This window comes from Lissotriton helveticus, chromosome 3_1 (genome assembly GCF_964261635.1).
Source record: "Lissotriton helveticus chromosome 3_1, aLisHel1.1, whole genome shotgun sequence".
NCBI lineage: Eukaryota > Metazoa > Chordata > Amphibia > Caudata > Salamandridae > Lissotriton > Lissotriton helveticus.
In genome coordinates, this window is record NC_136061.1 from 565,681,594 (window position 1) to 565,753,682 (window position 72,089).

A 72,089-nucleotide genomic window follows, 5' to 3' on the forward strand; every position below is an offset into this window, starting at 1 on the left:
AAATAGAAATTGACTTGTAAGAATGAGTGTAGACAATCACATATGATCTCTACATTTCTACATCTCACTCCCTGATGCATGTCACCAATCAGTGAATGAATCTTGAAACAGTATTGCAGATGAAACAACAACTGGGAAAGGTACACTCGGCAACCTGTAAGCACTAATGGTGATGGCACCAATGATGTCTGCACACTCATGTTAGTGTAGAATCCCAAATTATCAATGGTGAGTTCTGTCCATTCACGGTATATAAAGTGCACTGTATGCCATGTCACATGCAATATACCATCAAATAAGACACAGCAGTGAGGGAGCATTACTCTGACACAAGGAAGACAAGTGGCCTGTGTGGTACAACTGTCAACCAGAACATCAAAGAACATGAGGTGATTAATGACTTTACTCAGTCATGTGTCTACTCAAGACAGTAAATTGGTAGTTGACTGGACTCTCATATGTTCCTGGTCATAAGGACAATATGCAAAGAACATCATCATGCACCCACTACCAGACCTACACATTCAACAACTCATCCTGTACGTTGGAGATGAGCCACCCTTAATGTTGATGGAGAAATGGCTGCATGTTACCAAAACAGATGGCAATGTAACATAAAGATTTCTGATCAGGACTTACCCCTTGTAGCTGCTGTTGGGCCTCAACTGCCCATCCCGCTTAGCATAAGCCACCACCAGTATGTGGGACATTAGAGGGGTCAGGGTGTGGTGTGCACCCTGCCCACATGGGAGGACTTCCTCAGCGGGACCTCTGCGATCTTCTGAGTCCAGTGTCTCAAGTCCTTCCACCTCTTTTGTCAATGGACACTACACCGCTTGTAGACCCTCAGTCTCTGCACTTTCCTGGTGATGCCCTTCCATATATCCAGCTTCTAATGGACTTTGACCTGTATGGATGCAAGAGAAGAAAAACCAGAATGTAAAAGAAACTTTTCAGTTCACAACTTCAGTTGTGTTGTGATACATTGAGAATAGATCTAGAACACTAATTTCTCAAAAGTTAACACACAACATGTGTAGTTTTTACATGTCGAGCACTACTAATACATGGATACACACATTTGGATCAATATTCTGTCTATCCTTATACCAGGTCATGTACCACACTGACTAAGGCAGCCCACTAACATCATGAAAGCCAGGCCCATCTTACATGTATTGTGATGTGAGATACTATGATACCGGAGAAAACAATGTGGCCTATTAAAGGCTGACCAACTTTTGCCTTATTATACTGACAGCTTTACAACCAGGCCTACTGACTTGATGGCTATGGTTCATAGAGCCTGGTACCCTAGTAAAGACTACATACTATGATTGAAGTCACTATGAAAGGGCTGCCCTGTGTGCCAGTGAGAGCTTTCTCTCTTGGGATGTGTAAACATGTGTACTTAAAGATGGGATATCATACTACGGGTGATGGAGTATATGGGGCATGTACTAGCATCACAGTACATGCCTTTTTGCCATATGTGGCACTGTTACAGGGATGACATCAACATACCTTTGTATGTCCTGTTGGATTGGTTTAATATAAACAGGCTGGTGATTCACCTATACAACACCTGTTATGAAGTCACCAGCTATCTGCACTTTTAATGTGTCACATGGGGGATAGGGCTGTACAGTGCAAGCAATTGTCATGGAACAGTGAAAACAGACCTGTGGAAGAAAGGGGCCTGTCATTAGGATATCACACACCTGGGAAATGTAGGTCAATGGACAGAAGTATCAGGTCAAGGGGTAACCGCAGTCACCTTTCAAAATGTAGTACATGTGATAACAATCCAGGGGAGCACTGGGTGTGACAACTAAGGGTGGGCATTAAACTCTGCTCTGCCGGCAGATCTCACAGAGTTTTAGGGAGTCTCGTGGAACCTTGATTGAGTCAGGCAGTCAACTCCTGCTTGCTCTTGGGCACTGTTTCTGGGGCTGGGTCAGCAAGGTGTGGAATCCTGGCATTACGAAGAGCTGGGGGGAGCGGTGCTTCTCTCTGCCAAAAGGCATGTAAGGCCCGGTTTAGGACTTTTTAAAATGTATTTTGAACTTGGTTTCCAATGTTTTGAGAGAGGAAGCTGCCCATTCTTCTAGTTTAACCTTGAAGTGATTTTAAGTTTTTCTTTGTCCCCAGTCTGCTTTGTGGGTGACCTAAAAAGAAGTGGACTGCTTCGATTTCACATTTCTGGGAACATTTTGACAGTCCCTAACCTCTGCATCCCTGAGATGTTGTGAATGGCGAATTGCTATGAGACCAGGCCTTATGTTTTCTTAAGCATCTTGGTGAGGCTACTCTCCCACTTTTTCCTCCCTCCCTCACCCTCCACGCTCTCTTTCCACCATGGATTTACTTAAGTAGGTTTTCCTTTGAGCTCCTTCTCTTCTTGGACCATGTTTCTCCAAACTACCAAACCCTCACTTTTTTCTATTAATTTCCTTTTTTCACTTCCTTTCTCACCGTTTCTCTTTGCACGGAGTAAATATTGCCATCTTTGTAACACAGATTCTAAAATACCTATATATGTTGTACGCCATTACAGCCCTGAAGAAGCCCATGTTTGGGCGAAACGCGTTGGCTGTCTACACTGATGCAAATTGAGCACACTTGAAACAAAGAATCCAAGACTGCAATTAACTACTTTTTGTTTATCTACTTGTATATCTTAGATCACTTTACATGCTTATATTGTATCTCATCCTCCCCTGTTTGCAAGTTTCTATATGTGGTCAAGTGGCAGCTGACCATTTGGCGTGGGCAATATCTACACTTTACGTGACTAAGCCTAGATAGTACAGTTCTCTATAACCCGGCTGCCTTTTTCTATTTTGCCTCCGCCCATCCCTGGTGACAACTCAACTTGTGAGCATCCAAGGACATATAGGTCAACAGGGATGTAACTCTGTGTGCACAGCTTATTGCCAGGACTTGCTCTCTGTAGACTGAGCATCTTATGTCACCTGACCAGCACATTCACAACAAAATGTTCAGCTTCGGGGCATCCAACAAGTGACCTCATTGCTGTGTGGCACTGAAGGATCTGTGAGCTATTGCTAGCTCCCAGACAACTGTTTTGAGAGCGCTGATTTTGGGTGAGTGATATATTGGACTGTACACATACCTAACAGCACCCTCATCTTCTCTAGATGAGTACATACGCAACTCATGCTGTAAAGGCTATACAAATGTCTTCCTATTTATAATTATCAGAGTTGTATCAACATCACAGGTACCATGAAATTAATGAATGCATAGGTGGCTATACACACACCAAGTTGAATTTAGGGCTTTATACACACTAGACATCCCAATGGTGATGTTACAATCATAATGTATAGTGCTCAACAATCCCTAACATGAGTGTCCTATGTAGGGACCAACAATTGATACAACACTTAATAGACTTAACTGAAACTTAGAGGCACGTTGTAGCCTGTGTAAATGGCAAAGAGAGAGTTACGTAGAGTAATATATGCATGTCAGATAGTTACCTGTTACTCATGTGAGCCATAGACCTGGAGATACAGGGGAATGCCCCCTTCAGCCAGCAGCTCCAGCTCATCTGCAGAGAAGGCACAAGCTCTCACACCTTCGTGGTCAGGCATAATTGTTCCCAGAGGTGGTAAACAACAGCTAAAGTGGAGGAGGTGTTGATAGTGATGCCAGCAGTATCAGGAGGCAAGTGAGGTTTTTTCAAACAGCTGTGTATATGTACGTGGTCATCAGAGGAGACGGACACAGCCATTGACCCTCTACCGTCACAATAACCAACGGTGGCCTATGACGATGTCCATCGTGGATTAAAACATCCACTGTGCAGTTGACGTCCGCTGGCAAGTTCAGAATGTCCAATATGAGTGGTCAGTCATCCACCATTTTAGTGGTTGGAAGTACATCATTGGTGACCGTTAAGTGGGTCACCACTACTTCAAATGAGGGGTTACATGTTTACATATGGACTAATCCATTGTCATTTAGTTTCCATGACACAAATTATCTGTGTAGTATGTTACTGTGCATAAACGCTATAATTGAGCAGTGCACTGTACACTGTCTTTTACAGTATTTTGATGGAAAATTTCCCCCAAAAAATATTAAGGTGCTAATAATACATTTTTAGATGTATAATTTACACATTTATGTTATAGACATATGAAGGCCACAATGGGGATTATTGGTGGATGTCATTTTGTTTGTGTTGCTTTGTGTTGCTTTGATTTTTGTCATGGACAGTGTTCTACAGAAATTGACTTTGTGAATTGTCTTATCTGTATGGTTTGAAAGTGATTTTCTTTGTTTTGGTTTGTTTTAGGTACCTTCACCATGGCATCTTCATTTCGACATTTCAGAGTTGTGACAATTGTGGGTATATGATGCAGTTTGAAAGTTCAAAGGGGACATGGGTTTTTCTTGGGTATGACTGTAACAGACTTTGGGTGTACAAATCCTGTACCAAGACCGCTCGCACAGTGCTAGAAAGGAAGTTATGATGAATCCATTGGACTAGTCCCTTGTCATGTGGTGGTCCTATTGCAATACGTGTGCCATCATGTGCTCCACCAATATGTTGGTGGCCAAATCATGCTATTCTCCCTTCACATTGTCCAAGTCCTCATTGTGTGTAAAGTGTATGTGGCTGTTAATGTGTCTCTTCATTGTAGGCCAAGGTGTTTGAGGCACACCACTGACATCTGGTTGGGACATTCCAACAGATACTGCAACAATGTATTGGAATGATCCTGTGATTAGAAAAGGTAGTAGTCCCATATTATTTGTTTATTGGTGTTATTCATGTGGGATTCCTTTTGTGAGCTAGGCGATGTGGCTACAGCTGAAGATGCTGACCAATTTTGCTTTGCCTATTCAATAGGAAGTTGTTGGATGTATCCCCTCCTTCTGTGTTGTTAACGCCTGCAACTAAAAATGTGATCACTGGCACAGAATATCTGAGTCATGTATGATTTGCTATTGTTTTTACATAATGCCTGCCTATTGTAGGTACACTGGATAAAGATTGTATATGGGAATGCACTTGTATGTATGTGTTAGTGAGACATGGTTGTGATACTGAGTTAAACATTGTGTGCATCCAACATATCCATGTTTACACAAGTTGATATTTTTGGCATTGTAAAACTCAGATGGGAGTGCATGAAACATTGCTAGATGTTAGATGTACTACAGCAGGCAATGTGTTTCTGACTAGTGGATTTATTGAAGTGAACAAGGAGAAAATAAATATTGTGCAAAACCAAACAGGAAAACAGAAAAATGAATAAGTCAGTAATTGTGAATGAAACCATAGTTGCAGATGACAAATAGTTGAAGTCCAATGTCCAAAATACTACTACCATCAGAAAAGTATATGTGTCCAGAAATAGTTCACCAAGTGATTGTGTTACACACACTGGAGGAAATTAGGTATGAGGTTTCTTGCTGATGGTGATGGAGTTCTTGCCATCGGCACCTCCTGGAAATTTGCATGGATGTCTCAGCTTGGCAGGGGGGGAAAACCACAGCTGCGGGGACAGGGGTGCCTGCAAGTGTACTTTCCTCTGGCAGGGCCCCCCTTCCAATGGCTCCCACAAATGCTGATGGGCCTGATGTTGTTGGGCCACAGAAAGAGGTAGATTCTGCTGGAAATGCCCTGCACAGATGTGCGTGTATGTCCTGCAGAACCTCAATTAGGCAGCCCATGTAGGTGTCATGGGCATGCATCTGATGGTTTATGTCGATCTGAAGCTGCCGAATCTCCTGGAGTTTGGTGAGTATCACACCTTGGGACTCATGATAGGCTCCCAAGACTTGGTCAATAGTGGCCTGGGTGTGAGTAGCATCAGTGGCCTCACTCTGCCGGCCCACAGTTACCCTCCCATGACCCCTACCCCCACAAGCCTGTGCCCTTGGTTCAGGGTGCCCTCTGCCACTGGGTCCTGGCTCCTTTCTAATGGGCAATGCTTGTCACATCAGGATCCAGGACTGTGGGCACACAATAGTTTAAACTGTGCTAGGTACACAGGTCGTGGGGACTGGATCTGGGGTGAGAGGTGTTGTTGTGGGCCCAGTGAAACTCATTTTTGCCATTTGCTCTCGCTGACCAGATAGTCCAGCACCATCACTCACATCCAGATTCCCATGAGGGCTGTCATTACTGAGGGTTTGATGCTTGGATGGAGTGGGTGTATCTTCTACGGCCAAACTCTGGACAGAGGTTATGCCAGTTTGACCTGTTGTGAAATAGAGGACATTGTTATTGGTGAAAGTGCGGTATCTACATCCAAATGTTTTGTGACACAATAGGTAGAAACATAGGAAAATAAATAGGTAAAGATTACCATAGTGATATATTTCACTGGTGTTGAATTTGTTAACAAGACATTTTGAAGGCATTAATTACATGTACTTGAATTAAGTAGTTCATAAGAAGGCCTGAGATGTTGCATTTTGTATTAAGGAATAAACATGACATCTCCAAAACATTTAAGCCGCCACAATGGAGAGGTAATGTGTATATGACCATTCCATGGCCTAGCTGTGTACAAAGCAGGCATTCACACAACTTGGTTGTATATTTAGCATTAGTCAGCATGTGAGCAATACAGTCAATGGGTCACCTGCCATTTCTAATCAGCTGAGTTACCTTCATGCCTTACAAATATTTGAACTGCACACTTGGTATGATGTCACTCTTGCCATTAATAGTTTCAGTTGAGGAGACCAGGGCAACATAAATCTACATAGGCAGAAATGTCTCTGAGTAGAGCATTGTATATAGATTGCTCAAGCCATGAGAACTGAACATCAGTTGTAACATGTCAGACAAGTGAGAATGGGCAAAATCACAATTTCATCTCGTTTTGAGTTACAGAAATAGGGCCTCATAGTAGTTGTAGTCAATTCTATCTATACTTGCCAACTTTTGTAAAATGGTTTACTCCACAAGAAATTAACATCAGTTGTATTATATCAGATGAGTGAGAATGGGCAAAATCCCAATTTCATATTGTTTTGAGTTACAGAAAATGGGCCTCACACCAACTGTAGACCTGTTAATCTCTACTTGCAAACACACGCAAAATGGTTAACTCCATGACAAATGAACATCAGTTGTAATATGTCAGACAAATGAGAATGGGCAAAAGCACAATTTCATCATGTTTTGAGTTACAGAAACAGGGTCTCATGGTAGTTGTAGTCATTTTAATCTCTACCCGCCAACACTTGCAAAATGGTTAGTGTAACATACCTGTTGCCAAAATGCAGTTAAGATGGACCACACATTTACATATTAACATATATCATGAGTACTGGAATTATATTTTGTACAGTAATGCACTTACAGACACCAATCCAACATGTGGCATGTACTGGTGATTGATACATGTGATCTTATATGAAACAATACACATTAACACAGACACACCAACATCTCTGGTTCATTGAGGATTGCATGTTAGTATTAGTTATAGGCCTGGGCAGAGTTCTGCTACTGCGTTATTCGAATAGCATGCTGCTCACACTCAGAGATAAGTTACGTTTAGTTTACGCTGGTATATTATTGTGTGATCCAGTTTGTATTTTCTGCTAGGTGGGTGTTCAGTGCAACCGTATCATATTCTTCATTGACGCTTGCTTTGGGTGATCAATTAAGAAGCCATTGCCCACTGTACCTCTGGCACTATTGTAAATCAGTGAGTAGCGCATTCTCTCTGTGACTTTGTTTAAGTAGCTTGTACAGTTCCATGTTATTTATTTCACAGCGATGTGTAGTATGCATCTATGCATTGCAAAAAAGGGATACTGAGTTGGTCCATCAAGGGTGTCGATAAATGGGAATAGAATCAAAGATCATTAACTGCCATGCATTAGTTCCAAATGTACTTTTTGTTAAAGAAATTTTGAATAGGGATTTCAGGATTAATATGGCAACTCAACGACAGTCAATAGACTCGAGTTGAAACTAGTAGTAATATAGGTGATCTGTTTTAGAGAAGTACAATGTGACTGCGTATGCTTGTCATAAAACAAATTGAGGAGATTATTAACTGAATCACTAATCTATTTTTTTGTATCTTCTTAATGTCTTTATTCAGCACCCAAGGGCAAGAAGAGGAACGTTGCCAACGGTCCAGGAGAAGCTGGTCAGCTGCCATCAACCACCAGCGTCGCTATCGAGGGCTTTGCTGATCCCAGTCAGTTCTTTTATGATTGTTGTGGACTTCTTAGTGTAGAATCTTGGGGTATTCAAGTGTTGGTGCTGTGATGAAGATTCAGATAGCAGACCCGAGTAAGCTAGTATTATAAACAAAATTCACCATGTATGTTTGTTGAGAAGGCTTTCCTTTTCCTGCTCATGCTCCAACACAGTTGAGTTCATAAGAGAATGGCCATGGTCATCATGGACCTCCCCCACCCCCCAATGTAGTGTGCCACTATCTTGTTCATTTATAGTTACAGTATACCAGCCGTTTCCCATGACGGTGCTGCATGACTGGAAAAAAGTATGCAGTCCCACTCCCATTGCATTTGCCAACCAACACCATATGTCTTTCATTGACCATCATTCCACCCCTGGTTGGTCTAACTTTGTGAACCAACCAATCAAATGACCAGAGTGATATTTAGAAGATACTGCAGTGCTAACTGAACTGTAGTGCTGTAGTGCAGTTTTATTGGGGGCTGGGTATCAGGCATATAAATTTTGTATAATGTGCCCCTCTAAACTTCATATCGAGAGCTCAAAGAATGTATTGTCAATGCCTAGGGCAAAGCCCGATGATGGGAGCAAGGATAAGGGGTCCAGTTCAGAAGCAAAAACTTTAGTAAACTCGCAGGGTCGTTTATTAGGTAGGGGAGAGCTACCATTTAACACAGGGGTAAGAGGGAATGGAAGACACATGGGTGAGAGACAAGTGTGTGAGTCATCAACAAGAGTTCCCCTGACTCCTTTTTCTTACATGGAAAGCACAATGAGCATACAAAATTTAAATGTACCTGCTGCTGCTATACCATTTGTTGTAATTTTGGCTAATGTTCCTCCTTCTTGCCCAGGGGAAAATGAATCCTGGGCATCATTGCGGAACAAAGCCATACATTGACTGGGGAATAGGATAAGATTGGCAATGTTATGTTTAAAGGATTTAAGATGGTTAGGAGAACAGGGTGGGTTGGTAACAGCAGAAAAAGTTTCCAAGGAGACTGTGTTGTTCTTACTTTTGGAACTCCTTCTCTAGTAGGAGAAATCCTAAGTAGAACTTGGGATAAAAATATCTCCCAAACTGATATTAATGTTTTACCGCTGGGTTTCTTTTATCAGCCCAAGCATATTACTAGGCAAAATGAAAGTCATCCATTTACACAGGGCTCTGATTACCCAATTTATAATTTAGAGGTCTCTAAAAGATTTGCGCCCCTTCAGATATTGGACAAGAATGATTAACTACCGAAACAATCAAAGCAGAGTGTGCCAAAGAGAGGACTAAATGCACAGATTACTTGTGAACCCAACTTGATTGAGCAGGCTATAGTACCAATTATCGAATATAGGATACCCCACTGTAGTGGTATTCAGGTTTCTGGGTCAAGATGTACAACTAGCAGTATTCAGGAATGTAAACTTAGTAGAGCTGACAGGCTATGTTAGAACCCATGTACCTGACCAAATCTGTCCTGGGTCCAGTATTACCTAAGAGCGTCTCTCTGAGAGTACTTTTTTGGAATGTGGCAGGTTTGCGCAATAAACGGAATAATTCTGTCAAGGTGGATTTCATTGAGAAGTTTAACATCTTGTGTGTACAAGAAACTTGGAAGGTAGAGGAAATACATATAAATGGATCTAAGAAGTGTCACACTTCAGCAGTCCATTCTATGCATGGAAGATCTAAGGGAGGAATCTATATTTATGTTTCAAACCTGGTTAGAGTACTTATGAGTAAAATGTTAAAATCCGAAGTTTATTATCAAACTGTTCTGATTCACATTGATTGTAAGTGTACTTTGATTTTGATTAACTTTTACAATAATGCACCAAAAGAGCAATTCGGGGTAATTTTGAGGATGCTTAATTAAGACATGGTTAAAATAAAGGAAGTGAGGGACCGTGATGTGATTATCACCAGGAGAGGAGTTTAATATAGGTCTATGTCCTCTAGGTGGGGTGGGCAAATGCAGTCTAACACTAGAAGATAAGGACCCCTGACTCAGTTTTTGCATTCTGATCGTGGAGACCTATTAAATGAGATTTTATTCTCACATGACCTTGGTTTTGCTAATTGTTTATGTTCCCCTAGAGTGGACTTTGAGAATACTTTTATTGGTAAGGGACTGGAATCCACAATAGATTTTATGATCGTCCTTAATTGTTACGCTACCTATATCTCAAACTATAAAATTCATAAAAACGTAATAAGCGATCATTTACCATTAAGCATCAGTATCACATTTCCTACTGTGTTAGAGTGACAATATAATCACCAAAAAGCTTGGACCCAGAATATATCATTGGGAGAGTTAAATGGATACACCTTACAATGGTTTAGCTGTAACCCAGAGGAGTTACATAAACAAATTGCTACCAAGGCCTATAATCCAATCTTAACATACTTATAGGAAAGTACCTCCCATGAAGATACTTTAGTAGCATTTTCTCAAATAACATCAGTTATTCATAATCTCCTCTGGGTGGAAAGTAAAGGTACACGTACCCGTTGTCAGAGTTGGTTTGATACTAACTGTACTAGAACTTACACATAGCAAAAGGTTGCCCTTGACAAAGTAGTGAGGGACAAGGAGGAAATGAAAGAGAGCAGGAAGGCATAATATCATACACGGAGAACATGAAGGAAGGAGTTAAAAGAGAGCACATGGGCTAGCCTTTATGAAGCCTCTCTGAGCAAAGATAGTGTCTCTTTCTGGCGGGCAGTGAATGCCCAGTTTTTTAGTAAGTCTAACAACCCGTCGGTAGAGGCTGCAATAGATGAGAAGAAATGGGTGGATTTTTTCTCTGGTATCTATAATTCACCGGAAGACACTGAAAGTGAAACAGCTCCTCTGAGGCAGCTGGGTGGATGTTGCCATGTTTTTTCATCTTTTGATCTCCAATTTACACATCAGGAGGTTATTGGGGTGATAGATACAAGCAGGAGTGGAAAGGCCCCCGGTCCAGATGGGGTGCCAATCGATTTGTTTAAATCTAATCTTCCACTCTGGACTCCGCTAATATCACAGGTGCTTCAATCCTGCAGTGTGAAGGGTTTTATTAAAACATGGTCGGAGTCAATAATTTACCCATTTTTAAGAGGGAGGATCAGGAAAATCCAGCCTGTTACCGCCCAATATCTCTACTAGATTTTCTGATGAAAGTAGCTGGAATGATTGTTTTAAAGCCACCTCAAACTTGGCCAGAGGAAACTAATATTTTAACAGATGAGCGATATGGTTTTAGGCAGGGGCTGAGAACTATGGAGCAGGTTCTAAATCTTAGTATTTTACTAGGAATATATGCCCTGGCTAAGGTAGGGAAATTTTTCTCTACGCAGACCACGCAGTATTGATGGCCCGCACTCAGATGGGCCTACAAAAAGCCCTCACTTCTTATACCACTTTTATGCATAATTTGGGCCTAAAACTGAACTCTAAAAAAACATACATCATGATCTGTGGCAAAGGGAGACAGAAATGTAGTTGGGAGCAGTAGGGTAGAATCCATTACAATGTTCACGTATTTAGGCATTTTATTTGATCGCACTGGTTCATGACGCCAGGCAGTCAAAAGAAGAAGTATTCTTTTTATGAAGTCAACTTCTGCAGTGGTCAGTTTTGCAAAAAAGCTGGTAAGAAGACACCCTGTAAAACTCCTTAAGATCTACCAGGCAAAATGTGTGAGCATTGCTACCTTTGGTGCTGGTGTGTGGGGTTTTTTATGATTCATATCCCATTCAGTCTGTCGAGAATGCTTTTTAAAAGTTTATTTTATCAGTACCTGGCAGTATCTCTGTTTACAATTGTCACAGTGAGTTGGGTATTTTATATATTGCGGATGTTATTAAAGCACAGCCAGTGTTACTTTGGCATAGGATCTGGACTTCTAGTAGCACAGGTCTACATCAAGAAATAATGTAAGATTCAATGAAGGTGGACCATGCTGCCAAGATTTCCTGGCTGAAATATATTTTAAAAAATGTATGTATGTCCTCAGGCACCCCGATTACCATGACCACCCTGAGTCAATAAATTCTATTTCTAGGAAGGAGTTTAAAGAAACCTGTATGAGTCATCTGGAGGCAAACAGATTTGCTCTGGAGGTAAAAAAACCAACAGTGGTACAGCATCAATTGATTTTAACAACATTTAACCTTTAACCTTATCTATTATGTAGCTAAGTGGATACAACAGATATGTTTTAGCTTGTTTTAGATTTGGGAACTTTCATTGAATAACTAGTTACCCAGAAGTGAATAACTGGTCTAGAGAATTATGCTGCTGTCTTTGTGATGACTTATCTCCACAATCAACGATACATGTGGTTCTTTTTTGTACATTTTATACAAATGAGAGATCGACATGGATTTTGCCTCTGCTAAGGTCACGGGGTTGGAGGCAATGTCGACCAGATTTCTTATATTTTCAGTTTCTTGACAGTGAATGCTGCATTACCATGCAAAAGTAGATTTCTTAAACAGCTGAAAACTTGGCTGTTCGGGCAAACTGGATAGGGCTACTGTCAGTTAGTCTGCACATCGTAGCAGTATGGATGGATGGTAGCAGCCTCTCCTCAGAGCATGTGTCTCAGCGTGGGGACACACCGATGGGGTAACCAGGTGCTCGACAAATCAATAAAATATAAAATGTGAAAATTGGCTCGATGGCCAGTTTTTAAAAAAACATACTCAGAGCTAGAAAAAGTACAAATACTGAACCTCTGTTATGACCTGGAATTAATCAAAATATGTAAGATTGAACTGTTTGTGATCCATGCTTGGTATTAACCCTGGGCGTAGAACTACGCTACACTTGCGGAGCGTGCATAGTTTGCGCAACTACGCGCTACTTGAATGGCACTTAGCAGAGTGCAAAAATGAGTAGTGGGGATTTTTTTCTTGCTCGTGGTCCTCAACATCAAGTTGGCAACCGCGAGCGAGCAAAATCAACATCCCAGCAAGACTTTTTCCTAGTATGCGATCAGCAACATCAAGTTGCCGATCGCAAATGTGGAAAATAAACTTCCCGGCGAGATTCTCAACGCAGGGAGGTCAGGTTTCTCATTGCAAATGGTTGCGTATGCTCGCGACAGATCGCAATGAGAAACTACAAGTCCCCGTTGAGAAAGCTGCCGCTCGAGTTCAAATCTACTTGAGCGGCAGAAAATGACCGCTTGCACTGTGCAAGATGGAGTTTGCAATGATGGCACAGTGTGGACAAGCATTAGGCACTGTGCAATCAATACAAACAGCATTTTCCCTACCGCACTACTCAGTTTGCGTAGTTTGTGTTGTGCGAAGTACACTCCGCGTAGCTATGCGTAGCTCTACTACGTCAACTTTGCCCAGGGTTACTTGGTATAATAATCTGCCCTTTTAACTTTTAGAACTATGTGCTTTTAAAAATCTTTTTTAATTACGTGGTCAATTAATTTTTCGTATCTATTATAGGTTTATATACAGATTTAATAATGTTCAAACTGTCTTTTTCTTTTATCTGTTATGTTTGCTTTTGTGATTTTATATGACTAAAATCGAATAAAGCTTATTCTGATTCTGATTAGTGATTTAATCTAGCCACAAAGAACATCAGTGATGCCGGAACAAGTGCTTCTGCAGGAGGAGACGGGTCAGTTGTAGGGAGAAAAGTGGCAGCAGGGACAGGCACTGGTAAGTCACATAATTTCTCTCAATTACTATGCTCATTAGCTATTGCCGATGTGTCGTCATCAACATATGACCATGAAGTGAACCACCCCCCAGCTTTACCAGCCACAGTGATGGTTGTGCTAATATTATAGCCTCTTCTATCTCCAACTCAGCAAAAGCTCATAAAATGAGCTTTGATGGCTTGAAGGAGACATGAAAGAATGGAAGGTTAAAAGGAAGGAGATAGTATATGAGTGAAAATGTGTATGGGTGAAAGAGATGGATGGGCAAAAGGATGGTTTGAAAAAAGGGTGGCTGTTGAATAGATAGATAATGGACTGGACATTTTTATGAAAGACTGGATGAGAAAAAGGAATGAATAAGCAGGGCAGCTCTTCTCATGAGGAGCATGCTGCTCACCTAGTTCGCTGACTTGGTTTATGTAGAGTTATCATTCAATGCTATGGTTCTAAGTGGGGGATATGTTTTATTCTTTGTTCTACTCCCATGACTCACTGTATTTGTTAAGTGAGCCAGATATATCCCACCCATCATTTATCATCTCACCTTCCCTCTCATGACATTTTTGACACCTGTGATAGAAGTGCAGTATAGGTCAATTCGTGACTGTAGTGTTGGCTGTGTAATATGCTTCTGCTTCAGTTAATGCAACATTTACAATGTTTTCAATGCACTGCAAACCGAACACACAAGTTGTGTTGTTTCCCTTCACCCACTCAGTCACCTCTAGGTACTTCACTCCTTTATATGTTCCTAAGTTCTTCTGTTCCAGCCTACCAAATTGAAAAATCCATTCTTGGCATGTGCCACATTTAATTCTATAACCATGTCAAGTGAAGTGAAGTGATTCCAGAATATATTTCATGGTTTCCCATAACAGATCTATTTTACTTGTGTTCAGATTTTTCCCTTTAAAAGTTACAGTGACTGAATAAGCCAAAGATGATGAATCAATGATTAGTGTAGTGGCCCCTCTATATCAAAAAACTCTACCCTACCTGTCTAATCCCTCTACCCTACCCCCTGCAGTAGAGAAAATCAAGTTTCCTCTCCTTGAGTACTGCCCAGTGAATGAATTTGTTGGAAATATGTGGTGGGTAGGTGGAGTGGGTGGGAAGGGAGGTGGGACTGGAGTGACATTTTCCTTGGACACTTTGAGTTTTGGGGCTTAGGTCAGTTTTGTTAACCCCAGTTTTGTTTGGAGAGAGGGATGGGCATGTTGTTTGGGTGGATAGGGTTGGTTTCTTTAAATAAAGCGTAGCACTATTTTATTCACTCTAAATGTATGCCAGAAGTAATTTATTTGACTTCTACTTTGCACTGCTGCCTTCAGCTAGTTTTACTTGGCCTGTTTATGTGCTTGTAACTTTTGAAATGGAAGAGCGCTTAGTTATAGAGTTATAGTTCTCGAATTATCTTTACCATTAGGGGAAATGCTGCCATGAGGACCAATATTGTCTACAGCAACCTAGATAAACATAAGTAGCAGTTGGTTACTTACTTACTAAGTTAAATTTAATCCATACTAGTTGTCTTACCTAGATGAAGCAATAACAGGGAAGGTATCACAACGTTATAAGTGAGGTCCCACTTCCATTTCTACCCAGGTGAGCCCCAACTGAAGTATTATTCTGAATAACTGATTAATTATCAACCATACGCAACTAAATGGAAATAGAAAGACTGAGTTAATGGGTTATATATTTATCAAAGCTTTATAAAGAATTGACACCACCTGAGTACTACATGATAACATAATGAGAATGCCTGATAGGGCTAAAATACAAAAAATAGCAATACTAGTAAGTTTTGGCTAAAGTCGAGCTAGTAGTATTATTTGTGAAATCCTCAAGTTATAAAAAATTGACTCAAAGTCTGGAGTGGACAGGCTTAGGTTAGGCGTTTATGGATTTGCAACACAAGGCCTGAATGATTACGCTGATGACTGTTGTTCTTCATTCTATATTTAAAATATGGGTCACTATTCATGCGGATGTGGGTAATGGGCCAGTGTGTGCTATTGCTTAGAAGATCCTGCAGTAAGTTGGTGTTGCTTTCACCACATCCACCCCACCAAGTGTGTGGTCCATTGATGGTATAAATTAAGCCACAACTCAATAAATCTACAGCATGGGGGAAAAGTGTTGGGGTTTGAAGAATGGATGGGAAAGGGGATTTTGGGAAGGATTTTACAAACATAAAAAGCATAACACAAGGACAACATTCATCTGGGCAATGAGCAGAAGTACATCATTCGTCATCAATCAGTTGTTAGAAGGAAACAAAGGAATGAGTATGACAGAGTACCGATAAATGCATTGCAAACAGTCCTACTGCCCAAGAGACCCAAGGTATCAGATATCTAAATGTTCTGTCTTCTAGGTTGGGGAGTGATCCACCCACCCAGTTCTCTTAATATGATTGTTAAAAGAAAAAGTATACTGTATTGCAAAATTAGGTGGTGCATCTACATTCTCATTGGGAACGTCCACCCTTTGGTGCCTGTCTGGACTGATCCAGTTGGTAAGCAGCAGCATTGTTGAGCTCAGCCTGTGTTTGCATTTTGTTCATGCAGGAGACTAGAAGAAGGCCTGCAGATTGTCAATGAGATGCTGTATTTTAGAATCAAGGAGAAGGAAAGAAGGAAGGTAAGCTTCATGTGGAGTACATCAAGAAGACTCAGAGGTAGAAAAAAATAACCAAGAGGAGGACTAAAAGTTTCATTTTTGCCACACGTCCAACACACACACAGCAGCATTTCCCAATCACACCTCTCTCTATTCCACATAGCTGAGTACTAGGCCTCAGACTCTTAATTTACCTTTGAAGTGAAGTTGATAAGCTCTTGCAGTTGATGAGGTAGTTCCCCAGATCCTGCCCTGAGATATTCCATGATCCTTCTCCTGACTTCGAGTAACTCTGTCCCAGACCAGTCATCATGACCCGAGCAAGATAGACATGTAGTGCACTTCTGTTGAAGAACAAGTAGAGAAACAGAATTGCAGTATTTCGAATATGTTTTTGTTTGTCAACTAAAGTGACTGTTACGTTCTCTAAAAAAACAGAAAAAGGAGAGGACCCTACAAGTGAATCTGTGAAAGGGCCAATCACCTCCAGGGATAAAAATTATCGCCCATCACTTAGGCCTCAACCATTTCAAATCAATAATCATCGCATAAAAATTTCCCTTATTACAGGTCAACACGCCCCTCCTCACTGTCAGCCTCCACATCAATCATGACTTACAAACACTTGATATTCTGAACACTTATTGGTGCAATGGTGACTTGTTTCAATCCAAACATGGTGGTAGGTACACTATCTCCCCTTTGATGCAAGTGGCAGATTAGAAATTGGCATTCTTGAAAATCAAACGATTTTCTGGGACAGCCATCCTAGATGATGAAAGAAACAGAAGGTTGATAGGGGTGGACCATACAGGTTAATTCATTTTCGCTAATGAATCGCTAATGAATCACCTCACCAATCAACTCCAGGGAAAAAATGATTACCCATCACTCAGCCCCCAAACATTGCAAATCAATCATCTCAGGCAAGTTACCACATTACAGTACAACAACCTCCCTCACTGCCTGCCACCACATGTATTATCAATCATCATTATCACTCACACAATCAGTCACTCACCGTTACAATAGTTGAAGTTACGTCTTCCAATCCAAGCACAGGTAGTTTAGATATTAGGTATTCAATCATCTTTGAAGCAGGTAACACTTTGGAATTTGGTATTGGCTGACAGACTTGTAGATAATAAAAGAACTTCTGGGGCAGACCTTCTAGTGCCAAATGATGCAAAAGGGATAGGCAATAGGCATGTGAGGGGGCAGGCATTGTCCCCAATGGCATGAAAGAATTGAGGAGGCTTCTTCAATGCACACTGGTCCAATTGCAATCTGACAATATATGTGACTAATAAACACGTGGGTCAGCATAAATCTGACACAAAAATAATAATGTTCCTCTAGCTACATTTTTGCTTTGTCTTTTTGTGAAGATAGAACTAAGTTAAACGAGAAAAAATAAAAAACGTTCTATAGGGGCACTGGCATGCTTTGTCCGGGAAGTGGAGTTTGTCCTTAAACTGGTTGCTCACCCAGAAGTTGGTCAGCTAACAAATTTGATTCAATTTTGGACCAATCACTCCCCTCCTGTGCCGCTGTTTCAGGAATGGTGTAATTGTATGGTATAAAATGTTGGTTTAGTTTGATCATAGTCAATCTCTCCACGTTTTGAGGTGAGAGACTGGTCCTCCTCACTGTAACAACTGCACCAGCTGCATTGAACACATGTTTAGACTACACACTGATAACAGGACAAGCCAGATACTTTATTGCCAGCCTGCTGAGCTCTGGCCATTGGCACTTCTTCCCATACCAATACATCAATGGATTTCGATCCACATAGACCTCTTTTGGATCATTCAGACACTCCTGGAACATCCTGTGGATGGTCATTGGTGCTGCCACTTGTGCAACCTGTTTTGCAATTGCTTCTGCTCTGAGATTGAGCCCTGACAATTGAAACCAATACAATGTAGAGGTTGGGTCTGGTCCTCCTGTTGTTGTTGTTGCCGGTGTTCTGGTTGATTTTATTGTTGGGTGCTGTGAGGCAAGACTGCCCTCTCTGGAAGTTAAAGGCAGCACCCCAGAACTGCAGGGTGGGACTTAATGTTCCAGCTGTTCTTCTTCCAAGTCTCCAGCTTGCTCTACAATCTACCTCTTGTATTTTAAAACTTTCCCTTCAGAAAAAGGAATGAAAGTCGGCAGAATACCTTTGTACCATGGATCAAATAGTGTGGTATAGATGTACTCTTTGGAGTCAATGATGTAATGTTGCAGCCTTGTATTACAAACCTAGCAAAGTATTAAGGTCACAACCAAGGTATGCACTTCTGTGTTTTCATTCACACCTGTTAGGGCAAACCTTTCAGACACCTTCTTTACCTGGTCCTGTAGGAAATGCAGCAACGGCTTAGCTTGGCCCATTGTACTGTCCTCCTTGCTAACTTCCTGTATGAAAACCTCAAAAGAGAGAAGCATCTGTGGCAGGCATGTGAGTAGGTCCCACTTGTCCCCATCCATGGTCATGGCATTCCCAACTGCATCCCCTCCTATTTAATTGACATAATCAATGATCTATTTGTACTGCTCCTACAGACATTGCAACATGCAAAAGGATGTGTTCCAACGTGTTGACACCTCCTGTATCAGGGATTTAACTGGTGCCCTATTATTACACTGAATAATCCACAACTGCTTCTGGGCTTCAAAACAATGGCTGAAATGAGTGCAGATTCTTCTGCAGTTTGTCAGTATGTTGCTGACTATGTCTTCCATATAACGGGAGTCTTGCACCACCTGGTTGATGTAATGGGCCAAACACAGGACCCTGAAATAGCCTCGGTCTGACATGGCTTAGATGCTCTGACTGCTATTTCCATGGTAACAAATCATATTCTGAGACCTCCGGGTCACAGCCATTCATACACCTTGTTGTTAAATTCCTTCAAGATGTTTACAGCTGTATGTGATTTCTCTATGACAAGATCATGGGTGCGTAATTCTGAATTCTGACCTGTCGAGTCTATTTCATGGCATTTCCCGACGGGCCCTCTCAGCCGTTGCCGGATCCTCAGGCTGGCGCTCTCAGCGGCATACCCCAGTCTGAGAGTGTGGAGAGTTCACCCCGTTCTCGTTTTCAATCGCTCCGAGGTAGGAGCAGTACTTTGTTTGTTTGCCTTGAGGTTGACGCACTCAGATTAGGAGCCATCAATCATATTCAGCCTTTGTTCTTTCCGCCCCATAAGAGAGAAGTATCTTTTCCTGTTCAACGTTCACGATAAGTGAACTATCAGTTCCCAAATTCCTTTACGTGACATTCACGCCATCAGGATGAGATGGACATGTTAGAGGAAATTTGTTTTGACTGGTTGTCTTGTTAATGTTCATCACATACATCACATACATTTGTACGGTTCGACTGATCGTTAACTTTAGTTGCTTTTCCGAAAAGCAGTAGTACTTACTTTTAACTTACTGAACCTTTGGGAATCAGACCTTAGCTTTTCTGCAAATAAGGAGATTAAGTTCCTGACAGATGTGTAGGGGCATCAGGACATAGGGTCAGCTTTAGTCTTAGGTGCACTACTCTGCTTAATGTTGATATGTTTGTTTTATCTTCCTTGGTGTCAGGTATGATGTAATATCGCTGCCAAGGTAATTGGAATCCTTAGTGAGAATTACATGAGTGTAGTGTTGCATGTCTTTGTATTTAATGGTGTGTATTTGTGTTTTATGTTCTACTCCCTGCTGTTCCCTTCTACCCTTCCCTCACTCGATCGTTCCAATACTCCGTGCATTCATTGTATGAGTTGGGGAGATCAAGGGGTGGACCCCTTATTGCATCACTTGAATCCTCAGGAGCACTCGTCTTTGGACTGGAATGTCACAGACACAGCAGCCTTCCTCAATCTAATGTGCACCATCTTGGTGTATATATATATATATATATATATTGTCACTGAAAAAACCATAGGTTTCAGGCCATATATAGTTAGGAATTAGCATTTAAAAAACCTTTGAAATTCACTCAAAAAACTATAAGTTTTAGGGGTGTTATAGTTAGCTGGAGATTTTACTCATACAAAACCATTGAAATTGCTCCTATATAGTTAGTTGTACTAACTATATTTCGCGCACTGCAATCCACTGCTGATGATGTCACATATTACATCATTCAAGAATGCAAGAAGGGAAGGAATGAGTGGAGACACAAATGATAATCAAAATGATGTCAGTAAAATAACTCAATCAGACAGTGATCAACCACGACTTATAACCACTTACACTAAAGAGAGCCAAAAGATCCGAAAGACCTTGGAAAAATGCTGGAATGTATTAAAGAAAGATTTGGACATAGGAAATAAAATAGGGGACCGTCCATTAGTCTCCCATAGGAGTGCTCCCAACCTAACAGATAACTTGGTGAAAAGCCATTTTGAATTGAAAGAAACAGAAACATGGCTTGAGGCCAAATCAAAAGGGTTCACAAGATGTCTAACGAGCAAAGCATGCAAGATAGGCAAAAATCTCAAGAACCTAAAGGATCCATCAGGAAATAACTTTGAAATCAGACAAACCATAATGTGTGAATCAACATATGCAGTTTATATCTTACAATGTTTATGTGGAAAGCAATACATAGGGAGCAAGATATGTCCATTAAAAAAGCGGAACTTGGAGCATACTCGAGCAATTCAGAACAATGACCAAACATATGCCAAAGCCAAACATATGAATTTACACACTGGAAAAACATGGCTAGACATTAAATATTCATGACTGGCAACGACCCCCCCAAACGAGCGAGGTGGCAATCGTGTTTTGAAACTACGCAGACTAGAATAGAAATTGATAATGAGGTTCAAAACTAAAAAGCCGCAGGGACTTAATGGGGATGAGTAGATGCATGTTCATCTCTAACATCATATGGATGGCAATGATCTGAAGAGTAAATAATGCATTTAAACAATAGATCTATAATACTGAAGAAAACTGTAATCGCGTGTGCGAAACATATGTTTAATATTTAATGCACTATGCAAATCAGTGATTGATATAATGATATATTGAATTCACAGCCTCCTAATTAGATATGTGAGAGCGATGCATTGCCATAGAATGGAGGCGACACTGTGTAGACTAATGGGCACTTAGCCCTGGACAGTAGGACATCAAGTCTAGCACCTTGCTTCATTGCAAAAGTCATTATAAATATAAAAAAATTATAATTGACTCATGATTCATACTTTGATGAATCATTCTTGTGCTAGGTCTGCAACTGGCGCAATTAAAGTAGCAAGTAAGCATAACATTATTCAAACAGCAAAACCAACATACATGGCAAACACAAGGACAATATAGCCGCTCAATAAAGTTGGTTCATAAATCTAACATATGAAATGAACCACGTTACCCACAATGCACCATTAATGAAATCTGGTGCTGCACTATATATAGAGAAATTAAGAAGGGACAAACTGTTACAGACTACCGTGAGAAGGGACTTCGGTTCGAAACGCGTAGTTAGGAATTGTATGGTCTGCAATAAATAACATCTTTAAACAGCTAAGAGGTGTGCCGTGTAATTCATCTTGAGGAAAGATAAACGTTCAAGACGCTGCCCTGGTCTTGACACGAGCACCACCTGAAAAGTGCTCCCTTCGAGAACAGGACATTTTGTGAGATATATATACATATATATATATATAGGTAGTTGTAGTGATTGATTGATTGATTGTTGTAAGACCCAATAACTTTGATGCTGTTTGACAAATCTTCACAAAATTTTCACAACTAATTGTTGAATCAGGTCAGTTCCTGTCTTGAAAGCTTCGAGGTGATTCATTAAGGGGGGGGCGAGAAAAAAGGGGGTCCCAAAACATGTTTTGTCCATGTTAATTTCCATAGGAAACTTTAGATATGGCTACAGCCTAAACTGCTGAAATGAATCACACCAAATTTGGCAGAGAGTTAGCTTTTGATCCGAAAAGCACGCTTTTTTAAATGGTGTAATTCCGTTCAGTAGTTTTTGAGATATTTAAAGATTTACAGATATCGATATTTGAGAATTGTGAGATCTAATTGGCTGAGCCCTCCCTAGTACGAGCTTGCCTCTGATTGGCTGCCAACACTTCAAACCAGAAAGAGCTGGCAGCCATCTTGTGACTCGGTACCGAGGGAGAAGGAAAAAGGTGAGTAAAACATTAAAAAGAAGAAAATGGGGCAGGGTAAACACACCCTGACCCCCTAGGCCACAGGGACTCCCATGCCCATAAAAGCATTTTATTTTTATTTTCGGCCATAGTCGCACCGGGTGCGCAAACCTGGTCGAAAATAATAAAGAAACCATAGCATAGGATGGGACAGGTCCCGGGAGCAATGTTTATTTATGTAGTGGGGACTCGCAGGGACCCCCGAAAACCCGGGGACTGCCACCTCCTTATTTTAAAAATTGTAATATTTAAAATATGAGGGGGGCTCCTGCCCCCCATGCTGCCCTGGGGACCGCCACCTTCCCAGGGCAATCCTTAATAATGTGCAGCCCCAGGGACCGCCACCTCTCCAAAGCTTAAAATATAACAAAATTAAGTGTGGGGGGCTCCTGCCCCCCCACACTGCTCTGGGGACCACCACCTCCCCGGGCACTTTTTAATTAAATGCGGGGTCTATGGTTTCGATATTGGTAGACGGTATTTTAGACTGGGTGTATGAAAGGTTTTTTAAGGGTGTGAGGATGTGCATCAGATGATCACATGGATGATGTCATCAATGATGTCATTTGCGATGTCATCAGTGATGTCATCAATGATGTCACTGAGCATTTCATGAGTGATGTAATATGTGACGTCATCAGCAGTGCATTGCGGGGGGGTGAGTTATAGTTTGCTCTACTAACTATAACAGCCGAATTTCTTTGGTTTTATACGGGTGAAATATCCAACTAACTATAACGTCCCCGCAACCTATGCTTTTTTCAGTGAATTTGTAATGTTATTCAAATGCTAATTTCTAACTGTAACATCCCTGTAACTTATGTTTTTTTCAGTGACTCGGATTCCTGGGTTCGGGTTTTTCCTGTGTAATCACGTCAGCGGTGTCTCAGCCAATCGAAAAGGGCATGTAGCTTGAAAAGGTGGGCTGGTGAACCATTTGTAAATCTAGGCGGTATCTGAGGAAGTTCTGGTACCTCCTGTAAGTCTACGCAGCGGACTTCCTGAGCGTTGGTTGGGTGCCCAGCACCCTTTCTCCACCACTCTGCAAACACTACTACTAGTTAAAGTAGCATATTTCTGCACCTCTGACTTAGAGGTAGTTTTAATTCCTTACATGCTAATCACAGGGGTACCCCAATGCATAGTGTTCCCTAGTGTATGTAGGTGTTTTCACTGTATTCTAAGTGTCTTTTAGCATAGCACTGGCTCTAGGCCTGGTTATTCAGAGTCAGTTACCACCAGTACCCATCTGAAAAAGGATGATTTTGCAATAAGGCCTCTTTCTGCTCCCCTGTTGGTTCTTTCTGCACATGTCTTGCTTCTTCCTGCACTTTTCTTTGTCTTTGTGGACTTCTGTTGCTTCTTTCTGCATTCCTTTTGCTTCTTTCTGTGCATTTTTCTTCTTTCTTCACATGTCCTACCTCTGTAGGCATAGTTAGAAACTACCATTTAAAAACCTTTGAAATTTGCTGAAAAAAACATAGGTTTCAGGCATGTTATAGTGAGAAATTAGCATTTAAAAAACCATTGAAATTCGCTGAAAAACCATAGGTTTTAGGGAAAGTTATAGTTAGTTGGACATTTTACTCGTTGTAACTGACCATGCCATGAGTGATGTAATATGTGACGTCATCAGCAGTGCATTGCGGGGGCATTGCGGGGGCGCGAGATATAGTTAGCTGAACTAACTATAACAGGGGAATTTCACTGGTTTTGTGCGAGTGAAATGTCCAACTAACTATAACTTTCCCTAAAACCTATGGTGTTTTCAGTGTATATATATATACATATATATATATATATATATATATATATATATATATATATATATATATATATATATATATATATATATATATATTACCTACTGGCGGTCGCCAGTAGGTATATATAGTTAGGATTTTTTCTCTATGGGATTTTTGAAAATTCTATGTCTAATAACTTTGGCGTTTGTGGACGGAATTGGCTGAAATTTTCAGGAAAATGGAACATTTTGTTTCTGAGCAGCCCCTGAAAATTTGGGGGGGGTTCGTCAAGGGGGGTCCGAGAAAAAAGGGGGGTCCCAAAACGTGTTTTTAACATTGAGTTTTCCATAGGGCGGTTGGCCTCACTTTTAGCCCGAACGGCTGAATGGATTTGCACGAAACTTGGCAAAATTGTAGGGACTGGTAGCCCGATGTGCCTTTGCTAGGTCTCAATATATGTGCTCCAGTGGATTTTGAGAAATTAACGTTCAAAAAAAGATATATATCTGTAACAGCGGACCAGGCAGCGCTCCGGTTCGAGGACTTTACGCGTTACGGAGCTTTGTGAAGCGAAGCTGATTGGTTCTCCGGCGTCTGTAAACATTCCAAACAGTCCGTAGCGGCCGCCATCTTGTCTCTCGGTAGGATCGAGAGACAAGAGGAGGCCAAAGCGAAGGGGCAGATGACCATAAGGGGGCATAGTAGATCCTCCCTGACCCTCTAGGTTTGATGTGGAGGTTTTAAAAGGGCCCCGCGGGGCAAAAAAAAAAAAAAAAATAATAATCGAACGGCTGAATGGATTTGCACGAAACTTGGCAAAATTGTAGGGACTGGTAGCCCGATGTGCCTTTGCTAGGTCTCAATATATGTGCTCCAGTGGATTTTGAGAAATTAACGTTCAAAAAAAATATATATCTGTACCAGCGCTCCGCTTCGCGTACTTTTCGCGTAACGGAGCTTTGCGAAGCTGATTGGTTCTCCGGCGTCTGTAAACATTCCAAACAGTCCGTAGCGGCCGCCATCTTGTCTCTCGGTAGGATCGAGAGACAAGAGGAGGCCAAAGTGAAGGGGCAAATGACCATAAGGGGGCATAGTAGATCCTCCCTGACCCCCTAGGTTTGATGTGGAGGTTTTAAAAGGGCCCCGCGGGGCAAAAAAAATTATAATAATAATAATCGAACGGCTGAATGGATTTGCACGAAACTTGGCAAAATTGTAGGGACTGGTAGCTCGATGTGCCTTTGCTAGGTCTCAATATATGTGCTTCAGTGGATTTTGAGAAATTAACGTTCAAAAAAAGATATATATCTGTAACAGCGCTCCGCTTCGCGGAGATAAAATTATCTCTGTATTACCTAGCTGTTGCTAACACCAGTTAGCGACCGCTAGTAGGAGATAGTGACCATCTTGGGCCCCACTTTGCATGTCAGTGATATTTATCACTAATGACATGCAAAGTGGGCATGCCAAGATGTTAGCGACTGGAAACAGTCGCTAACATCGCTATCTCCTATTACCAACTTTTGGAGATATTCGCGCTAAGCGCGAATATCTCCAAAAGCTACCACCTGCCCTGAGCAGTTCTTAGCCATGTTATCCAATGGGAGGTGGATAACATGGCTAAGAGCATTAGCTCGGTAATGCATGACTATCGCTGAGTTTTCAGCGATATTAATGCATTGCGGTCGTTTTTTATGGCATTTGCGATAAACCTTGATAATAGCAAGGTTTATCTGCGATAATTTCTGACGATGCTTAGCGGTAAAAAATTCGTTGCTAAGAATCGTTAGGGATAAATATCGCTTAACTTTGGTAATATGCCCCAACGTCTGTTAACGTTCGATTCGAAGGAAATCAGGAAGTGTTGAAAAACATTGTCTGCGCCATCTTGCCTTTTTTCAAATGCCACACTTTTGTCGTGCACGGCAGTCATTTTAGATGCCTTGACCAGACCCACTCTCTGCACGCTGTCGATCCTTAGCATGGCTCCCCACCCTCGCAAGCATCTCCCCCAGGCACTGGTCACCCTCGTTCTCTGTCTTATGCATGGGTAATAAACCTCCCCCCATCTGCGCTGCTCTTCCCTGAGAATCACACCCTGTGCCCGCCCGACACCTCCCTTTCGCCCTATTCACTACCGCACCCTCTGACACTCCTTTTCCTCTGTGTCCGATTGTCCAGGCCGGTCCTAGGCTATCAGCTAGCCCTGCAGATGTAGTTTATGGCCCCAGCTGTAAAGAATCACCCCTCTTCAAAGGAGTTATAGTAGATCAAGGCCCACACTCGATGAGATCCGTCACAGCACACGCGTTCCTACTATCTGAAAACCATCCTGTATTGTGATTGGGGAGGGGACCGAGCCTGAAGCGGAAGATTCCAGGGATGACTCTTTGTACATCAAAGTTTTTACAATTATGTGTCACATTAAAAATATATAGCACTCCAACAAAGTAGTAAGAGTATAAAACTTTAATAACTTATAAATATATACAACAAAACAAAAACAGTAAAAACATATAAACATTTTTAGGGAAAAACAACGAAGTAGCGGTCGGCTGTGCGAATAGTCCCAACGCAGCACAACGTCCAGATTTCTGGACGGCACCCAGGTGATGTTGCCTGGGTGCCGCACTGATTTCGGCATCCGGCGTGGGGCGTCGCGGGGGGTGGGTCATCAGTAGCAAACTGTTGTGCGAATAGTTCCAAGGCAGCAGAACGATGGCACCAAGGTGATGTCCAGTAAGTTGCCGCACTGGTTTTGGTATCCTACAATGCTGCTCCGAATAACGGCGTGGGGCGCCCCGGGGGGGGGGGAGGCGGCGTGAACGGGCCTCTCCAGGTGGAGTCTCGTCTGTTGTAGTGGGGCGCCCCTTTACCGTTTCAGTTGCCATTCCGTCCGCTTTTGGTCCACTGTGTCAAAAGCCGCAATTCAGCTGAGTTGCGCCCACTCCTGCGGTGCAGCGATAGGCGGCTGCCACAGGACTCTCAAAATGGCGGCAGGCTCTTTTCTTTTTGGGCCTGGTCCACTGAAATGGCCCTGGGACACCTTGGAAATCGGACGCTTGTCTGCTAGGTCTTGGACCCCATTCTCGAAAGCGTCCCTTCCGCCTTGAGGATTCAACAAAAGGTTTGTGGGCCCCCGACTCCTGCAGGCTTCTGGTGGGGAGCGGCTGCCATGATTGCTCGCGGAATGACCACGACGGAGCCACGAGATGGTGGTGCTTTCATGGTGACGCCAGCTTCAGTGTGAAACATCCAGAAACAAGGTGGGGCTTTCATCGTTTGGGAAAAAAAAAAGTTTTCATCCAATGAAAAGTGTTATTTTTAGGTCATATGATCAAGCCTTCCATCATTAGGAAACCAAAAGTAAAATGAACCAATGAAAAGTTTTATAAACAAGTCACATGACCTGTTATGCGGCATAGGGTATAAAATGCGGAGAAAATACGTTGGCACGTGAGGCGGCGTCAGTAGCGGACCGATGTGCGAATAGGCCGAAGGCAACACAACGCGCCAAGATCCGGATGGCACCGAGGTGGTGTCCAGCAAGTTGCAGCCCTGGTGTGGCCATCCTACAATGCTGAAAGTCGGCGTGGGGCGCCCCGTTGGCCGGTGAGTTCGCGTCAGTAGCGGACCGATGTGCGAATAGGCCGAAGGCAGCACAACGCGCCAAGATCCGGATGGCACCGAGGTGGTGTCTAGTAAGTTGCTGCACTGGTGTGGCCATCCTACAATGTTGAAAGTCGGCGTGGGGCGCCCCGTTGGCCTGTGAGATGGCGTCAGTAGCGGACCGATGTGCGAATGGGGCGAAAGGCAGCGCAACAATATTTTCGGAATAGAAGACACCACAAGGCGCTGAGATGCCAAGATCCGGATGGCACCGAGGTGGTGTCTAGCAAGTTGTGGCACTGGTGTGGCCATCCTACAATGGTAAAAGTCAGCGTGGGGCACCCTGTTGGCCTGTGAGATGGTGTCAGTAGCGGACCGATGTGCGAATGGGGCCAAAGGCAGCGCAACAATATTTTCTGACTAGAAGACACCACAAGGCGCTGAGATGCCAAGATCCGGATGACACCGAGGTGATGTCTAGCAAGTTGCTGTACTGGTGTGGCCATCCTACAATGCTGAAACTCGGCGTGGGGCGCCCCATTAGCCTGTGAGATGGCGTCAGTAGCGGACCGATGTGCGAATGGGGCCAAAGGCAGCGCAACAATATTTTCTGAATAGAAGACACCACAAGGCGCTGAGATGCCAAGATCCGGATGGCACCGAGGTGGTGTCTAGTAAGGTGCACTGGTGTGGCCATCCTACAATGCTGAAAGTCGGCGTGGGGCGCCCCGTTGGCCTGTGAGATGGCGGCAGTAGCGGACCGATGTGCGAATGGGGCCAAAGGCAGCGCAACAATATTTTTGGAATAGAAGACACCACAAGGCGCTGAGATTCGGTTAGCACCGAGGTGGTGTCTAGCAAGCTATGCAGCTGAGTTGCGTGCGCACTTGCGGCGAATAGGTCGAAGGCAGCACAACAATGTTTTCTGAATAGAAGACACCACAAGGCGCTGAGATTCGGTTACCACCGAGGTGGTGTCTAGCAAGTTGCTGCACTGGTGTGGCCATCCTACAATACTGCTCCGAATAACGGCGTGGGGTGCCCGAAGGGGGGGGGGAGGCGGCGTGAACGGGCCTTCCTAGGTGGAGGCTCGTCTGCTGTAGTGGGGCGCCCCTTTACCGTTTCAGTTGCCATTCAGCTGAGTTTTGGCCGCTCTTGATGCTACAGCGACAGGCGGCTGCAACAGGACTCTCAAAATGGCGGCCTGTTCTTTGGATTTGGGCCTGGTCCACTAAAATGGCCCTGGGACACCTTAGAACTCGGACGCTCGATTTTTTTTTCCTTTCCTCTACATGCAAAAAAAGGTAAATGCCCGGTACGTTATACGCTTCATCTGCCACGATGTACTCTCCAGAGGAACCGAAAAAAAATATAGTTATGGTAACTATACCATGCATCGTCATATGGAGAGGTGGCACCAATTAATTATAGTGCTGCATAAAAGAGAGATTTGGAGGAGAACCCCCGACCTGCCAGTACATTCATCAAAGAAGTGGCACTGACAGCATCAGAGGCAAGGGAAACGGTCCCAAATATTTAGAAGAACTTTGGAAAGATTAAAATGACATGTTTAGATTGTGGCAAATTAATTTCATGTGGACAGATGAGTGTTACTCTATAAATACAGCATATGAACATCATCATAGTCGATGGTTGGTAGAGACATTTTGACTATATCCTGGACCTGCCCGTCCTCGCCCAAAATGGCGCCGGAATAAATGGGACTCGTAACTCCTTGTTGTGTACTGGTTGCAGAACCTTGAAATCACGAGATACGTATGCAGTTTTGAAGCACATGGCGGGCGGGGACGAGAATTGATTGAGTATTTCGACATCCCTATTGATATTAAGTTCTGATGTGTTATTGATTACTGTACTATTGAAAGTTCGAATTAACGTCACGCATGGTACTTGCCCGCAAATGTATATCTAGATAATTTTATTGTAACTGGCCCTGTCGTATTTTAATTATAAAATGTACGTCCACCGATTCCGCAACTGTTAGACACCTTAGTTCTTGCAACCTAATGGCCCGCCCGTTACGTTCCTCTACAGTGTAAATGTCTACTCATCATATACGATTACAGTTTGCTCCGTGGCCGGCCCACGTGGTTATAGGCTCGTATTTGTATAATGAAATTTTCTCAATAAAGGTTTTTAAAATAAAACATGGTAGTAGTATATACATTGGTAAAGTTTGTAATAATAGTCACTGTTTTAGAATCATTAAAAGGCAAGTGAAATAAAGCAGACCAATTACATGAAGGGTAAAAGGTATAATACGCAGGAACGCAGTAAAGATAAATGGTCAAGGGCTGTTGTGTTTTCTACTCCTGCAACATAAAGTGATCGATAAGAATCTCATATTCAGGCGTATCGGCGACTAAGACAGCAGGTCGACCCTCTTTTGCTCAACGGCTCCGTCATGGGACGAAGAAACGCCCTTTTTCTCGAAAAAAGAATATATTTTACTTGCAGGACAGTTGTAAATTTTCCGGGAAAGTACATTAGCCTGGAACATTATAACATATATTTAAGAAAAAATAATGTTCGGAAGTAATAAAAAGCGTAATTTTTAGGTCATATGACCAAGCCTTTCATCATTAGAATAAGAAAAGTAAAATGAACCAATGAAAAGTTGTATTAACAAGTCACATGACCTGTTATGCTTACGTTACGCGCTGCGCTGCGCGTCGCGCCCCGGATGACTTCCGGATGCGCTAACGCGGCGCGTCATATGACGCATTACGCGACAACGCAGGTCCAGAATATAGTCAAAATGTCTCCACCAACCAGCGGTCGGAACACAACCCCTTTCAGCAGGCTAAATAGATCTGTTAAATGACAACAGAAGGGACAGGCAACAAGAACCATCAGTCAAAGAGGGGAGGGCTAGTTCTTCTCTACCGGGTTACATTGGGGCGCTACCGGAACTGATCGAATTGGTAGTCTACAGTGTTTCTGGATGTTTCAGACTGAAGCTGGCGTTAGCATGAGAGCGCCACCATTTCGTAGCTCCGTCGTGGCCATTCCGCGAGCAATCATGGCAGCCGCTCTTTATCGTTATTTTGGGCGGGGTAGGTGGCGGAGCCGAGCTGTATTGCAGCCATCATGGTGTGGAGTTCAGTTCATCTCACTAGTTTCGTATTTGTCATGAGGGGTTGTTCTTAATGTTTCTATTTTAGCGAGGTCAAAAAGAGATCCCATTAGTGGCCTACTGATTTTGCTCGATTCCTTTTGTTTTTTTACACGATTTTTCGTTATCTGCAAAGACTAAACAGAGTATTGCGACTCTGTGTTTGTTTGTAAATAGAGAATGAACCAAAGAGAACCAATTCTAAAACAGTAAATGCTTGGATAACAATCAATCAAATGGAGAGAGAAGCAGGCACGACGTATTACAACGGGGGCAAAGGCCTGCGTTAACTACCTTTCACTATCTGCAAAGAGAGAGTACTCCTAATAGAAATGAGGGGGGGCAGCATTCAAAGCAGATCAGTGTGCATAAACGCGAAAATGTTTTTACTTACCACGTACTTGACATTCGACAGCTTATGATATTTGCTATTAAAAAACCATTGAAATTCACTGAAAAAACCATAGGTTATAGACCATATATAGTTAGGAATTAGCATTTACAAAACCTTGAAAATTCACTGAAAAAAACATAGGTTATAGACCATATATAGTTAGGAATTAGCATTTACAAAACCTTGAAAATTCACTGAAAAAACCATAGGTTATAGACCATATATCGTTAGGAATTAGCATTTAAAAAACCTTATTTTACCCACACAAAACCATTGAAATTCCATATATAGTTAGTTGCACTAACTATATATCGCGCACCCGCAATCCACTGCTGATGATGTCACATATTACATCATTCATGACATGGTCAGTGACATCACTGATGACATCACTGATGACATCTCAAATGACATCACTGATGACATCACTGATGACATCTCATTTGACATCAATGACCACATCACTGATGATATCATTCATGTGACAATACAATGCATCTCCTCACATTTTAATATAACCTCTGTTTCACCCAGTGTTAAATACAGAGTATAATTTTTGAAACCATTGACACACCAATACTAGTTACTACATACGCACTCACTGATTCCTACGTCTACACACACCTTCACTCATTCACCCATACAATCATTCATACATACAATCACTCATCTTTACAACACTATCATATGCACTCATACACCTATACAGACACTCAGAGTCTGCCACTCATCCATGGAGTTACTCACACACCTAGTCAGTCCTGTAAAAAATCAATGACACTTCCATTTTCTTGTCTATACAGTTAAACATAGAGCACCTTACATTTTCAAACATATACTAACACATACTTACCTTCTTATACAATCATTGATACAAGTACACATTGATCTGCACAGAGTCATACACCTCTCAGCCAGCCACACACACACTCAGTCTCCCATACAAATACTTGGGCAATCAATCAATAACCCATATAGTTACTCATATAGCTACTGATCAACACATGCAGCAGTTTATAGAACAACAGACATAATGATGCACAAATTAAGACAGTTTAGTCACTAACCCATGCACTCAGTGAGACACATTTAATCACTCAGTCATACAGTCAGTCATGCACCTACTAAATCCTTCGTCCAGACACTTACACATCCACTCATTCTTCAATATGTAAGACATATTTAAACTTTACAGAAACAAAAAATCACTGGATGTTGTTATCAGTCATGTCATCAGTGATGTCATTTGAGATGTCATCAGTGATGTCATCAGTGTTGTCACTGACCATGTCATGAATGATGTAATATGTGACATCATCAGCAGTGGATTGCGGGTGCGCGATATATAGTTAGTGCAACTAACTATATATGGAATTTCAATGGTTTTGTGTGGGTAAAATAAGGTTTTTTAAATGCTAATTCCTAACGATATATGGTCTATAACCTATGGTTTTTTCAGTGAATTTTCAAGGTTTTGTAAATGCTAATTCCTAACTATATATGGTCTATAACCTATGGTTTTTTCAGTGAATATATATATATATATATATATATATGTATATATGAAGAACCAAGTCCTTGGAAACACAAATAGGGCAGACTCCACCCAGCGTTTCAACAACAGGAATGGACCACCACACGGAAGGTAGAATTTTTAAAGTGCAAATTTATTCTTCAACATGACACATTTCGGCTAGGTTACCCCAGCCTTGATCACATGACATGCTTAAAGAACCCGCATCCTTAAATACCCAGTTGCTCCTTCATAGTCAATCCCAATCAATTCATAGAAGTAGTAGAAAGACTTCAAGGGTAAAAATCAAAAATGGACTTCCCCAACATTATAATTGTAAAGCAAGAACATTCAACAGATAAATTAAATAAATTAATAGATAATCAAGGGCAAGTGCCCAACTATGATATTCTTGAAATTCAATCAACACATCAGAACTTCTATATGGGAAAAGTGCAACAATTGGGTACACCCTAGTGTAATACAAACAAAGTACTGATAAATTAATCTAGTACCCACAAAAATTAAATTGACAAATTCTTAGCGGATACGAACAAAAAAATGCAAAAGGTTATTGTCGAAAAGCTTACTAATGTAACATATTCAAAGATCAATAGTTAGAATCCCAAAATTGCCCAATAAGCATGTAAGAACCTATATTCCAATAACAATATTAAATCATATAGCAACAAAATTCATTCATAGATATGCAATAATTACACCCCTACCAGAAAAAAACTAGTAAAACTAGGAACCTAGTTAAACCAATAAAACTTCAGAGCAATGAATGTATATCATAAAACTCAATGTGATACAATGATTAAGTTAATCTATACCTAAAATTCATCACCACAATAAATATACACGAACAAAAAAAACCTTATAATCCAAGTTCTAAAAAATACAAGTATACACATGAAGAAAAATATATAAGCATATTCAACTTGCTTCCATTTAAATAGCGATACAAAAGGGGATGATGGACGGAGCGTTTGAGCAAATCAAACACTCACCCCAGTCAACTGATCTGGGTTTAATCCATCACCATTCTTTAGCCCACTCAGCCACCCCATTTCAGACATGGCTATATGCAAATCAGTCTGACCCTGTGCCTCATGGGAACAGTCCAACCCGAACTGCCAAGCCATGTCTTCCATGGACCGGAAACAAGCATCCTGGGACCGGTTTTGTATTTAAATAGCAGCAGAAAAGTTAAAGACCACCTCATTACACTTCATTCAAGGATCTATGTAACCAAATAGATAAATAGATAGATAGATAAATAAATAAATAAACAAATAGATGAATAAATAGCATTGGCCATAAGAATACATAATATAGGAATTTTTTCAGCAATTATCATAGTATATAAACCAATAGCCAGCAATTCATAAATTAATTCCTTCTTTAGAGAAAATTAACCAAGTCCTCCCCTGTATTCAGCCCATTTGGCATTTTAGTATTTAACCGTAATATGTATTGACTCTCAAGTTGGCGCAATTTTTTCTCACGATTGCCACCTCCTATGGATTTTGGAACTGAGTCAATAACAAAATATTTAAGGTCTTGCAGCATATTCTGATGCACTAATTTAAAATGTCGAGCAACCGGATAAGCAGGATCCGAATTGACGATTGCCCGTAAGTGCTGCAAAATACGATTAAAAACAGGGAGTTTAGTGCTGCCCACATAAGAAAGCTGACAAGTACATTCCAGTATATAAACTGCAAAATCCGTTTTGCAAGTATAATACCCTTGAATGTATATATATATATACATACATACATACAAACATACATACAATTTCTTCTAAATTGAATATAGGAGTTTACAATTATAAAACTGTCTAAATTGTTAATTACAATAATGATGATATTTTTTTATATTCGAAAATGTGAGCACTTGCACTTTCAGATTGTGTCTTTTTTCATTGTTTATTGCTAATGGGAGGACTGTGAGCAGACGAAATGAGATTTAAGGGCGTGGTTTTTTCTGACATGTCATGTGATCAAGGCTGGGGTAACCTGGCCGAAACGCGTCATGTTGTGACTTATGGAATAAATTGCACTTTATAAACTACCTTTGCTGTGGTCCGTTCCTGAAGGTGTGGCAGCGTGGAGAATTGCGTGTGCCTCGCAGAAAGGATTTGGTTTTTATTGATTTCAACACGCTGTGGCTGTCGGCGTGTTCAACGGACTCTCTTCACGGTGGAGGCTGGATTATGGCGCCTACTATCGCTTTGCGATATCTCTTTTGATCCGGAAGTGGTATTTTTGTCCAGCCCCCCGCAAGGCGGAAAGCGAGGCAGCTCCGAGCACAGGAAGAGTGAGCGGTAAGCCGGTGCGAGGGAGCCGTATGGATCGCGGTGTCTTTGATTCCGCGAGCCGGGCCGGCTTTCTGATCAGGTGAGCCGCGTTGCACTCCGAGTGCTGAAGGAGTCTGTATTTGCCTTTGGATTAGCGGGTGTGAAGATTAAAGGAGAGCGGGCGATTCCTGTTTGTATAGTTGGTGCGTTTGGGCTCAAGCGTGCGCTGCCAAGGGATCTCCTGTCCTCTATATAAAAAAACTGTGCATAACTATCATTTCCCTATTTAATACGCTATGGCGTCCACAACTGATGTGCTCAGAAGCCGCAATGAACGCGCGGATGCGATGTTTGCGAGTATGCCGGTTAATGTTGGAACCGGCCGACAACAATTCACACAAGTAGCAGATGAGAAGGATGTCAAAAGCCTGCTTAAGAAATTGGAAAAACTGCAAAGAAATGAACTCACTAAGTGGTGGGAGCGAAAATCATTGGGAAAATATAAAGAAGCTGGTAGGGTGCCAAGGGGCTTGCGTGTATTGATAGCTCCTTCATTTGATAAACCTAATCCCTTGATGCTTAAGGAGTGGGCAGTAAATAATTTGGAATGCTCAATGAATATGGTTACGATGCTAGTTAAGTACGCTGAAATTGACAGAGTTTAGATTGCGGCGGAAATTGAGTTATTAATCATAGAATTGGATGCACTTGACCAAAAGGATGTGGTAAAGAAAGGAAGAGATGAAATTCAAAAGCGTCTCGATAAACATGAAAATACAATAATGAATAGAAAAATAACCGAATTTGCGCGTGACAAACGCGACTATGAGACTGGACGTATTTTTACGTTTGCTAAACAATTTGACAATGTAAAAAAACTAGCAGGCAATAAGGTTCAGCCTCCTTTGATCTCAATCAATCAAAATATGGATGCTGGTGCCGCATCTACTTCAGGCGAAAGTGTGCAATCCAGCAGTGTGGAATCCAACTCTGTTGAAACTGATCAGCATTTAAACTTGCAAGAACCCCAGAGCTTCACTCCCTCGGAAGAATTGGGGTTTATGGTAGAGGATCGCTGTCAAACCCTGAGACCGAGGGTACCCCAGAGAGGGCCCCAAATACAACCCCAAAATGTCGGAGGCGCAACCAACAATGCAGAGAGGAGGAAAGCACGGAGGCTTCAACAAAAGGGCTTAGTGACTCCGAAAAGTCAGTCAGAAACGGCGCTCGCATCAACAGCGAATACTGTTATGAATATGACAGAACTTGAATTAAAAACTGCAGAACTTCAACTTTTGTCGTTGGGACTTTCTTTCTGTCCAAAAATTAATTTTAAATATGTTCAGTCTCGTATTGACATTTTTAAATTTATCAGAAAGTTAAAATTAGTCAAGTCCCACAAACTTAAAAAAGCAAGTTCAAAAGCTATTTCTATTACTGCAGTTAACAAACCAAGTTCTTTATTTCAGGTCGCTGATGTGAGTTCGCTGCGCACAGCAAATGTTCTGGCAGATTTAAATGATGATGTTGTCCTTAATACACAAGATGATTTGTTAAGCATGGGTATTTCAAGTTCTAGTGCTGCCCTTACTCCTTTTCGCGCACCATCTACATTTATGCCAATTATGGCAAGGGATGCCATAGACATTTTTGGGGATTGTGTTATTAGTGATTTAAAAACCCTCCACAAAAAATATATCTCTACAAACAGGAAGGGAGATTATAGAGAGCAGCAATATTCCCGCCTGATTGATAAATTGGGTAAAGAAAAGAATATTATCATTAACAAAGCCGATAAAGGCGGGAATATTGTTCTTTGGCCACGTGATGCATATCTTGAGGAAGCTAATAAACAGCTTAGTGACACTTTATGCTACAAGCAGGTAGCTTTTCCCATTCTACTAAAGGTTAAAGATCAGATATTTAAGGAATTATCTCAGTGGAGAAGAGAATGTTTAATAGACAAAGACGAGTACAACTTTTTAAGAACAGATTACCCCATTACTCCAACCTTATATTGTAGTGTAGTTCCTATTTTCCCAATAGGCTCTGCGCATTGGAATAGTACCTACAGCAGTAAAGGCCTAGGCCAGACGTTAACTAGGTCTACTACTGTCGATACTAGACTTAATTTTTGGGTTTGCCAGCTAAGCTCAGAGTTCGCTAGAAACTTTCTCGAATGTTCAAGGAAGGATTAACGCCCCTGATTAGACAAGAAGGGATTTAGTTTCTGACAACCATAGAACATGACAACTTTGCTCTCCCCTAATCAAGAGTCAATCTCAAGAGTCGTGTGAGCACAAGGCAATTATTTTACTCAGTCAGTACGTGCATTCTTAGTCTCATCAGAATGTAGAGAAAAGGAAGAGACGGGCGTGTTCAATAAAAAGATGTTATTTATTGATCAGTCTCTTTTCTCGTACAAGAGAAATGGATCGATATTATTGCGATACTTATAGTTAAGTAAAGTGCATACATTAGAAGCAATAGTATAAAATAATACTGTAAAAACATTGATATGGTTTCTGAGCCATATGATGTTTAAAATGATTAAAATATATTTACATACACATATACATTTGACTAAACGTACTCAACTGGTGTTTCTAAATACGCCTACCCCGTGTACCTGACCTAAGTCTAATGCGTGGGCGGGAATAGAAAGTTACAGTTTAAGTTAAGTTTGTTTTTGCCAAGTGAATAACTAAAGAATTCTCTAGGAGGGGTTATTCAGTTCTGTACCTGGAATTTAGGATGAATGAGGAATGGTATCTCTTTCTCTGCTCTCGATATTCCAGGCTGCCTGCGAGGGCTACCCGGAAGCGCCGGTGCTGGGTCTCTCGGCTTGAGATAGCAGCGCGTCTCTCAGCGCGTCAGGAAGGCGGGGCTGCTGCCAGCGGGGTCTGCTTCTGCTCTCGGCTTCGGCAAGTGTGGCTGCTCCGTCTTGTCACCACGCGTGTGTTTTGCATAGGGCAAGATCGGCAATATTTATACCTTAAAGGTGCCGGGATTGACGTAAGGATGGACATAGGTACGTCAATAAAGATGTCATACGACTTGCTCGTTAGCACATTCTTTACTAAAGTTCTCTGTGAAATCAAAACAATGGCCGCACGGATTATCCAGGTTGTCATAGGTTTGATTTGTTATGAGAACGTCGTATGCCTTATCAGGGGCTGGAGGAATATCGCTTGTCTAATTAGATCTCAAGCGTTATGACCTAATCAGATAACACGTTCCTGTGCCGTAGTGTGACTGCGTCAGATAACGGTATCTGCATCATGGGGAATAATATATATATACTGAAAAATTGCAGTCATATATATCGTATGCACTTAAGCTATGAATCAAATGCAAAAGTAAACACGCATTGTTATGCATTATTGTTTGTTGGTATATGAGAAATACACATGAAATGGCTCTTAATATGGCTATACAGAAAAAAAGTCGAAACCATTTCATCACATAAAATATATTGTGAACATACCAGTGGGCAGCTAAAGTCTATATAAAGTCTATAAAGAATCTAAAAAATAGAAATCTTAGTTCTCTAGGAATAGTTTCTTACTTTAAGCAGAAGATCAGTGTCCCGGGAAAAATATATAGAAAAATATTTTAGGGGCTTGCTGAAAAAGTTGCTGTCCGTGAACTGGATTGTAATTGTTCATGTGACTTTATTTTTAAAGTTGAAGGCCGAATTCAGGGAACGCCGCGTGCGAGTTTACTCAAAAGTCTCTATTTCTGTTCCGGAGAGAACATCATATCATTCAGGCTTTCGAAAAAACTGTCAACAGCTTCATGGGAAAGTTCCACTAAGTCGGAAATAGGGGTAACCATGCATTCGTGCGCATGATTGTCTCCATTGACATTCTGATTTGCATTGCTGACAGAAGGTCGTACCTGTTCGATGCTGCTTTCATCTTGAACTTCACTACTCTTCAATCGCAGTGGTGAAGATTCCAGGAATGCCGTCATCAGAATTGGCAGCCTTTGAGGGCAGCACAGTGCGTGAACCTTGGTAGGAACCAACAGTGTATCTGCATCCACTGGCGCATCCGATTGTAGCGTCAGACAGGTGTCTAACACGCATTCTTCTCCGCATAGCAGACACCTTAGTACAGGTAAAACACACCTTTGCCACATTGGTCGAAATGATAGAAACCAAGTCATGTTCAGGTCTCTAAGCCGGGAGAGTCCCAGGATTTTTGATATCCGGTCCCGGTATCCAATGGCTAGGATCGTATCTTCCATTGTCGTGAGATTTTGTTCTGTGACATGGGTTGCCATAACGAAAAATAAGGACTAGGAATAGGATTCCTGCAATTAGTCCCAGGATCAAGGGAAGTCCGCCAAAAATCGAATGGACGAAATCTGGAAAAATACCCAGTATGGCTTTGAATGGTGTTAATGCCATCGAAAATACTGTCTTAAATACCTTTGAGACCCCTGTGGTATCAGAAATATTTAAGATTTCGCTCAGGATTTCCGCGAAATGTACGGGGGAATTGGTTGATAATAATGTATGTATCTCTGCAGTCGTCCTTGCGACTTGTAGATCATACGTTTCTTTAGATGACGTGAGCCTTGTAGGCGTCTGAAGAAGCACTGTTTTCATTCTGCTTAAAGTGTCTATTCGAATAGAAGTAATTTTCAGACCGGGCCATGCCCTTGCCTCCCTGTCTGGAAAGGAGCTGGGGAACAAAGAACGTCCACAGCACTTGACCTTCGCCGTCGTAGTGACGAGATAAGGAGTCCCGGGCATAAGACTACAGCATCTGCGGTCTACAATAAGAATGTAACTCCCATTATAGAGTCTTTGAAAGAATGGTTCTATTTCAGTTGCAGGTGCGCCTTGCTGGTGACATGAAAGGTTGTATGAATTCCCTTCACAGGCTCCGTGCAAACTAATACCGTTACACAGAAGCGTGCCGCTCAGTGACATAGCACAATTGTTGCCACTAAGAAACACTTTCTGTCCTTTGTTACTGACACATGCATGTGAATAGGGCAGGTTCCAAGTTGTTTTAAGGTACCCTTTTCCCAATTTCTCGTACATGCCAGCCTGTATATATTTTTGGCAGTATTGAAACCTGAAGGTTGAGATTGGAATATTTATGATTCCGTGGATTATCCATTCACTGACAGGTCGTTCTGACATTGTCATTGGTAATCTTTCTAGTTTTCAATGCTCAAGATTGTATAATCAGCACCCTTCTGCGCCATACCGATTTGTCTATCAGTAAGGTTAAAGATTTGGAATAGTGACGTTGTGTTGATTAAACGCCAAGGCACATAGCCTGAACGCAGATTTTGTAACGTCCAGCCAAGCTGTACAATAGAACGCAATTGTGACTGACCATGTTGTAATAATAGTAAGTCTTGCGATAATATATCGATTGCTGAAGACACAATGCTGTCCAATGAAAAAATTCTGGAGGACAGAGTCATTAACCCATTGTCCACTACAGAAAGTGATTTTTCCAAATTAATACGGTCAATTTCCCGTATTCTTTCTGCTGTCTCAATTTGAGTAACCTTCCAGGCCTCATTGCATGCTGCATATACAGAGGCTGCTATGAAACGCTTATGACGCTGTTTGCATGGTCCCAGTATGAAATCACGCAAGTCAGCACCATCAGTAAGTAAAGTTAGGTGTTGCTTAATTTCAGGCAGTGTGGAAGACTGTAGCCATTGGAGGCATAATTTGCCCACACTGTAGGTTGTTATTATCCCTGGGTGATGTCTTTGAGGATATCTAGGGTCTGGCCTGTTCATTTTGAAACCCTGTGTTTTATTCAGGAATCTATCTTGACAGTTATTTGTATCTGTGGGCCAGATCAACCATTGTTTCCAATCAGGATGTGTTCTGTTTTGGTTAAGTATATGGTTTATGTCTATTTCTTCATCTGTATCAGAGTTATTGCTAAACATTGTTGGCTTTGGAATAGACAGGTTATTTAAATCTTTGATTTTTGCTAGGCCAAGACAGGTGGTTTGTTGGACGGTGTCATTTAAAAATATCATTTGTTCTGGGATCATGCAGGCTCTAAACAAAGCTTCTAAACCCTGTACTTGCCATTCTTTTGTACCCCAAACACTTTTCAAATCAACATTTTTGTCCCAATAATCAAATCCAAATGTATTCATTTTTTCAAAGAATGAATCTGAATATATCAATTTTGTGTTGGTTATCATGGTTTTCATCCCTGTCTTGTTTGACAATTTGTAATAAAATGTTTCAGCATTAGTTATGTTAAAACCTGAAAAATATGAATATTTGTCATATACGGTTCTAGAGCTCCCTTTTGGAGGTGTAGCACAATGTTCCCATTGATTATAACTTAAAACATTTCTAGGTTGTGCAGATTTATGCAAGAAATGGTTACCATAGTGGTTATAGCAATACATACTATCATAATTTGTAGAACCCTGCAAATAATCATGTTTTGTAAATTTAGCAGACATTACTAAGTCAGACATCATATTGTTAATACTTTCAAAGTCCCAATCATCAGCAAATGAGTTTGGTTTTGCAAAGTCACTCAAAGAGATCTTGATTTGGTGTGGATATTTCAGGATCTCGACCGGACCATAAATTTCATAGTCAGTGTTGTCCCAGGCTACCCCACCAGGTATTGGAATTGCTGTGAAGTTGGCTGAAGAAAGTTCTGAAGAAAGTTCTCGTTTCTCGACGTGTGAAGATGTGTGTGGTTTGAGGACCAAGTTGATGTTCTGACTTGCTGTGTCCATTTTAGCATATTTTCCCTCAATGAAGCGTCCCAAGGTAAATACCATGATGAGCCAAAGTATGAGGATAAATGCACCAAAACCCACCCAAAATTCAATCCATGGAGAAATCAGATATGTTTCTTTTAGTTGTTTCAAAAGCTCCTTTGCTTTGTCTTTAAAGGATTTTGATGATGGCTGTGTCTTTTGTTCGCTGAAGCCTTCAGAGGAATCATCGAAGTTGATGAAGTAACCGGATGCAGTTCTGTCAATTGTTCCAATTGGTTCAGGATTTTTGTTTCTTGCATTTTCACTTGGTACTTCTGTATAGATTGGTGTGTCTCTGCTAAATGTCTTTATTTGGGTTTTCAGAGGTCTAAGTTCTATTGCATTGTTGCATAGTCCTTGTTGTTCTTCTGTAGGCGTTTCGAATGTGATGAGCCTCTTTGTTAGGACCTCTGTACTGGTAGCAAACCTTGGTGTTCTGCTACTTATTGGGAGTCCACTTGGCCTACTGTTTGTTATCGGCCACATGTTGTGGTTTTACCAGGTCGATGGATACAACTCGGTTCTCCTTTTTTCCAGCAAGTGGCGGTAGTACAACTGATCTTGTCCCGTTGACAGACAAGACAGGAACTGCTTTTCTGTAAGAAGGCCCAAATTCCTTCTTTACCGCGATCTTTTCCCTGACTAGATCCCCGACTTTTGGAATTCAGACAGGTCTTGCTGGGACAGGTGGTGATTCTTCAGTGGTTGTTGGCTGTTGTTTCAACTGTATGTTGCTCAGGTCTTTTCTTGTTTTGTTTAAGTCCTGCAAAATAGCCAAACGGTCTTTGACATCAAAGGTTTTTTCTGTTACCACTGAAGTCTGACTATCAAGGTCAGAGATCAACATCCTAGTTCCGAATAATAATTCGTACGGACTGAATCCCTTCAGAGAATTTCTTGGCAAGTTATTTAGACTACGTTGGACACTTATTAGATGTTTGACCCACCCAGCTCCCGAACCTAATATCCTTTCTATTATAGATTGCTTTCTGTCTTGGTTTTTTCTTTACACCATCCCATACCCTCAGGAAGGAAGTGAGAAGATTCCCGCTGGGCTGTGCTCATTTGGCCATTCCTTCCCCCCCCAGGCTGGATTGCCTGAGAAAAAGAAAAATTGGTCGAACGTAGCATGCTCTTAGCGTATATGCCATTTAGACTTGCAAATCTTGTATAACAGTCCGGACGTCAGCCGAGTGCTGTGGATCTACATTATAAGTGGAACTAGCCTGTGTATGTTAATCGCAAGCCATTCTTTTTGCTGGTAATATTATCTGCCTTGATACGACGAGGTATTAAACTGCTTCTCTCCCCACTGCGATCTCTGTTACAGTTTGGGCAGTTTTTTACAAACATGGTGTAGTGCAGGCTCATGCCTGGCCACCAGTACAGTGATTGTAATTCTTCCAGAGAATCTTTTAATTTAAGGTGTCTGTGACCCTCGCCCATGTGTGCGTCTGCGATTAACAAGTTTCTCCTGTCCATGTTTGGAATCACTCTATCCCCCACTCCAGGGATTCGAGCAAAAGGGACGGAGTTTGCATCGATTATGTATGTATAATTGAGTGGATAGTTGATCGGTAACGCTGAGCAGTCGCCTTTTGATGACGTTTTCACCGCCAGCAATGTTTCACCGTCAATGTATTTTAATGTACGCTTTTTTCGATCTACGGGAGCCGATTTAGTGGCTGCCGCTGCGGCTGTCTCAGCCAATGAATTCCCCACAACGTGAACGCCATCACGTTGATGACTCAGTGAGTGAGTCACGTGAGTCTTTGGTAGTTCTTTCTTAAAAAGAGCTACTTGTTCCCAGAGAAGTCTCTGCTTTATTGGTGCATCTGTGTCATCTTTGTAACCGTTCTGAATCCATGTCTGCAAATCCTTGTTATATGCTTTGACGCAGAAATATGAATCTGACACTATAAGTGTCGGGAATTCGCGATCCGCATTATCTAGCGCCATTTTCAAAGCTAATATTTCAGTTTGTAGTTCTGAATTAGTTTCTACTGAGTGTGATTTTGTTAATAGAGGTCTTAGTTTACCTCCGTGCCACACTTCTTTTGTAATCTCACATGTGGGATTGTATGCATGTTCTCCCCAAACGGAGGGTTGAGCATGTCCGTCTGTATAGATTACACAGGCGTAATGTCTTAGAGGCAGAATGTCGATTGGCAGAGGATACGTTTTTTCATTTTTTAGATTTTTTAATTCTTCTAGTTCTGGATCAAAGAAGTAGTATACTTTGTCCGTTGTGATTGAATTTACCCATTGTAACCAATCTGGATCCAATGTTGTTGTTGGTAAATTACACGGTGTTGTTAATGCCTCGAAGGCTGATTCAGCTGTTCTGACTGTGATATGTCTTCCATCAGCTATGTCTTTTTCTCTAGCTATTGCGGTTTGAACTGCTTGAACCATTTTTCCTTTGTTGCTGAATCTCCGTTCAGCTTTTGTGTACAAATGTGATTTGAATGCAATTGGTACCTTTTCTCCCTCATTAGAGGTCAGGTATGTGTATCCGCATTTCCCTGGGATGACTCGGATCACAAGGTTGCGTGTATTATCACGGGTTTCTAATTTTGTTTTAATTAGCATGTCTGTTTGTAAGGATCTCAAAATTTCTGTGTGTGTTTGAGTCCAACTGGATCTTTTAAAGTCTGGTTTAATTAGATCGTAAAGGGGCTTGACCCTTTCTGCGTAATTAGCAATGTAAGTTCTTCCGAAATTTAGGAAGCCTAGAATTGACTGTAGGTTTTTTAGTGTTTTAGGAGCTTGTATTACGGCACATTTCTCTAGGAAATTGTCTGCCAGGCTTTTGCCTTCACTTGATAACTCATATCCTAAGAATAGGACCGTCAGATGGGCAATTCTGGATTTTTTGAAGTTGAATTTGTAACCCTCTGCAGCGAAACCAAGTATTATGGTGTTCACTCTTTTCAAGTGAGTTTCCAAGTCATCATCTGTTAAGTAAATGTCATCGACATAAGATAATGCTTCATCATCATATTGTTGTAGTAATTCTGTTACTCTCGCTGAGAATACCCCCGGGCTATTCTTGTACCCCTGGGCTAACCGACAGAATTGTTTTTGAGTGCCATTTACTGAGAATGCAGTTAAATATCTGCTCTCTGGTGCTATGTTTTGACAAAAGAATCCGTTGGAGATGTCCAAGGTTGTTTTGTATTTTTTGCGCACTATGTTATTCATTAGTGCAGCACTGTGTGAGTTTTGCACTGCAAAAGTTTTGCAACATGTGTTAAGGTGTCGGTAATCCAAAACTAGACGGTACGAATTGTCTGGTTTGGAGACCGGAAACAAAGGATTGTTCATTTGTGAGGTGCAAGTTTCAATCACCCCTTGGTATTCTAGCTGATCTAGTATTTCATTTACTTGTTTTTTAGCTTCTTGCTTAATTGGGTACTGCCTTTGTGCAGTTGGTTGTGATTTTAACTGGACTTTGTGAGGAGGAGAATCCTCATCCCATCCTACATGATTTTTATATAAAGCAGGTGCTAAGGCCACTGCCCACTTTCTAGCAAGTGTGTATTTTTTATGAATCGGTATTTGATTCGAGAAGGCAGGCATAATTACTTCTTTGCCATGAGGGCACTCCCTGACAAACTCCGGTGGCCAGTCTTTTTCAGCTAGAAGGATGTCATAGCCTTTGGATAGGTTATCCCAAAATAGTCCCCTTATTTTCCTAGTCTTATCTCCCTCTATACGTAATGTTATCTTGTATATTTTGTGGGGCTTGCTAACTCTGGTATCTGCAGTTTCCACTTGAAGGTATTCATTCGTGTCCACTGTCTCCAGATGATTCATAAGGACTTTGCGAGCTATGCTCACCTCTGCTGCGCTGTCTAGCATTGTCTGAGCCCACTCTCCGTTTTTCAATTGTGTCCTCAGTATTCTCGGCATTGTTAACTACCTTGATACTGGCTACCTTCTTTTTGGGAAATTGTGATTTCTTTTTCAGTTGAGCAGGTTCCTTGTCTTTGGACTTGGCGTGCTCTTCTGATCGTCCTCTTCTTTCCGATTTCTGCGAGGAATTCTGAAAAGATTGAGAGGGACGTGTATCAATGTCTTGATATCTATCAGGTTTTTTAATATTATCCCTATTTCTAAGGTTATATCTATTCCCAGATGGTTCACTCTGAGGTGACCTTTGTCTCGGGTTTGGAGATTTCTCTCTTCGCCTAGGAGACCTTCCTCTGGACTGGAATTTCTTTTCTTTGGGATTGGATTGTTTGTTCCCATCCCAGTTCTTTTTTGGTGAATTATTATTATTAAAAAATATTTTTTCTGGACTTGTAGTCAGTTGCGGTTTTACCGGTATTCCACCTAGACTATCTCTGCCTAGTTCTTCATAGGATTTTTCTATGATTCTGGCAATTTCAGCTGGTTGGTCTGCTATATCTGTCTCTTTTAACCTCTGGCGGATCGCCACGTTTGCTGCTTCACCTTTTATGTTGGCTAGTAATATAGCCGAGACCTGCTTGAAGTCTTTCAGTAATTTCATACCAAGAGTTAAAGCAGGTTCTGGACCGTATTCATCTTGAATTTGTTTTAGCACATCTGGTATCACCGAAATGGATGGGACACCGTGCGTTTTTGTGTAGATGGAAGCAAAGACTGTACCCCAAGTGTCACAGTCCTCAATGTGTGGTGCGATTCCCATTGGGAGACATATAGTCAGAATCCTGTGTTTTTCTAGCGGGTTGGTGTCAGGAAACACCGCCTCTATTTGGGTGATTTTCTGTGCCAACCAGAATGGTATCTGTTCCCGTTTAGCTGGAACCTTACCTAGGCAGGATTGGATGTTCTGTGGTGTAATTTTATTTGTGTTCCCCTGGTGAGAGGTCAGCTGTGGAAGTTTAATCGCTGGCTGAATTGTTGAAGTCCGCATTACATACTGAACTAATTGTCTGTGAATTTTTAGTAGTTGTTTTAGCTGTATTAACAGCTCTGGTGCAGGCATCTCGTCGATGTCTGGATGTGGTGTGTATCCGGCTAAGACCGGCCATGTTGCTCCTGGTCTTCCTAAAGGACCGAGCCTTGTAATGTGATTATTATGTTTTAGGGCGCCATCAAATAAGAGCAAATGCTCTTGGAATTTGAGTGGTACTTCCACCTCCTCGAAAGGAGTGTACTCATTAGGAGGTTCCTCTATTTTGTAATAGTGGAAGTACTTTGTTACAGCATTTGCTGCTGGAAAATGTATCCATGTATAGTATACCTCTGTCTGCCGATATTCGTGTGCCTCGATTACGAATATGACTGTGCCACCTCTAGGTGTCAGTCCATTTTCTATAAGTTTTAAGGTTATAGATCTTCTTTTGGTGACCGGAATGAGTATTATATCCGCGTCTGCTGCTTGCATGGTAGCATCAGCATCTGCTATTTCAGTAGCTAATCTAATTGCCTCTCTTTCTCCATCACTGTCTCCCATTTTACTGACAGGATGGTATTATTTTTATTTGCAGATCAGGTTTCTTTATGGAAACAGAGATTAGGTGCACAATATTTTTGGAACTGTTTTATCCTTCAACGTTGACTAGACCAAAAACCATACATAGGAGTTCCCTCCTGCGAGGTTTTGGAGGATATAATAACCTTTCACCCACTCCAGACGTCTTTGGAGTATTTGGGAAAAGGGGTCTGAGTGAGAAAGCACGACTGAGTTACTCTAAATGTCTTACGTTAGTTTTATCGCCCTTTCCAAACGCGTTGGGCGCCATGTAGTGTAGTTCCTATTTTCCCAATAGGCTCTGCGCATTGGAATAGTACCTACAGCAGTAAAGGCCTAGGCCAGACGTTAACTAGGTCTACTACTGTCGATACTAGACTTAATTTTTGGGTTTGCCAGCTAAGCTCAGAGTTCGCTAGAAACTTTCTCGAATGTTCAAGGAAGGATTAACTCCCCTGATTAGACAAGAAGGGATTTAGTTTCTGACAACCATAGAACATGACAACTTTGCTCTCCCCTAATCAAGAGTCAATCTCAAGAGTCGTGTGAGCACAAGGCAATTATTTTACTCAGTCAGTACGTGCATTCTTAGTCTCATCAGAATGTAGAGAAAAGGAAGAGACGGGCGTGTTCAATAAAAAGATGTTATTTATTGATCAGTCTCTTTTCTCGTACAAGAGAAATGGATCGATATTATTGCGATACTTATAGTTAAGTAAAGTGCATACATTAGAAGCAATAGTATAAAATAATACTGTAAAAACATTGATATGGTTTCTGAGCCATATGATGTTTAAAATGATTAAAATATATTTACATACACATATACATTTGACTAAACGTACTCAACTGGTGTTTCTAAATACGCCTACCCCGTGTACCTGACCTAAGTCTAATGCGTGGGCGGGAATAGAAAGTTACAGTTTAAGTTAAGTTTGTTTTTGCCAAGTGAATAACTAAAGAATTCTCTAGGAGGGGTTATTCAGTTCTGTACCTGGAATTTAGGATGAATGAGGAATGGTATCTCTTTCTCTGCTCTCGATATTCCAGGCTGCCTGCGAGGGCTACCCGGAAGCGCCGGTGCTGGGTCTCTCGGCTTGAGATAGCAGCGCGTCTCTCAGCGCGTCAGGAAGGCGGGGCTGCTGCCAGCGGGGTCTGCTTCTGCTCTCGGCTTCGGCAAGTGTGGCTGCTCCGTCTTGTCACCACGCGTGTGTTTTGCATAGGGCAAGATCGGCAATATTTATACCTTAAAGGTGCCGGGATTGACGTAAGGATGGACATAGGTACGTCAATAAAGATGTCATACGACTTGCTCGTTAGCACATTCTTTACTAAAGTTCTCTGTGAAATCAAAACAATGGCCGCACGGATTATCCAGGTTGTCATAGGTTTGATTTGTTATGAGAACGTCGTATGCCTTATCAGGGGCTGGAGGAATATCGCTTGTCTAATTAGATCTCAAGCGTTATGACCTAATCAGATAACACGTTCCTGTGCCGTAGTGTGACTGCGTCAGATAACGGTATCTGCATCATGGGGAATTTCTTGCCTCATGGGCTGACTGTTAGTTAACTAGCTAGTAAGTTTAACCAGAATAGGGTCAGGAATAGGGGGATCGATTCAGAACCTATAGAAATACACGACAATATGTACTCCCGAAGGTGCACAAGCAGGTTACCCCAGTACCAGGACGTCTAATCATCTCCGCCCAAGGTAGCCTACTTGAATCAATGTCCAAATACATAGACTTTTTTCTCCATGATTATGTCGCAAACTTGCCTTCATTCATCAGAGATACAGGCCATTTTTTGGAGAAACTTAAAGAAGTGATTTGGGAGGATGGCTATCATTTATTGGTGATGGACATCTGTTCCCTATACACCAGCATAAATCACAAGGATGGCCTGAATGCTATTGAGTATTTTTTGTCTGACAGAAACATTTGCTATAACGAACACAATAAAATGTTGCTCCGTATGACTGAATTATGCCTAACGAACAATTTCTTTATTTTTAATAAGGAACTTTATCATCAACTCCGGGGTGTTGCAATGGGGGCGTGCTTCTCCCCCAGTTATGCGTGCTTGCACGTTGGATGGTGGGAGAAGCACGTCCTCATGCGGACTCATGCGGAAGATGTTTCTGAACATGTCATCAAATGGTGGAGGTTTATTGATGACGTGCTCGTTATATGGAAAGGCACAAAAGAATCGGCACTTGAATTTGTCAACAAACTTAATATCAATTCTCTGAATTTGGAATTTACGGTACAAGTTAGCGACAGTAGGGTAGAATTTTTGGACGTGAACATTTTTGTGGAGAATAAGACCATTTGTACTAAATTACATCGGAAAAATACAGCAGGTAATTCAATTCTCCATGCGAGCAGTGCCCACCCTAAACACCTTATTAGGAGTATTCCTTATGGGGAGTTTCTCCGTATTCAGAGAATCTGCAGTAGGAAAGAGGATCTAGAGGTTTGTCTAGAAGAATCTAAGGAGAGATTCAGGGCGCGAGGATATAATCAAAAGGATTTACAAGCTGCCATGGATAAACTAAAGAAGGTTAATCTTTTAAATGATAGTGGGACACCAGATGTAGCTTTGGAAAATATAACTGTAAAACCTACAGTAAGACTGATTACTACTTTTAGTAATCAGGATCAGGCAATTAGGAAAATTGTCAGAAAGCATTGGCCCATCGTACATACTGATATCACACTATCCCCCGAGCTGCAAAACCAACCGACTATTACATTTAGAAGAGCACCCTCAATGAGGGATGCTTTGGTAAAAACTAGTCCAGAAGTGACCGATAAGAAAAATTGGTTGACAGATAAGAAAGGTTTTGTAAAGTGTACTTCATGTAGGGCATGCAAGTTTGGAGCCAACAGACAATATTTTGTTGACCCCTTTTCTAACGTGCCCAATAAAATAAATGGTTATTACACATGCAAAACAGACTATGCGGTCTATATATTAGAGTGCACCTGTCAACTTGCCTATGTTGACAGTACAAAACTCCCTGTTTTTAATAGGATCTTCCAGCACTTGCGGGCAATCGTGAATTCGGATCCAACTTATCCGGTTGCCCGTCATTTTAAACTAGTGCATCAGAACAAATTGGAGGATCTGAAATATTATGTTATTGACTCTGTTCCAAAATCTATTCGTGGTGGTGATAGAGAGAAAAATGTACGCCAACTGGAGAGTCAATACATAATTCGTCTCAATACTAAAATACCGAATGGGCTCAATACAGGGGAAGATTTGGTTCACTTCTTGTAAATAGTTGTTTTTTTCTGAACAATAATCTGTACCTTGATATATATGCGGATGACAACAATATTTTTACTAACCTTTGTCTACTTTGTTCTCTTATGCTGCTACGATTACTCATTATGATTGGTGAATTAATTAATGAATCCCACTGTGGATATGTGTATATATATGAAATTGGATTTTAGTTTATTTTTTTTGTGTATTTATTTATTGTAGTTAATGGATTTTAGAGAAACCTTGTATATTGTGGAATTATTTATTGGTCTTACTAGTTTTTCTGGTTTTACTATTGAATTTTTCATCAGGAGGGGTAATCCGTTTGATAAACTTCATGAATTAATAGATATTTAATAACATACTAAACAGGGATTCATCTATTTCTTGATACATATATGTTGTTCATCTTACAAATGTAATGTGTTTGATTCTTTAGCCTATATCTTGACTAATGATATTTCTGTGGGCAGGCTATGTCATGTTTCTATATCTCTGTTCCAATTACTATAGTATAGTCGCATCCGTTTTTTAAAATTGTTTTAATAGAAGTTAGGCTAATTATTTAGCAATGCTTCATTATCACTACACTGGGTGTACTCATTATGAGGACTGCTCTTTCCCATTTTATTTTGGTGCAGTATGAAAATGCTTAAATTTCTCCTTTTCAAACAGAAATTGGGCACTTGCCCTGGATTTCTTCTAAATTGAATATAGGAGTTTACAATTATAAAACTGTCTAAATTGTTAATTACAATAATGATGATAATTTTTTATATTCGAAAATGTGAGCACTTGCACTTTCAGATTGTGTCTTTTTTCATTGTTTATTACTAATGAGAGGACTGTGAGCAGACGAAATGAGATTTAAGGGCGTGGTTTTTTCTGACATGTCATGTGATCAAGGCTGGGGTAACCTGGCTGAAACGCGTCATGTTGTGACTTATGGAATAAATTGCACTTTATAAACGACCTTTGCTGTGGTCCGTTGCTGAAGGTGTGGCAGCGTGGAGAATTGCGTGTGCCTCGCAGAAAGGATTTGGTTTTCATATATATATATCGCCAGTAGGTAGTTATAGTTAGGATTGTTTTCCATAGGGAAATCGCAACATTCTATTGGGAATAACTTTGGCGCCGGTTGAGGAATCTGTCGGAATTTTCCCTCAACTTTGCCTCGCGGCTCTCCGCTCCTTCCCTGAAAGTCTAGGGGGGATTCGTCAATCGGGGTCCGAGATAAAAGGGGGGTCCCAAAACGTGTTTTCCCCATGTTAATTTCCAATGGGCGGTCAAACTCACTTTTAGCTCGAACGGCTGAATGGATTTCCACCAAACTTGGCAAAATTGTAGGGACTGGTAGCCCGATGTGCCTTTGCTATGTCTCAAGATATGTGCTCCAGTGGATTTTGAGTAATTTAGGTTCAAAAAAATATATATATCTATAGGCGCGCCCCGGTACGTGTACCGGGCGCGTACCAGCGCGCCACGCGAGTTCGCGAGCGGAAAGCTGATTGGCTCTCGGGTGTCTGTAAACATTCCAAACAGTCCGGAGCAGCCGCCATCTTGTGTCTCGGTAGGATCGAGACACAAGAGGTGGCAAAAAACAAAGGGGCAAATGACCAAAAGGGGGCAGGGTAGACCCCCCCTGACCCCCTAGGTTTGATGTGGGGGCCATAAAAGGCTCCGCGGGGCAAAAAAAAAAGTTGATTTTCGCGGGGGGAGCGCCTGGTACGCGCACCGGGGAGCGTACCGGGGAGCGTAGCATGGGGAAAACCCAGTTCATTCACTGCGTCACCTCTACGACCCTTTCTTGCGTCAATACACTCCTTTTGCATACATTACACCTGACGTAAGTATAATGTGGCGCAGGGGTTTACAATGTGACGCATCTACCTAGATGCCTCACTTTGTAAATATGACTCAATAAGGTGCATTTTTAACAGCACTGGTGCGTCACAAAAAGTGACGCACCGGTGGCGTAAAAGTGACGCATGGCCTCATAAAGGAGGCCTTCAGTCTTCTACTCATGCGTCATATTAAATATATGACGTATTATGTCGCAAGTACTTTTAGATACGTCAGTATTTCAGACGTATCTGTAAGCGCAAAAGTGATGCATTGCTGGAGAGTGTCACAAAAATGATGCAACTCCAGCAATGCATCTTTTCTTACCCTTCCACACCCCCGTTCCTTTTCTACATTTTGTTTGAATAACCACATTCCCCATGTTCACTCTCCTTCTCCTTACTTTCGTTCCCAACACTCACCTTCTTTCAGTCCCCCTACTTCACTTCCTTTCTCCTCTCATACTTTTCTGTTCTTTCTTACTCATTTTCCTTTCATTTATCAATGCACTCCACTTCACTTACTCTTTTTCATTTTTTTAAGACTATAGCTCTTTGATGAGAATTGGAGGTAGTTCTGAAAATAACTTTTTTTTTCTTCTTTTTTCTGTTTTTTAGAACTACAACAAAAACAGGGAATGGAAACTGCTCAACAGGAGCAAAAAATAAAAAAAATAAAAAATTAGGGCTGGTAACGGCAGTGATGGTTCTCCAATGCTCGAACCATGAGTAGAACACTTTGCTCCCCACAGGAAAGTAGCTGATCACAGTATCTGCATTTAAGGGCGCCTTTGTTAAATGCCGGCTGAATGTTCGGAACCTGCTCTTGTGATCTCCCCCTCACCGATGGTGTTCGTCCTCCGGTTGATGTAGAGGCCCCATCACTGGGAACCTTTTGTGCCAGAGCCCTGACACTTTCCCGGGCAAAATTCTGGGGGTGCCTTCTCTCCACATGGCGAATCATTGTGGAGTTCCCAAAAGAATATTTTTTATTGGGGTTACCCCGTGACAGGACTGTGTGACAGATCCTGCACTCCACTTTTGGAGCATTTACCTTCTTCTGGTGATCAGGTATGGAAAAAAAATTCCAGATGAAATGTTCTTTGTATTTTGGCTGAGGAGGCTCTTCATCGATGAATTCATTGGAGTCATCGTCACTGCTGGATGGTCTGGCAGCCATGATAATCCAAGATATCCAACAAAGAACCGACAGCAAAACAGGCAGGTCTTTCAGTCACAAAAGTGAAAGAAGAAGTGAAGGAAATGGGTGGGGATTTCATTCTTTATAAAAAAAAATGTTAGTAACCAATGAAAAGTGTTATTTTCAGGTCACATGACCCGACGCGCTTACACTGCGTGCCCCGGGGCGCTTACGTTGCGTACGCGCCCCGGGGCACGCCGTAACACTGCGCTTACCGGTGAGCGCACCGGTACGCGCCCCGGGAGCGCTCCGGACAAAAACATTTAAAAAAAAAAAAAAACTATTACATAATTATACAATATAAAATTCAATTCAATATCACATTTCATACCTATAGAGATTTACTATTAAAAAAACCTATGAAATTCACTGAAAAAACCATAGGTTTCACACAAGTTATAGTTAGGAATTAGCATTTAAAAAACCTATTAAATTCACTGAAAAAACCATAGGTTTCACACCAGTTATAGTTAGCTGGAAGTTTTACTCGCATAAAACCATTGAAATTCCCACGTTATAGTTAGTTGGACTCACTATAACTTGCGCGTGCAATGCACTGCTGATGACGTCACATATTACATCACTCATGACATGGTCAGTGACATCACTCATGACATCACTGATGACACCATCCTTGTGACAGAGTGACAGACCTCCTTTCACTATAATGTAACCCTTGAAACACATATTCAAAAATAGAAACTAAAATTTTCCAAAAAATGGAGATACCCATATCAGTTACAACAACCAATTCAGTAATTCCACCATCTATATACACATCCACTCATTGACAAACAGTTCTATATAGTCACTCATACATATACTCACTCATCATATGTAGTGATACACCTATACATCCTGTTACACACCGACAGTTATCCATAAGTTACTCACACACATACTCACACATGCAAATAAACTATTGAACATCCATTTATTTGCATATACAGCTATACACACACTACCACTTTACTTCTAAGGAAACTTACACATACTTACTCTTTTAAACAATCACTTATAGAAACACATACTAATTTAAACAAGAACTCTTACCATCCCTCACTCTCACATATACTCACTTATATACATCAATATTCACATATACTAGATTAAAACATATGTAGTTACTGATAAAAACACTAGTGAGACAGTCATTCACTCCCTAACACACACATATACACACTCATCCACCCATACAGTCCTGCACATATGCTGTCTTCAAAACACATACAAAGAGAGAGTCAGCCTCATGCATCTATGTGCTAAGTAATACCCCCACCAAACCATAGAAACACTCATACTGATACTAAGAAAAACATCTAATAACCCATATACATACACATGTAGCTATTCACCAACCCATGCAGCCACTTATACACAAAGTGAAACACTAATACATATATTTAAATATTTAAACATTACTCACTAATATTTATTTTTCAGAAAGACACACATTCACTGGATGGTGTCATCAGTGATGTCATGAGTGATGTCACTGACCATGTCATGAGTGATGCAATATGTGACGTCATCAGCAGTGCATTGCACGCGCAAGTTATAGTGAGTCCAACTAACTATAACGTGGGAATTTCAATGGTTTTATGGGAGTAAAACTTCCAGCTAACTATAACTGGTGTGAAACCTATGGTTTTGTCAGTGAATATATATATAAATATATATGATCAAGGGCTCAGTGAAGCCCGAAAGGCATCATGGCAGCCGAGAAAAAGCACAAAATAAAATAATGCTGCACCAAAACAAGAGGAGTCCGTTACATTATTTCTCCAAAAACTGGTGAAGAAAGGAGGTATTGAATATATATATATATATATATATATATATATATATATATATATATATATATATATATATATATATACATATACACACCTACCGGTATATAGTTATAGTTAGGATTCAGTTTCCAAATGAAGAGCGTGTTTTAATTTGCCAATTACTATGGTGTAAATCCATTCAGTAGTTTCAGCGATATTTGAAGAAATTTCCAGTTGGATATCTGGGCATGCAGAGGTTCTGCAACTCCTTCCGAACTCATGCTGGGATCTGATTGGCTTCCAATACTTCAAACTAGAAAGTGTTGGCAGCTATCTTGTGACTTGGTTATACTGATTCACAAGAGAAATCAAAAAAGGAAAGCAGGACAGAGTAGAAAAAAATTCACCCCCTAGGCCTCTTGGAGGGTCCCACAATGATCCACCTGGGCTTAAAAAACTTTTTTTAAAAGGCATTTTGGCGGGAGTCACGCTGGATCTGCGAATCCTGACCATTTTAAAAAACAAATGAAGAGCATGTGACTCCGCCTACTTATTAATGAGCCCCCAGGTGGGCCAGGTCCCAGGGGCATTGTCAAAATATAGGAGGGGGCAAACAGGGCCCCCATCCTCATGCTATTCGAGGCAACTGGGACCGCCAACTCCCCGGGCAGTAGCATAATTATTTATGGGGAGCCTCATACCCAGGGGGGCCCCACCTCCCTGGGGCACAGATTTAAATAAAAGATAATGCAGGGGAGGCCTTTCAGCCTCCCCCACTACACCGAGGACCTGCACCTCCCCAGGTAGTAACATATTTATATGCAGGAGAGCCTCGTGGCTCCGCCGCTGCCCCGGCGACATCCACCTCCCTGGGGCACCGATTTAAATAAAAGATAATGTGGGTTGGCCCTATTGCCTCCCCTGCAGCCACTGGGAGTGCCACCTACCTGGGGCACAGATTTAGATGAAAAATAGTGGGGGGAAAGCCCTATGGCCTCCCCCACAGCCCCAGTGACTGACACCCTAGGCTAAATATTGTAAAGTAATGCTGGGGCTGTATGCCCTGGGGGCCACTACCCACAGGGCAAAATGTAACCATTGAAGGGGGTCAATCATGTACCTCAGGCACATGGTCCCCGGTATCAATATCAATATCAATATTGGAAGTGGGCTGTGAATATTGTTAAGACAACTTCATTTTTAGTTACAACTTAAATTTATAATTTACACACCACCTTTAAATTACTATTACTCTAATATTTAGATACAGACCAAACTTAACCTCCTCAAAAATTTGAGATTCTAACCTTTCTAAAGATTTTCTTGTGCACCACCATTCCCAGTGTATTGAATTTGGTAGCCACACTACATTAACTATAACTCACCGCTCTACTAAGCACTGTGTTCTAACAAATTTTATGATTTGTAATGGCATAAATGTTGCTGTAATTTCTCTAGTTTTAAATTGAATAAGTGATACAGTATGAAAGGGTACAAGCAGTGTATGGATAAAAGGGTGAGTTATGGTTAATGTAGTGTGGCTTCCGAGTTCAATACCGAGGGGCTTGAGTTATAATAATTTGTAGGTGTTGCATAACTTATTAATTAAAGGTATAAGTATAACCCTATAATTTCTAGTTTTTGCTGCATTGGGTGCAGGGTCAAGACTGATTTGCATATGGCTGGGTCCAAACTGGAATGGCATGGTGAGCAAATAAACGATGGATTTAGGCCCAGATCTCTGTACTGGGGTGAATGTATGACATTGTTTTGCATTCTTTCCAGCAATTGTTCTTTTTGCATTTGTCACCCCAAGTGGGACGGGTATGCTTAGACGTGAGTCCCGCGCTCTCCATGCCACTGGAGTCAAGCTATCCTGGCTGATGAGGGCTGAAAGCCACTAAACTGGTCCTAGGATGCTTCTTTCCAGTCCAGGGAGGACCTGGCCTGACAGTTTGGGCTGGACTGTTCCCATTGGGCACATGGTCAAGACTGACTTGCATATGGCTGGGTCCAAACTGGAATGGCATGGTGAGCAAAAAGCAAATGGATTTAGGCCCAAATCTCTGTTCTGGGGTGAATGTATGACATTGTTCTGAATTCTGTCCGTCAATTGTTCTTTTTGCAGAGAGGTTCTTGGCATGGGTTGTGGGGCTGGATGTCAATCCCAGCTCAGTTGGATACCAGGTGCAGTCTTGTAAAGTTGCTCTTCATCCAGTGATGATATCAGCCATGCATGCTTTGAAGTTGATCCGGGCACTGGACATCTTGTCTGTGAGGGAGAGATTGAGTTGGATGTCATGAGAGAAGGAAAGTACATTGATATCATTAGATCAGATGATGCTGGCATGAGGGATCGGGTATGCATTGAAGAGGGTCGTGCTGAGTGAGGATCCTTTTGGAACTCTGCAGATTAGGTCACAGGTGTACCGTGTCGGGCTGACTAACAGGGGCCTTTTATTCATGAATGAGCATATACATTGAAGTGTGTGTCCTTGGATTCTGGTGTAGGCATTGAAGAAGGATGGGATATGAGACTTTGTCAAATGCTGCCAAGAAATCCTGGGGGATAAGGGCCACAGTTTTTCCTCTATCCAGAGTCATATGGATATCAACTGAGGGAGCAATGAGGGTAGTTTCCATGCTGTGGTTGGGTCTGAAAACAGACTGAGTGATAACAAGGAGTTGGTGGGCATTGATGTATTCTTTGAGGAGTCTCAGGAGAATTTTCTCTAAGACGTTGACTGGGAAGGGTAGCAAGGGGATTGGTCTGTTTTGAGAGCATTGATGGGTTCGCTGAGCAATGGGAGGACAGTACATGTTTTCAAACATTTTGGAAGGTCACAGAAATGGTGAAGGCATTCCAAATGGGTGTGAGCATGGCACTGAAGAGGTGCAGTCCTGTGGAGTAAGCGTGGTAGGGGCACAGTCCAATCGGGACCCTGAATAGATGGACTTCATGGTGGTGACAATTTCTTCTGGGGTGATGACAGGCCATGTGGTTAGCATTGGTTCTTTGGATAAGATCGGGAGGTGTTTGATGAGGTCTATTTGGTCTGGTTGCTGGCTAAAGTTGCTGTAAATGGCAGTGATTTTGTTGCTGAAGAATTGAGAGAGATTGTGGCAGGGGTCCTGCCAGGGATTGATTGAGACCAGTAGTGAAGTAAAACCTTTCATAATGGCAAAGATTTTTTGCTTCTGTTGTTGCTAACATTAATACCATCCACCAGTATGGACCATTTGATGGTCAATATCATTTGATGATAGAGTTTCAGAGTGGATTTGAACTTTCTGCTGTCTACATTGAGCTGGCTCATTCTCCATTTGCGATACAGTTTTTTTGCTGTAGCGTTTCATCATTCTGAGTTCCTCCATGTCCCAACAGGCCTAGGGTCTGGATCTTACTTTATTTTTGGGTTTGTTTTTTTGTGGAGGGCAGTCGGCACAGCTGGTGATCCAATTGTTGAAGTTCTTGATGGCTTTGGCGTGGCAATTGCGCCCTCGCCACCATCCCACGGATCCGCAGAACCACCACCGGAGGAAGATCATTCACCTACCTGGCGGCCAAGACCTGGAACACCCTCCCCACCCACCTACCACTCACCCAGGACCATCTCTCCTTCAGGAAGCAACTCAAGACCTGGCTTTTTGAGCAGTAGCAGCCCCCCCCCACCAGCGCCTTGAGACCCTCGTGGGTGAGTGGCGCGCTTCACAAATGTTCTTGATTGATTGATTGATTGATTGCTGTGCTCAGGTTGATGGGTGGTGAGAGTGGTTTTCTAGTCTTTGTCAGTGATACTGTTTCAGTTTTGAAGGACTGGTCAGGTGGTGGAATGTATGCATTGGACCGGGATAAGGATGCTGAACTTGACAAGGCAGTGGTATGTCTAGGAAACTGGTATGTGCTTGTTGACTTGGATATGCAGAATTTTGTGAAAATAGGGTCCAGGAGGTGTCTGGTGATGCGGGCAGGTCCCCTTACTTGTAGGGTGAGGCCCAGGCTTCCAAGGTTTTCAATGAATGCTCTAGAGTTGGGTTCAGCATGGTCTTCCAGGTGAAATTTCAGTTCTCTGAGTAGGACGTAATTGCTACCATTGAGGGCACAGGTGAGGCCAATGTCCATGATGCTGTCAATGAAGTTGGTGCGGTGTCCCGTTGGTGTGTAGATGAGAGTACTGCTTAGGGCAAATTTGGCTGTAACATGGAGCCAGAACAACAGGTATTCCAGGTTGGAGAGTGACATGTCCATGGATGTGGTGTAGCAGATGGTGTTCTTGTTTATGATGGCTATTCTGCCTCTAAGTTTGTGAAGTCCATCATGCCTGGCAATCTTGTAGCCAGGGGACTGCCTGTGGCAATATAACTATATAAAGCAAAACCAAATGGGATGATGGATGGAGTGTTGAACATTGCAAGCACTCACGCCCAGTCAACTGATCTGGGTTTATTTCATCATCATTCTTTAGCTCACTCTGCCACCCCAGTGCAGACATGGCCATATGCAAATCAGTCTGACCCTGTGCCTCATGGGAACAGTCCAGCCGAACTTCCAAGCCATGTCTTCCTTGGACCAGAAACACACATACTGGGACCTGTTTCTGGCTTATCAGCCGTCATCAGCCAGGCTAGCTTGAATCCAGTGGCAAAGTGAGCAAGGGACCCACGTCTGGGCATACCCTGCCATCTTAGGGCAAACAAAGCAAAACCAAAGGGGATGATAAACGGATTGTTGAACATTGCAAGCACTCACCCCCAGTCAACTGATCTGGATTTAATCCATCATCATTCTTTAGCTCACTCCACCACCCCAGTTCATACATGGCCATATGCAAATCAGTATGACCCTGTGCCTCATGGGAACAGTCCAGCCCAAACTGGCAAACCATGTCTTCCCTGGACCGAAAAAAAGCATCCTAAAGAATGATGATGGATTAAACCCAGATCAGTTGACTTTAAATTTTTAAAAAAATAGCATGAAATAAACTAAACTATTTTTCGAACATTTTCTTTTTTTTAACAGGCAAAAATCGAGCACATGTCCCATAACTTGCAAAAAAAAGCAAATACCTCAACAATCATCTTAAAAAAAACTACATCAAATCAGTAAGTTTAAAATATAAAATATGTAATGCACATTTAACTATTAAGGCTAATTAAAACGTATTACTACTAACATTTAATGAATATATCACTCTTAAATTCCCAGATGTATTGGGAGAAAGATCCATTTACATCACATCTCAAAAAGGAAAAAGTAAAACAGCTAATGTCTTGCATGAGATATACGTACTGTCGACAGAGCACAATCATAGAAAATGCACACTGGAAATATACAAAGTAATATTCAAATATATGCTATAGGAGGACTATGACTAGAAACAATGTATTTTTGAATATTAGAGAACATATTGACCCGCCAATCGTGACAGAAATAGAAGTTGGAAATATTTTACAAGACTTTAGGGAAGGAAGCACTAATCATCAAATACGGAGTTTTTGTTTTGAAAAATATCATACCAAAAATTCACAACTATATTACAGGGAATCTCTCAAGTATCCCACATATTAATAAGACTTATGGTGTGAACCAGGAAATCTACAATTGAAACCTCTGCTGCTTCTAAAAAATTCAAAGACATAAATATCCCCAACATCTTAAACATAACACACTGTGCAGAATCCTTCCTTATGTATGTTAAAACTAATAGCGATAGGCAAATAATAATTTTTGCAACAGAAAACAACATTCTAAGATTGACACAAAGTATGGCATGGATGATGGTCAGCACATTAAATCATTCCCTCCACCATTCACACAAATTAATACCATGCATAGTGAGTACCACAACACTAGCATACCTTTAGTGTATGCCCGTCTGTCTAACAAAGTGCTATACATGATGAACTACTAACACAAATAAAAACCAAAACTAACAATTATGATCCTCAGAACATCACTGACTTCGAACAAGCAATGATTAGGTCCATATTAAAAACAAAACCTCATACAACTACAGAGGGCTGTTACTATGATTTCAACAAGATTATTTGGAGACATTGCCAAAACTTTACACTACGTTATGCATAAAATGCCAAATTTGGTTACAAAAAAAAAATATTTAGGGGCCATATGAATCACACTGTTTTGCAAATGCAAACACTGCAAATCTAAAAAAACAGTGTTTGCGTTCGCAAAACAGAGTGTTCCAATGTATGAAAGGGACCCGCCGCGCAAAAACGTCAATCGCAAAATTTGCAAATAGCAATTTTGCGAGTCTGTGAATATGCGAAAAATCTGCAATTTCACTATGTGCGGCACGCTTGTAGTGATATTCGTAATTAACCTGATCACAAATATCAAAATCGCAAAGAGATGTATGTGTAAATAGCAAATTGCGATTATGCGAATTTCTCAATTTTGCACATCGCAATTACCATCATCAGGTAGTAATCAGGTGCAATCTATTTAAACTGGACCTCAATGCTACAGGGGGATTCACAATGGCTGCGCTGTATGTGATAGGCAGGAAGCTGCGAATCAGAGCTGCTGCACAGAGATGGAGACACCAGGAAAAGATCTTCAGAGCGCGCATCACCCTGTTCTAGCAGAACGAGCAGGAGATCCATGTGAAGTATAGGCTGGACACAGCCAGCATCATGAACTTAAAAAAGGAGCTCAAACCCACACTAGAACACCACACAAACAGGATATGCACCATTCCCACCCATGTACAGGTCCTGTACTCACTGCACCTAGTGGCATCAGGAAGTTTTCAGGGGGTGATAGCTACAGCAGAAGGGGTCTCCCAGAGTAGCCTGTTGTGCTTCTTTCACGCATTCCTTGATGCAATGGTACAGAGGCTGCATCACCACATCCAATTCCCTAGCACACCAAAAACACAAGATTAGAATAAGCAGGATATCTACCAGATAGCCCAATTCCCTCATGTAATTGGCGGCATAGATGGGACCTGTTAGAACTGGCTATTTCTGGTAGGCTAAGGCTGACCCCAAAGCCAGGCAGAAACCACCATTCCAGTCAGGGCGAGGGAGTCACACGCCAAGATAACCCCTGCCCACCCCCTTGGTAGCTTGGCACGAGCAGTGAGGCTAAACTCGGAGGCAATGTGTAAAGCATTTGCGCCAGCGCACAACAGCAACAACATACTAGGCACACCACAAAAGGAACTCAACACAAGGTTATATAAAAATAACTTCTGTATTGTAAAAATCACATCAGATAGAAATCACACATGTACATTGTGCCAACTGGCACGGGCAATATTCACAAGGGACTATTCACAAGACAGGGCCACATGGGCCACTGTCAGAATCAACACTTTTAGAAATAGCACTTTTAGAACTTAGAAGAAGTATAGCACAAAATAACAGTTGTAAATCACATCCAGTAAATACTGGGAACGGGTAAGTACCACCTACGCAACCCTAAACACCTTAGGAGAATGTCACGCAGGGGACCAGGACCTTACTAGGACCACCTGTACTAGAAAGAACAACCACCTAAGTATCACACAGCATTTAGGGGTATAAGCACAACACATTACACATGATGCATGAAAACACATTCAACGGTGTAGTAAAGGGAAACACATGATGCCTAAAAACATTCAGAGGTGTAAGACAAGGGAAACACATGATGCATAAACTTACACATTCAGCGGTGTTCAGAACAAAGCACATGATGCAATAAAACACATTCAGAGGTGCAGCGCAAGAAGACACATGATGCCTAAAACATTCAGAGGTGCAGCGCAGGGAAAAGGAAGACACATGATGCCTAAAAACAATCAGAGGTGCCAGAACAATACAATAGCGCAAAAATCACATGATGCCTAAAAACATTCAGAGGTGCAGGAATAATCACACAATTGCGCAAAACCTACATAAGCCACCATCTGTGGCAGTACCTAGGCCAACTGGCCTTGTTGGGGCTAGGACGCCCTGTGTCTCAATGTCAGGGGCCTAAACGTGGCAGGTGCCCACTACTTGCTGGGCACCTGGGAACACTCCAAGACCTAAACGGTACAGCTGCCCACTAATTGCTGGGCAGCTGGGAATCATCAGAAAACTGCGACAGGACCCTCACTGACCCTTAGGCGCAAACTGCACCCACTGCTGGAGCCACACAGGCTCTGGGCATGTCACGTGCCCCAAACGTTGGAGCCACACAGGCTCTAAAACTATATATGTACCATGGAGCCCTCAGGCTCTGAAAACCATGGCACCTCGAGCCTCGCTGGGCTCGTGAATCAAAATAGAGGCGGGAGCCTCTCGGGGCTCCCAAGAACAAAGCATGCCCCCAGAGCCTCTCTCAGGCTCTCAGCAAATAAAAATGCCCATGAGCCTCTCTCCGGCTCTAAATACACAAACCGGCACTCAAGCCTTCTCTGGGCTCGACAATGAAGAGGCTGGGGCCGAGCCTCGCAGGCCCCGAAGGGGAAAGGTAGGCGGAGTCCCTCTCGGGGGACTCGATATTCCTGGGGGCCCCACGGGCCTAGGAGCACAACGAGCAATCCACTGGAGGGGAGGGGCGGGCCCCGACAAGGTGCCCCGACGCCCCCTCCCCTTCTCTGCACTCACCGGGTCGGCGCGCCGGTCTTCTCTCTCTCTCCCCGGGGCTCCCTCAGCACACGGGAGCCCCAGCAGCAGGCCATGCTTCCTCCTCTCTTCCCGGGGCTCCCTCCAGATCACAGGAGCCCCGGGCGGCCATTCCCACTCTCCGCCTCTTCTCCCCGGCTGCACGCCTTCTCTCTCAGCTGCGGGGGCGGGACTTCCGGTGCTCTGTCTCGGGGCCGCGCTGCGATTGGCCGGCCGGCCCCAACACTTCCGGGTCGCCGCGGGCAGCGGGGCGGCCCGTTTTTAGGCAGGCAGGCGGGGTATCAATATCCGAGGGGTGGGCACCCTCGATAAAAACAATAAAAGCGCTACAAAGTGCTTGGGGGCAAACATAAAGCGCTCTCCGCGCTATAAATGAAATACAGCGCTTCCTTGCCAACATAAGGCGCTGGGGGAGAGATAAGGCGCTCCAAAGTGCTAGAGGCAACAAATAAAGCAATAAAAAGTCCTTTCAGGAGTCCAGGACCTCAGCAGTCCAGGACATAAGATGGAGCACAGCAGCTCCCAGTAAAGGGAAAGTCCATCAGGTGTCCAGGGGCTGGGCAGGGCCCAGGGATTCCCCTGGGCCCAAGCAGCAGCATGCCCCTGGCAGATTCAAGTCCAAAAACAAGAACATTTTGGAAGGGGACACAGCCCCTTCTTATACAGAGAAAAGTCTTTGAAGTCTTTGTGCAGGCAGTGTGAGAACCAGCTAGAACTGGTTATAGGGACGTCCTTTCAGTATCAGGGACAGAGGTGATAGTCGCCCAGCGGGGAGGTGGAGCCAGCATTGTGGCAGGCAGGCACAGCCTCATTCACTATCAGGTGCTATCTCCTCCCACTTCCCTGGCAGCAGATGCTGCCTTTCATCCACGGGCTGACTCAGACAACCTCCTGGGGCTCTGCAGCCTCTGTCACCCTCAAACCAGACAGTCAATCCACAAGCAGGCCCAGGCACTCTGGGCCAGGCTCACCAGCCAATCACACGCCAGGCACAAATTACACAAATATGCCAACTTCTCAAAGTGGCACTTCTAGACTAGACACAACCATGCCGCATACACCATTACGCAGCATTCAAGCTCACGAGTTCGCACATATCAAACTCGACCCTGCAGTCCCCACACTCACCACACATACACAGAGAGCACAAGCACTTTACACTGTACCACAGTGAAAAAGTGTGGCAAGGCCTAAAATCACCAACACCAGGTTCCAGAAACAGGCTAGGAAAAAGCAAAAAGTTTCGGGGTGAACCTGCCAAAAGGGCCAGGTCCAACAGGACCCATGTCGCACTCTCACCCGGATCACAGAATGAGTATGTGTTCAGGAACCACAAATCCTATCATTCCGTGAACATACAGGTAGTGTGCACTGCCAAACATGTCATCACTGATATTGTTGCTAAGTACCTGGGCAGCACACATGATTCATTTATTTTTTGCCACAGGGGAATACACCAAAGACTCACAGATGGAGAGTTTGGTGTGGGGCTACCTGTTAGGTAAATGCATGGCTTTCATTCACACAATCAGAAAAGGTCTGAAGTAGTAGGAAAGCGTTTAACCTAATTCTTGTCACCCTGCAGGTGACAGCGCGTATGCTGTAGTGACTTCATCCTGACTCTGTACCTGAATCCAGCCACTGCAGGTGAGTGGAGATATAACAGCGCCAACAGAGCCACATGCTGTGCCATTGAGAGAACATTTGGAATCCTGAAGAGCCATTTCCGCTGCCTCCCTAAGAATGGAGGAGTCTTACAGTACAGCCCCAAGACATACTGAAAACCGTGGCCACCTGTGCCATGCTACACAACATCGGCACCAAAAAAGGCACCCCAGTGGAGCTCACAGATTCCGAGTCATCAGATGAGGAGGGCCCAGCTCCATGGTGCAGACCAGCAGGTGGTGTCGGGTGGCTGCCGGGCGCCAGAGACGTGATGAGTTCACGCATAACTATTCCTAGGTGAATAATGACGACACAATGCTACAGATTGGTGCACAACTGTGTTTTTTATTTCCTTGGGTGCAGGAACATATGTCATACTGCCTGATGTACACCTAATGTGTGTCACAATTGCTTGCACATGTTAGAGCCAGAGTGCAAGGATGTCCACACAAACATAAGTCGACATGCAATGTGTTGCTTCACTCATTGCCATGTTCCACTGATGCCACTTCATCTCCTGCGGGCAAGGCCTGTTACTCCTTTCACAAGCTACTCACTGCCCTCCCCATAGTCATTGGGAATTCCCCCTGCCGCACACTCCGCCGTTTGTTCAGGGGAATTGGTGGAGTGATGCTGCTCTTGCTGGACTGATCTTCACTCTCCAATGGGCTCAGGGGTCCTGTGCCACCTGTGGCAGCTGCACGCAGCTAGTCCACGGCATGCATCACCTGCACCAGGCCCTTGGCCACATCCTGGCAGTGGTGTGCCATTTCATGCTGCATGCTTACACAGCGACATGCCAGCAGGGATGAGGGAGTAGACAGGTGGTTCACAGCTGTGGTGTACATGTCCAGCCAGCTCTGAAGACGTTGTCACTCTGCATCGGGATGCCCGGTCTCTCCTCATCTCGGCACACAGTCCTTGTATTGCACCTGTCATGTCCCTGAACCATCCCTCATCTCGCTCATGTTGTGGTTGTGTGAGGCAAACTGGCGCTGTATTGACCACAATGCTTTTGCATGCAGGCACTTGACTCTCACCATGGTGCCTTCAAGCCCTCCAAACATGGTGTGTTCATCTACGGCAGCAGCGCTGGTGGATGGCCATGCCCTGCGTCTGAACCCACTTCCTTCACTATGGTGGTCAGGGCACTGTGCTCTGTGCTGTACTGCAAGCTGGCCCTGGACTGGCTGGGCTTCTCCACTTGTGTCCTGTGGTCCTGCCTCCAGCAGTGGGAGTGGTGGCACTATGAGGCGCTGTCTCCGAGGCACAGGGATTGTCTGTGTGCTTTCCTCCTGCTCCTCTTACCCTGCCTGGTCCTCATTGCGTGCTGGCTCCTCACTTCCTGCACTGTCTTCCTGTGTTTCAGGTGGTGCTGTGAATGTAAAAACACACATTAATTTTGTGTCCTGCCTCGCATTGGTCAAGCAATACAGTTCTTAGAATTTGAGTTACATGAGTACTGTCTGTCTATTTTTTGCCTTTCCTGACTTGTTCATCATGATTCTACTTTGCTGTGTCTCACTGCTCCACTGTTTGGTGCATGTGACTACATATCCCACAATGCATTTCTGGGTGTTCTTGTTGACATGTACTGGAGTTACATTACTTTTTAGTTTCTGGGGGTTTCCTGGGTGTGTGAGTGAAGTGGTGTTGTATCAGGGGAGTAATGGCATGCATCTTACCTTGACTGGTGTATAGAGGTTCAGAGCTGTCCAGGTCAGCCACGCCACTGACACTCCACCAACTCCTCAAGGGGCGGGGACTCTGTTGCGGTGGTTGTTCCCCCACCAGTCTTCTTCGCCTCTGCCAACCTTGTTGCCATCCTTTCCTTCGATCTGAGGCACATGTCATACCACCTCTTGCACAGGTCCTCCACAGTGCGGTGGGTCACGCCGATGGCATTCACTTTCTCCTGGATGTTCTGCCATATTTTCCTTTCACGTGCCTCTGGCATACGTAGGGATATCTTCCCAAAGAGGAGCTCATGGCTGACTACCATTTCCTAGATGAGCACCTCCTGCTCCCTCTTACTGAACTTCTGCTTTCTTTTTCATCCAGACTCCTCCTTCTCCTTCTCTTTGTCCTGGGTATCCATTTCTCCTTCTCTGACTAGCAGTGTACAGATCTTTCCCTCTCCTCCCAGCCTCTCAATCAGCTTCTGGCAATCAGGTGCAGCATAGGGCAGTCACACTTCCTGATTGTGATATCATCAAGTTGCACCTGAATCGGGGATTCTCTGACCTGCGATTCCTTATTTGCAAATTTGAAATTAAGGAATCGCAAAATGGGTGTTCACCTTACTTTTTTGCGAGTTTTTGAGAATCGCAAATATTTTGCGATTTTTTATATACATCGGGTTTTGCGATTCTCAAATTGATCTTTGCTGAAAATCTTATTTTGAGATTCGCAAAATCCAATTTTGATACATATAGCCTTTACTGCCCTGACATATGTTCCAGTTACAGAATTCCTAATCCACTACAATCTCCTCATATAATCTACCTACAACCAAACACACTAACACAAACTAGGTCTGCTAATAGACTATTTTGAAGATACTTCCATTGGCCGACTGCACCATCCAGGTCACAGATACCAACCCAAGTATCAAATGCCATGATTATGACAGCACCATGGCACAAGAAGTCCAAAAAAACAATGTAGTCTAAGGGTGGCAAAATGCCTTCCAAAGCACACTCGGCTGAAACCACCTACCCTGCATAAAAATAGGAACAAAGCTATCAACAACTCAGAATAAAGCAATCTATTACCCCACCAAACAATGATAAAATAAATAAACAGTTTGCACGAATTGATAATAAATGAAATATAATTTACAGTTTTGTCATTGATGTCCAATCCACAAAAATATATCCACAAACATAGATGAAAGAAATCCAAAAAAGCACAAATGCTCTATAAAAAATATATGTCAGGGAAACATCTCAGTCCATTGAACTCCACAAAAAACCTCAACATGTAAATTTAAAAACTGCTCCCATGAAACCTAAAACTAAGGGTAATTAAAAAGAATATTGGATAAAATATAATAAACTGTATTTTTTTAAATAAAAAACACACCGGAAAATAGAAAAAATGCTTGAGTCTGACTAAAATCCTGTAAAAAAAGCACAAAATACTCAACCAAGCAAATATATTAACGCATACACAATACAAATAGCACACCATTACCTATAAATAAATCTGTAAATAATAAAAAAATATAGTATTCCTAAAACTATATATAACATACTAAGGGCCTTAATATATCTTTGGCGGTCTCTGAGAAAGGCCGCCACACTGCTGCTCCGCTCCGAGACCACCAAAGCCATTAAACACCGCTCACCAAATACAAATTATTTTTACTATGGTGGGCAGTTCTTTGGCAGACCCACTGCAGTGCCTTTGAAAAAAGCAATGCAATGTGAGCTTTAAAGGCAGTTCCTGTTGGACACAGATTGTCAAGACCATTCCCTGCAGGAACTACGGGTGCATGCACACAGTGGGGCACAAGATGTGTGCGCTTGCAAGTACCCCATGGAGCAAAAGCAACAGGGGGCTCTAAAGGGCCCCTTTTGTTTCCTCACCACCATACTTTTCATGGTGGTCGCACCGCCATTGAAAGTGTAGCAGTGAGGAAACTCCTAATATCCTTGGTGGTGCTGCAGTGCCACAGCTAGTATTAGGGGTCTCAGACCGCTCAGCCACCGCCAGGGATCATGGATCTCTGGCGGCAGCAACAAAACAGTCCCATGGTGGTCCAACCGCCACAGTCCTAAAACGGCGGGCAGACTGCCGAACTCGCAATAATGGCCTAATGCCTACCAAAGAAAGCGACTTAAACTCAAACCTCAACCCAACACTTAACCATGAAACCACAACAAATTACCTATCTACCCAAGCTATACTAACCCTTAACACATCCCCTCAACCACCAATACTCAAACATAACAGTACTCTTGCCTGATCTGTAGAGAAGCGCAATGATTCAGAACATCGAACATTTGAAAAAAGAGGTGAATAAGAGGTCTCTAAATTTAAATAAAAAACACTATCTTTCCATAGCAAATAATTGGATATAAAAAGGAAACGTTAAAACATTTATTATATGTTTAACAAGTTGTATACACTTAGAAAATGTAAATGTTTGAAAAATGTTTGAAAAACAAATGTCTATTTTTTATTTTCTGCTACTTATTAATATATGTAACGTATGGCTTTGTTTCCTAAAAATTGAAAAAAGTGTTAATGTAAAAAACTAAGGGCCACATGCATCAAACTTAGGAATTGAGATTCCTAAATTGCGATTTTTAAGAAATCACAATTAAGGAATCGCAATTCCTTATGCATGTAGGAATCACAAAATAAATTGTAATTCCTACACATTTCCTATTTGAGGCTCGCAAATTGCGAATCACAAATAAGGCATGGCTTCCTATTCATTCCTTTGGGCTAAGAGGCCCATAGGAATGAATGGGAATTGAATGTGCAATTTGCGAGTACCAAATAGGTACTCGCATATTGTGCATGCAATTTCTAGGGTGCAAGGATGCCAAATGGACACCCTGATGCACCCCTGAAAGTGCAATTAAAAACATGTTGCAAACACACACATGCCCAAGGGCATGTTTGTGTGCAACATAGAACTTTGAAGAATGCACTTTTGTGCATTTTTCAAAGTTTTTGCAAATTACCATCAATTTTAAGTTGATGGTAATTTCCGTTTCTTAAAGATGAAATCGCATTTTTTTTTGTTGCTTTGCATTTAGGGAATCACAATTTGCGATTCCGTAAATGCAATCGCAATTTAAGTAATCACAAATTTTGCAATTACTTAAATAGTGATTTTTGCATATGGGATGATCCATCCCAAATGCAAAAATTGCGGTTGCAAAGGGGCAGATTTACAAATTGAGAAGGGGTTATGTTTATGTGGAGAAGCGTGGCTCAATGGTTAGAGCGGCAGACCCTGATGCAGAGGTCTGGCCTGGGATCAGGTTTCAATTTCCGCCTCGGTTGCTCTTGGACTCAATCTCCCCGGAACTGATAATTCTCGCCTTGGTGCCTAGTCTAATCATGGTTCCCACTCTGTGACTCTGGGCAATAGCTTGCTTAATCTCCACAACCGCCCCAGCAGCGCTTGGATGCCTGGCTTCACCTTGGGGGTGCCCGGGAGTCGACATTTCACATGGAAAAGTCAGGAAGGGTTCCACAGTGGTATGAGTGCAGCGCCAGGACGCCCCGTCGCGTGGGCAGCCGTGCGCTTTACAAATACAACACATTTACATTTATTATTCCCACTCCAATGTAAGCTACATTGTCAAAGGTGCTCAGTTTCATTAGAGGAAGATTTACTATTCCCACTCTAATTTAGGCAACAATGGGGAAGGTGTTGAACTTTAAAAGGGGTAGTTTTACTACTCCCACTCAACTTTTAGCTAAAATGAGGAACGCGTAGGACATTAGGGGATACAATTAATAATTCTCAATCCAATCTTATACAGACTGGGAAGGTGCTAGCCTTTAAAAGGAGTACAATTTGTCCTCCTACTCCAATTTGAGGTACATTGGGGGAAAGAATGATACATTAAAGGGATTTTAAATTTCCATCTCAAAAATAAGGTATATTGTGAAAATCTTTTCTATTAAAAGAATACATTTAACTTACCCAACCCCAAGCTAAACTACAGCAGAGAATACAGAGAAAATTAAAGGAGATATATTAAATATGACTACTTTAAATAAATTGTAGTATAAACAAAGTATTTTCTTAAATAAATTTAAAAATATTTTTAAATCTATTCAATATATATGTATAGATATGTAGATAGAGAGAGAGAGAGAGAGGGAGAGAGAGAAAAAGAGAAATATATTTATGTATATTTACATCACTTGTGATTAATTAAAAATACATTAATTGATAGATTAATGCACGAAATCTATATTTATATATTTTTACAATAATAGTTATAACTAACTTATATTTTTCTTTTTGATATAAATACATCAGCATTATGCTTGAATGAAATGACAATATACAAATGTAATTTTTTCCACTGTATTCTTAGAGATTGAAATTTATTTACACAAAAA